Source organism: Populus alba, chromosome 10 (genome assembly GCF_005239225.2).
Source record: "Populus alba chromosome 10, ASM523922v2, whole genome shotgun sequence".
NCBI lineage: Eukaryota > Viridiplantae > Streptophyta > Magnoliopsida > Malpighiales > Salicaceae > Populus > Populus alba.
The window spans coordinates 19,665,033-19,728,820 of NC_133293.1; the positions used below are offsets into that span (position 1 = coordinate 19,665,033).

Consider the following 63,788-nt stretch of genomic DNA (forward strand, 5'->3'; position numbering starts at 1 on the left):
TCCCCATTGAAGAAGCGGTTGAAAAATCAGGTGATGATCATATTGGTTTTCGTTAGCTTTTACATTGTGTCCCATCTTTCTATTATAAACCATATGAAATAAAAATTATTTTAAAAGGATTTTATTTCTCATCAAAAAAATACAATTCTTTTTGTTTGAATATAAAATATATATGAAACTTTTTATTCAAAAAAATAAATTTTTTATCTAAAATCTTTGATTGCCCCTTGATTAGGATCTCCGCCTCTTTAAATTAATTTTCTAAAATCTTTTTTTTTAACAGTTTTTTTAATTCTTTAATTTATTTCCTGTTACATGCTAGCAATTTATATATGCTATGCACTCTTATAATAAAAAAATACAGAAATTATTGTATTTATATATATATATATATATTTATAAAACTTGTTGGTATTTTTTATTCGTTCTTGGTGTAGCTTATTTTTGATGACCCTCATTTAAAAAAAAAGCTTGTTAAATTCTAAAAATAACTTTTTATTGAGAAAATATTTTTAACAACAATGTTTATATACCCCTCAAGTTTTATTTTGTTTCCTTCTATCATCATATTTTCTTACTATACTTTCTATCTGTGCTCTATAGGAAAGTTATTGGTGTTTTTTTTTTGTTTTTTTTGGGCCGAGTTTTAACTATTGTTTACGTGCTATTTGTGAAGCGTGTGAGACTAGCAGCCTCAACCACAAGGACTCCTGACCTGTTCATGCAATAGAAGAAAAAAAAAGGTAGAAGAAGGAGAGGCTGGCTGGGCTGCTCAGCGAGCAGAAAGGGCCAAGTATCTAATTTTCAATTCAGGTTTTGGTGTTTGGTGGTCTATGGTTTTCTTGTGTCTAAATCCATGGGCCTGGTACTAAATTCAAGGCTTCATCCGAGGGGGCAGGGAGAGAGGGAGAGGGGCAGTTGATGGAAAAGTCAATTTGCTACCAAGAGACCAGTGTGCGAGAGTATCAAATCCACGTGTCAATGGAAATGATCCACGTTTAAATTGGGGGCATTTTTCTGTTATTTTCACGTGATGTGGAGGTTTTTTATCGTAGATTTTTGTTTCCCATCCACACCATCTTATAAGACCAGTAGAATTGCATCAATTGAAGCATGTGCTCCTCTTCCGTGATGGAAGTATATTTATCACACCCGCTGAGCTGATCTGATTAATAAATCACGGGTTGATTTATATCAATCCGAATTAATTTTGAAAAAATTAAAAAAAAAATTAAAATTTTAATAATTATTATAAAAAATTAAGAAACAATCCATATCACTATAATTTGTATGTGTTTTAAATAATAAAGTTTAAAAAATTATTTTAAAATATTTTTTATCTATTTTAAAAAAAATATTATGTTAATATGTTATCATTTTAAGTTGAAATATTTAAATTAAATTTTTTTTTATCCCGCATTAAAAATCACAATTTTTTTCTTATAAATATAGAGTATATATATTAAAGGGTTTCAAATCACATATTAAAAAAAATTATTTTATTATGAAAATATGTATACTAAAAGATTTCAAATTCCACAATAAAAAAATAAAATAAACTTTGAAAATGATTAATAATCAACTAAAAAAATTTATAAAAAAAAATTGTTTCTAGTTAGGATAATATTTAAAAAAAAAAATTTCAACCGAGTTTTCCTGGATCATCTAAATCAACTAGATTTTACCAAATTTTTATTCATTTTGATTTTTTAACTTACCTAAACATGTCCAGCCTCTAAATTAAAAGAGTGTTGGGGAGCTGCTTTTCAAAAGCGTTTCTGAAAAATTAAAAAAAAAAAAATTTGCTTTGAATTAATATGTTTTTGATGTTTTAAAAATTATTTTGATGTTCTGATCTCAAAAATAATTTTTAAAAATTAAAATAATATTATTAATATATCTTTTTAATTAAAAAATATTTAAAAAATAATCATAAACTATACTCTCAAACACATCAAACACACCGTAACAAGATTCTGAATTGATTTAGTCCGAATTAAAAACTTAGGATGGAAGTATTCCAATTGATTAGATATCACGGCACCCTGTATATACGGAGGCAGGTTAAGCGCATGATAACTTTCAAAGCCGCCAAATAGGCCCACCGAGCAGTAAGATCCTTCTCGGGCCCTGCGCTCACAATCCCATGTTCTACGAGAGGCATGGTACCTGAACTGAAGCATAGAAAATTAATATAGTAATTGGTACATGTGTAAAATAAATATGCATCTAGGTACACTGTACCGACAGATTTTAGTTTTCATTTACTTTCTCAGATAATTCACCCGTGCAAAAGTCATTTATATAAAAATTCAATGGTTTGAAGGAAACAAAAATAATCTAATGACTAGGGAAAAAATTTTACATGACAAGAAAAACAAGAGAAGAGATAAATATATATATATATATATATATATATATATATATATATATATATATAATACACCAGTATCCTAGCAATAAAATTCTCAGTATCATTAAAAAAATATCAACAAGATAAATTCATAAATATTATAATTAATATTTTTTCAGTAATATTTAGACTTTATCATCAAAGCTTCGTTGTGTTTCTAACATTTTATTTTTTATTTGTTTGTTTTATTTGTTAATCAGCGGTCGTTGACGTGTACAAAAGGGCCATTTTGGTTTTCTACTTTTGATTCTCGTATTCTACTATCGCTGATCGTCTCTTTGACACGAGAGACGCTGGGAGATTCTACGTATGAATTACATCACTTTGACCCCCCCCGGTTCCATTTCCCACCGTTAATTTATCTTCCGTGTAACAACTTTTAAGAAAAGATCCAATTAAAAGAAAAATTCGAAGCTTAACTTAAGCTCCAAGGCAAGATTCAAAGGGACAGTAATCTATCATTCTATATAGAAAACAAGAGAAAAGGAAGAGTGCTCTTTCCTGGGCAACCAGTAAAATATACACGGGGATAACAAGACAGAAGACACGTAGGGCCTCTTCATCACCAAATCCAATTTCCTGGCTGGCTTCTACTACCAAGACCCAGTCAAAGCAATTGACATGGATAATCGATTACTTTCGTTCTGGAACCTAGATTTACGCCAGATGGTGTTAGGATAAACACAGAGCTCTAAAGCATAATGCTGCTGGCTTGTATTCACTACAATTTAAAAATAATTTACCGTGTCATATCCCATTCAACTCGGTCCTCTAGCTTGAGTGAAAGCAGGAAATCTAGACGAGCATTATTCATGCAGAAACCAACCATGAAGAGGTGGAAGTGCTGTCAATTTAAAATCATGGAGAAATCCTCTTGCAAGCTCACATACATTGTATTGGATCATATGCAAGCTTGACAGCGACTGAAAGGGATCTCGAATGGTGCTGGCTGGCTGGGTGGGTGGGTGCGAGCCACGCACAGGCTAGGGATTTCGCAGTGCAAAACAGAAAGCGAGAGACCTGGGAGATGAGTGGATGGCTATAGTGGTAAATGTGCCTGAACTTTTTGTTAGAGTCTGTGTCATGGCTCAGGTGTTGCTCCAATTCGAACCCAGTTCATTGGTAAAGACAAATTATACATCTCTGTTAATATTAGTCAATTTGAGGATACAGTGAAATTTTTGCTTGTAGGAAGTGGGATTTTGAAAATTAAATGGGAGTGGGAACGTCAATCAATGAATAATAATTACCAGCAATGAATCTAGATTTATTTTTTAAAAATTATTAATTTAAATATCAGAGTTATTAGAGGTTTTTCAATGCCTTAAAGACTAGTTGATAACTTGATATACACGTGATCTGGATATAACAATTAACAAATAATAATAATAATTAACTACAATGGAGGCGCACTGGAAGCCAGAGCAGGGGGTTTACTGGTGCTGACATGGGGTGAGTGATGCAAAGACATGAGGTCAGAAAATTTGCTGTCTGGCCGCAACCGTATCAGATTCCTTCGTGAAACTCAATCCACATAGAACCCACCCACGTACTGAAAAAACATACTAGCAGAGGATTGGATTGGATTTTTTTTTAGAATAATAGTTTTATTAATTTAAATGAATTGTAGACAAATCACTGCTTTAAAGATCATCTATCATTTAAAGAGATAGCTAACAACACCAGCAATATATAAAAAGAAATTTAAAGTATAATTTATTTTTTCAAGTATTTAGATGATAGATAAAACCTTATAAAATCTTAAATTTTGAATCATCCATGTAATAATTGATTCCACAATTAAAGCACTATAAATTAACGGAACCAGCCGAATGGATTGGATGGATCAAATCAGAAATTGCAAAAGCGTTATTTTTAACGGACCCACAAGTCCATTTCAAGTTAGTCAAGGTCCCATTGAAATAATTTATCTTCCGATAAGGAATCTGCAAGTGTGCTTGGTTTGCCTTCCCAGGCATGGGATTTTAAGGTGTTTTTTTTTTTTTTTTTTTCTCTCCACATGGAAAAAGCAGAATGATGGACCCCCGTATTTTTTTCCGTAGCAACATCACCTTCTAGCCATGGAATATTGGTCAAGCACAAATTCCAACTTTGAACGTTGATTCTTCAATGATGTGAAGTTGTCACTCGCATACCACACACCTCTCTGTCGACAAATATTGTAGCCCGTAGCTGATTAGTGGAGGAGCAATGAAACTACAAAAGAAATTATATGGTTTTTCAAGTGTTCATTGGCTGATGGGCAGATAGAACCGCAAATTACACGATACAGATTGTCTAGTTAAAAGGAAAACTCAAAGCTTAAAACTTAACTTGCGCTTCAAGGCAAAATTCAAAGGATTTAGCAGGAATAAAAAAGATATAATAATTTGTGATAAATCTATTTTTAACAGGCCTAAAAATCTCTTATGACCATCCATTTATTATCACCCAAGCAAGAAGATTTCAAAACATAGAGAAATTCTTTGCAGGTCCACATACGGATGATACCTGCCTTTTTCTTGTTAGAAAATGACGTAGAAAAAAAGGGATTTCAAAGGTGCCGAAACAAGCCAGAAACCATAAATTTCACATGCATTGATTTAAACTCTGAAGTGTCTTTCTACATGAACTGAGCTGGTCTGGGTTTTTTTTTTTAAAAAAGATCTGGTCTGTGGCCCCCTTGATTTCTTGCTGCATCGCCTTCAAGTCAGAGAAGGCTGGTCAAGCTCAAACTCCTCTGAACGCTGATTCCTTCTCAATAAACACATGCCTTTCTCGATAAATATTGATAAATGCACAATAAATTATATTCAGGTCGATGTATTCCACGAATCACAGGAGGGTAGATGTTTTTGCAGTAAAGATAGAGAAGGAGGGCGTTAATTCTCATCATTTTATCTTCAGAGCAGGTGACAAATGGATAGAAAAGAAAGGGAAGACAGTAAAATCTTTCTGTACACTAAAATACCAGTGAAAATGACGTTTTGATGGCTACTTGACAATTTCTTCGAAATATTTATCCACATCCATCGCGTCAAAAGAACTCTAAAGTAACAGTCGAAAGTGTCACTTTTTCTATGCCTGTCCCAATGGGATAAATAAATTATAACCTCACGGCACCATTTAGTGGGTGTATTTTTAAAAATATATTTAGTTTGAAAAAATTAAATTAATATTTTTTTATAATATTAATGTATCAATATTAGAAATAAAAAAAATATTTTAATATATTTTCAAATAAAAATATTTTTTAAAAAAACATACACATCACTTTAATAAACACACTTTTCATCAACCATTTATCTTCATAGGGAATTCATAGGGAAAGTTTCGAGGATTTGCGCATTGTTTTCCCCATAATAACTACTTGTCTTGCCTTTCTTTTCCCTTCAGGCCGCCGAGTAATATATACATATTCTCTATTATATTTAATTTAAAAATTGTAAGGACTTGCGGCTGTACATAATTTCTACATGTATGCTAAACATTTTTAATATTTTATTCCTTAATTATTTTTTACACCTTTCACACTTTATTTCTAGTTTTTAACCTCGATTCAAGTACAATTTTGAACTATTGTAGAGAAGATTAAGGATGTCATGATGTCAAATAATTTGACAATATTACATCTAGTGGCAGCATATTGCAGTACCAGTGGCTCCATTCCATGTTTTCCGTCAAATCTGCCCTTAATTACATGTTAATTGATCTACTCAGAGTACTAAAAAGAATGAAATTACTGTAATGTTTGCTTCATAACCAGAATTGATTAGTTGCGTTCTCTTCCCCGCAAGCATTATGATTTAAAATGCTCCTGGTGATTCTTGATCTCGAGGCAATGAATCATCGGTGATTCCAGTGACCAAAATGTTCGAGAATAATGAGCATCAGCAACATGGCATAACAGAGAGGAAGATCATGGAATTTATCCTTACATATTTTAAAGCTATCTTTGTATTGTGTCAGCTTTGCTTATTATATTCGTGTACTATTATTATTATTTGGTTTAATATGTTATTGGGTTAGGTTGAGTACAGATAGTGTTTAATTTAGGACACATAACGTGATTAGAAGGTGTGCGCGTTCAAAACTAAATTTTAAAGTATTTTTTTTAGTTTTGTAAAATTATAAATTACAAGTAACTTACGAACACGACAATCCAAATCGATACAGCACACGAAGATTTTTAACTTCGCATGGACATGATGTTGGTAAGAACTGAGAACACAAGCACAGAGGAAGGAACAGGGGAACCTGCTCATGTATTCCCATTACATGAATACATAACCAGTGGAAGAAATGGCAAAAAAAGAAGAACACTTGCACAGTGACAACTTGCCAAGCAAGTTTTAACAACAGCATAAACTGCTAAAAACCTCACCCCTTCCCCCTTTTTTCTCCTCTCTTGAAATACTAGACTCGGAATAACATTGCCTTGTCTACTCGGAGCAGGAGTCACTTGCTGGCTTTTGCCACCATCTTTCTCACTTTTTCTCCCTACCCCTCTTGTTACAAATATTCTCAATTCTTCACCTATTTTTGCTTTGATTTGACCCCTTCCTAGTGGAAGGCTAGCATTTCCTTTCTCCTCCGGGGTGCCATTTTTGCTGTCCATGCTTCCGATTCGAGAGAAAAAAAATATAGTTTGTGTTTCCAAGGGATGCAGGAGGACAAGAAAGAAGCCCTGAAACTCACAGAAGGAGAGAAGCAAGGCAAGGGATGGCTCCACGGGGTAGGGTCATATCACGGTGGTTGAGCATATGAGACCAAAACCACAAAGCACGGTGTGAACACATCGTCACACAGTACTGCTGGATATACAGTGACAGGATCGATATTCTCCTGTGGGGTTGTGTTCAATTCAACGAGGCAAAGCCATCCAAAATACACAAGGTGGAATCAATCCATCAGGAAAATTTCTTAACCTGTTGGTTGTCTCTTCTGTAATGATCATTCAAAGTCAAAGAAACAATGTAACGAATTGACTGGATATACGGTATAGGTTACCAAGCAGATAAAGATCTAGTTTACTACGTTGCTGTGGCAAACATACAAACATTGTAGCCTAACATATCTGTCCTCGTGTTGTATCAGTATATTTATATAATACTGCCAATGGCATCGAAACTTTTATATGATCTTTTGAAATAGCAATCCCAGTTACCTCATCACAATCGAGTCCAGGCACACTACGAAAAAGAGTCATGAAGCTATGAGATGCTTGCTCGCACCCAAAGCAAAAGTAAACTAAAAGCACGCTCGACTTTTTTCAAGATTGTTGAGATATTGTTAGTCATAACTCCAACTGAAAGCACAAAATCTTATGAGATATTGTCCGCTAGCTGAAGCAGACCCCATTGCATAGTTAAACAGACTTCGTTCAGAATCAAGCTTTAATTTACATGCAATATAATAATTAACAGCTCTCAAAAATCGTTTTTCATGATGCGTTCACGCTGTTAGTGGGTTTTAGAAGGATTTGTTTTGGCTTCTCCTCTTGTATTTGCTATCCTCATCTAGACAGAAACCAAACCCTGCTGTGGCAATTACATGGTTGGCTGGCAAATTAAAAGGTCGACAGTATTGTAATCACTAGCGAGAGGGAAAATAAAAGATAGGATCTCCGAATAGTAGTTTCTTGGAGGCCCTTGTTCAAGAATAAAATCATTTTATAATATAAAGAAAAGAATCATTCTCTAGCTCCCCACCCCTTTCTTTCTTGTATCATAAGCCTTTATATGAATAACCAAGAAAACCCTACGAGCTTTATATCTCAATCATATAAAGCTCACATCAAAAGCTGATCGGTATCTGTTATCGGCTTTGTGATTTACAAAGAAAAAAGACACAATTATTCTTCAGAGATTCACCACCACGTCTCTTCTGTCTATGGCTCACTGGAAAGGGTTCTGCGGTGCCTTTACCTTCTGCTAACAGCATGAACACGAAAGCAGGAAAAGAAAAGAAAACAAAACAAGAAAAAGGAAAAAAAGAATTTTTCATAAATATTAACAAGTTCAGATGCAGATGAAATTCTATCCCAGAAACGACACAGACTCGCATCTAGTCTAGCTCCGAATATAAAACCATCTTGTAAAACCTTGGAATAAAATAAGAAATCAAAATTGATAAATGCATATTTATAGATGAGACATAAAACAACTGGGAATTCTGCAAATGTATCCAGAATACAAAATTCACAATCACCATATAACCTATATCTACTTGCAACAATAATATCAATCAACCAAGTCCATCTCCATTCCTCCTTCCAATTGGCTAAAACGAAGAAAGAGGGTATTCCTATTCATAAGCTTCAAGGTCAATTTATTGAAAAGAAAAGGGAAAAAAACAGAGTACTGTGAACATAGCTTAATCTGTGAACAAGGAAATGAAGTAAAGGAGAAGAACTGTTTGCTCTAGTCATTCAAAGTCAAGAATCTGAATGGCCCTCTGAAGTATACGTGCTCGTAGAAACTGAGCTTCCATTGCCACCACTCCTCTTTGCAAATCCAATCAGTGAAGCAGCGTTCTTTACTTTCTTTGCGAACTCCTTGAATATCATGGCCTTAATCCGACCCCTTTGTGGAGGGATTTTTACTATTTCCGGCCCTTTTGGTGTCTCCTTATTCTTCTCTTCTCCCATTGTTTTGAACTGTTAAAGAAGTAATAGAAACAGAACACAAACTCTGTTTTTAAAAGAAGGAAGAAACAGAGGTGAGACAAAACTTAGGCCTGACAAATAGAACAGGAGGTATAGAGAGTTTTTTTTTTTTTTTAGCCGAGTCACTGAAAATAAGAAGGTTTAGTGGGGGGGTAAGAGAACGGTGGTGCATATATGTAGAGCTGAGAGGGAATCACCAACCCAGTTCAATCAAAGGGATTCACACAGAGTGTGAACATAATTTTCACCAGAAATAAATGCTTAAATTCAACTATGGAAGTGGAAATTCTTAAGTTAGACAGCTGTTTTTCATTTTCGAATATTTTTTTAATGATTTTTTTAGTCATGATGTGATATGGATAGATTCTAAGACAGGGCAATATGTGGATTTAAATAATTGTCATTTCTTAAAAATCTCAGCAGTGGCAACATGAGTTTTGTCAAAAACAAATCATTTCAAAGAATTTGATAGTGGTAGCAGAATCAATTCCTGGATCCCAGACCTGAAAAGGGCTTGGCGTATTCTATGCATTTCTCTGATGATTTATGAAAAGCATCGTCACACAACTCAAAAGCTTATGGTCTTCAACCAACTTGCATGTCTTGGAGATACAGTGAGATTTAAAAGTAATGCACCGGTTTTAACCATTAGCGTGGAAAACAATGTATACATCCGAGCAAATGAGGCATTGCTACACGGCTAATTAAGTTCTCAAGGCTGAGGTATTGGGAGATGAATTCCACAGATGCAAATAGGCCCACCTCCTGCTTGTGATGAGAAAACTTATTATATGCTAAAAAAAGCATTAATATGCTTCTAGGAGATGGTATTAGAGTCTGGTGTTTGAGTGAAAATGGCAAAAAAAAATAAGTCAAGGTCTCGTGTTGCAATGTCCGCCAGGTTCATGCATGTAAAACGATAAATGCCAATCCAATAGTTTTCGTTCACTTCAGTCTCTTTTCCAGCTGAGCCCACAGGTGTGAGCATGGAAATGTGGGAGCGACAGATCATTGGACAGATTCAGGTCGCATGAGCTATACAAACTTCTTTTGACATTGATGGAGAGATTGAAACTACTGGTTTTTTTAGCCAGGATGAATGTTTGAACTTGATCTAATGGCGATAAATTATATGCCAAAGAGGACGAGGATGCGTGACAATTCTTCAAAAAAAAAAAGGGGAAAAGTGAAGTTGCGTGATAAGAGCAGTCTCGTTCAGCTGGGAGCTTAAACCTTTTGTTTTTTTTTTTTTATTAATTGTGCTTAGAATTGTGTTATGAATGATGTTTATAAAAATAATTTTTTTTATTATTTTAAAAAGCAACATCCACAAACATCTCTAAGCTAATGACCGTGAAAGTTTTGGATTCGAGGCAATTGGATCAACGAAGGACAAAAATTAATGTGGCCATTTCCCTGGATAGTATAATACGGCAGTGCCTAGTCTTGAATTTGAGGATAAGCACCCTTGTGCACCCGCAACAGTTACCCGTGAAAAGCTTTTTTTTTTTTAATTAATATGGATATTAGTATTAGTTTGCATGTATTTTTATTGATTCTACATGTTTTAAAATTAATAATTAAATAAATTTTTAATAATTATAAGATTTATGAAATTTAGAGGGGTAATAGCTTGAAAGCAAATTTAAAACCTAAATAAATTAAAATATAACCCGAAAATTACGTGAAAAGCGGATTCATATTCGAATTAATTATCATTGAAAATCAGTATAGAAGATATGCGACAAGAATTCAACATTTGAATTGTCTGCGGTGTGAATTTTTGGCTTGTTTGCGCGGGGACCATTCAAAAATTATGAGCTATAAACAGAAATCTTAAAAAATAAATAATCTTATTTTACCTTCTGGTCAAACAATCCATTATATTTTGGCTTTTTTTTTTCATTATCAACTTCAAAAAAAAATAATAGAGAGATAATATAATAAAAAAAAATAGTGAAACAATAAAGTTTTGTACATCTCATTATTAGAAAACATGAAAACACGATTTTCATATAAAAATTATTAAACAAATAATAGAGATGAAAAAGAAAAAAAATATATCATAAATACACTAAAGCTCCATATTACTGGTACCATCATAAAAATCTTGACGAAATAAATTTAATAACATCAAAAAAAGTTGTTAATAGTGACTCAATTGAGTCACACTTGTTATCTAAAAAAAACGAGCAACTCACTTGTTTTTTATAATAACCATGTCTATTCGGGTCAATATTATGAACTTTTTATTGTATTGTTGTATCTATTTTATCAAGATTTTTCTAATAGCATCAATAATGTTATATTTGAAGTTTTGGTCTATTTCTAATTTCTCTCTCTCTCTTGTCTTTCAACTAAAATACATTAATAATGCTTGTCTTTCTAATTTTTCTTGTTTATTGAATAATTTCTTTTATGTAAATCGTTATTTAAAATAACAACGAGCTGTGAATATTATGTTTTTCAACTGTAATACATACAAAATGTGTTATTTCATTAATTTTTTAAACTGCGACATTCCTCCTGTATTTTTAATTGAAGGAGTTGATTAAAAAAAAAAACATCATATATTTTCCTCAAGGCATATGATGACGTCTGACAAGTCAGGAACACAGTTTTGAAATGTCAACGTTCATGGTAGATGAAGGTCGAGTGAATAACTACCCTGAAAGAAGCCTGCAAGAAGAGATGGCAAAACAAAAGACATCAACAATTCCGGGGTTGTACTCTATTCATACCATATCAACCAACATCTGGATATAATAAATTTTAATATTTAGATCTTGTCTCTTACATTCTAGTATCATACTATTTATTACTTATCATAAAATAAAATGATTGGTTTGATAATATTTATATTTTATTTAATACTCATAAAATAATATAATTATTTTAAAAAAATCTATTCATTTGATTTAATTCAATTTAATACATACATGAAGGTAATTGGATGTGGAATAATGATTACTTTTCAATTTGTTTTTAGTTTAAAAAAGTATTAAAATAATATTTTGTTAAAAATCACTCCAAAACTCTGAATAAACTGGTATCCCTGCTTTCAAGCTATAACCTGTTTCGTTGTTGTTTACGGAACTGGGCTTCGGTGTGAAACTTCTGGGCTCTGTTTTCGAAATTTCCTTGGGCTATATTTTTCCAGCAGACATATGACTGGACTAGACTGACCTGGGTCGAGGTGACTGGACTGTGGCCGCCTGATGGTATTGTGTGTATAGTTCCTGAGCCTAGAGAATCTGGCCCTTGAATGATTTTTTTCGATCCTGGAAGGATATTTTCCTTGCAATTCTGAATTTGTAACAGCAGACAAACTGAGATCATTCGGCGGCGTTTGGAAATGTCATTCAATTCATGTATTTTTAAAAATTAATATTTTTTGTATTAAAAATTATTATTTTAATGTACTAATTTCAAAAATAATTTTTAAAAAATAAAAAAATATCATTTTAATATATTAAAAAAATATATATTTTAAAAAAATAAATACAACCATACTTCCAAACATACTTAAAACAGACTTCAATCACTACCACTGTGTCTTGACAACTTGATCTATCATTTTAAATTTTAGATAATGTCGTGTTGTAATGTTATTATTTTTTAAAATATTATTTTTTTATATTTAATTATTTTTTTAATATTAAATCTTGAAAACAATTTGAAGAAACTGAAAAAATAACTGTAGATATATTTTTTTTAATTTTATAAAATGCATTTTCTATTTAAAAAACAAACATTTTTTTACTCATTTATAATAAATAGAACCTCTTCTCAACTTTAAATTTTTTTTTTTTTTATATTTTAAAAGTATTTTTTAAAAATTATTATTATTATTATTATTTTATTTTAAATTATTTTTTAAATATTTTTAGATGTTGAAAATTAATTTTTATAATAAAAAATATTATTTTAATATATTAAAAAAAATCTTTTAGAATTGTTTTTTTAAATTATTATTTTAACATATTAATTTTAAAAATTAAAAAATATTTTAATATATAGCAAACTATTAGGCCACAGTTCAGGGGTTTATTTTCCTCGGACCCTTTATTTCTCTCGGACCCAAACAAACCCTGCACATAGGCTTCTCCCTTCCCTCCCAACCCCGCTCTCTCTCTCTCTCTATAAATTCCTTTACTTTCCCGGTTACTATCCGGTTTAATCTCCGATCAGGTAAACCCTAACCTCTCTCTATCTCCTCTAACTTTTTATATAATTATATGTCACTACACAAGCAACAACGATTCAAGAGAAAAATGCAGGTCGCGTTTCTCTTATTCTCTATGTTCCATTTAATTCCGATTATTAGTACTATTTCCAGGGTTTTATCGGTGAATTAAACTCTGCAATTTGTTATGCTAGGGTTTTTTGTGATAAGTTATAGGTTTCTAATTAGAGAAAGATGGATCACCATGAAGATGAGTGCCGCGGTGGAAGTGAAACTCCTAGAAAGGAAGACGATGAGGTGCGATTGCTTTTTCTCATTTTATTACTTTGTGTTTTTATCCGCGTGGGCATGTGGGTGCTTGTTTGTGTGATCTTTAGATTCTTCGAGTAATGTTAGTTTTTGCTTAACAAATATTAGTTTATGATTTTCAAGTTGAATTGAATTAGTTTTTAGATGTTATGAATTAGGATATGCAGTGCTTGTTGCAGTTATTTTTATTGTTATCATTTGCTTTTCTGTGTTGTTATTTTAAGCAATGTTGTTGAGATGATTTGTTTTGTTTGTTTGTCAGGAAGTTGTTGCTCGACTTGAGGAAATGAAGAAATCTATCGAGGCAAAAGTTGCTCTTCGTCAAAGCAATTTGAACCCTGAAAGGCCTGGTTGGTTATGTTACGAGATTTTCTTAGGCTTGTTTAACTGTTTATTGGTTACTGAAATGGATAAGATCAACTACCAGTTTCTTGTTTTGCTAATTTTTTTAACGGTAAAATAAAATAATGGCTTGTTGGTTGTTTAGTGATTTTTTTGTGATAAAATATGAACAAAAAGCCTCAGGCTGATAATGCTTCTGATAATAAAATAGTCAGGAAAATAAGTTTTTTTTTCAAGGCTGATAATAAAATCACGTTTCCGGAGGTCTGGTCTATTCCCCACTTCCTCTTTTTTAGATAATTGAATTGGGAATATGCTATCACTATGTGTTGAGGAATCTTTTATAAGTGCAAATGACTTAGCTTTTTTGTTGATTTATTATTTTACTGGTTTTTATTGTATGTAATGGGTGGCAATACCTTGGTGCATTGCCTATGTAAGTTTTTATGTTGTGTTTTTCTGGCTATCCAAAAAAGATATGTTTGACCATGTCAAATTTGGATGAGTTTTATAGTGTATGATTGAATCCTATGCTGGATGGGCTTTGATATTTTTCTCATTATCACCGCTACTTATAGCGGGATCCTAAGAGTAGATGTTTTTGTTTAGAATATCAAGATGGGAAATATGCTGGATGACTGTCCCATAGTAGGACGAAGTGGGAGATTGTGGGCATGCTCATGCAGGTGGAGATCGGTCAGTGCTTCTAATCTAGGGCTGCTTGCACTAGATGGTTATAGAAAAAACCATCAATCAAGAAATCGAGGAATGGTGGTAGAATTATAGTGATGGTGTAAAAAGGGTAAGAACTAAGGATAGTGAGAGGTGGTAATATTCCTGTCAGGTTTTTTAATGGCAGTAATGATAATCACTGTGATGCAAATGATGATTAATAATAGCTGATCCTTTAAAGGTGCGGATGATTAGTAGTGGTGATAGAACATTGTGCTTTTGGTAGTAATTTTTGAAAAACACCTTTCTCTTAGCATCAATAGCTATTTTAAAGACTCTGGTAACAGCACTGCAGTTGTATGTGCTTCTGTGCTGGTGTTATAGGACATATGAAATGATGGTAAAGGCTGAGCTAACAACTTTGTACAAATGGAATTTCAAAAATGACAGCAGCATAGACTGAATTTAATTAAAGACTTTCGAAATATTCCTATGCTTTCTAGTTTTAAACATGAAATATCTCAAAAATCTTCCCCGTTTCACTCCAGCCATGGATATTCTTGAATTCATGAATCCTTTTTGAATGTCAATTCTCTTTGAAATTCTTTCATGTACATGCACTCTTACTGGAGGAGGAGAGAATTCTCTCGTGGTTGGGTTTTCTAAAACATGTTAGCAAGACTTTGACAGTTCACCATGTTCTCCATGCCTGATCGATATTCTCTAGATACTATAAAATGGTTTGTCTTTGAGAATTCAAATATAGCTGCCATGTTTCTGATAAAATAAAATGTGATTGCTTTTGATTCTAGCTGGATTCACCATCATTTGTCCTTTGAAAGTGGTCATAAGTCTTTTACTGTACGCTGCTATGTTTCAAACAAAAAGATGCAATTTTATCATAATTCTAGAATGCAGTAGGGGATATTGATACAAGTTACCACTGTCACCAGACTCAGGATTTCTCAGGACATTGGATTCCAGCATTAAGCGCAATACAGCAGTTATTAAAAAATTAAAGCAGATAAATGAGGAACAGAGGGAAGGACTGATGGAAGAGTTGCGAAATGTGAACCTTAGCAAATTCGTCAGTGAAGCTGTAACATCCATTTGTGATGCGAAACTTAGAACTTCTGACATACAAGCAGCTGTTCAGGTAGCTTTTAAAGTCACAAACTGATTTTTTTGGGTGTGTGTGTGTGTGGATATGATTCACTAGCTGCAGAACTTCTTTTTTTTCAAATCGCTTGTGTCTTCATGCCTTGATCACCTTTTTAGTTACTGGATAATGGTAGTCATTAAAATGTCTTCAAGCTATTGCTTATTCATTCAATTCTTGAGACTATATATTGGGTTATTGCATGCTTAAGATCATGATAATATCTTAAGTGATATGTTATAAAACAGTCAAATCCTCATTGCAAGTTTTGCAGAAGTGTGCTGTTTCTTTTTTCTTTTTCTTTTTTAATCTGCAATGCAATAAGTGCATTTTAATCTTATTAGGTTTTTACCATGCCTTGCAAATTTCTATGAATGCTTCAAGTTTCTGGATTAGCTGATGGTTTCCTCATAATGCTTTGTTTTCCTTTTCATCGCCATTTAAATTTTGATGAGTCAAGTCTGCAATTATTCTCAACTAGCAGACTTCGTAAAGTTCTCAAGGGACAATAACAAAATCATGTGTAGAGCTATCCAGCAACTTGCTAGTTTTTTCTATGTATTGGAAACTGCATTTTTCTTTGAACTTGTTGCATGAAGTCTGCATGGTATGTTTATTATTTTGCTTGCCCTTCTGCACTGTTCTAACAAATGCCTTTCTTGGAAAGATCTGTTCACTGCTTCATCAACGATACAAAGACTTCTCGCCGAGCCTAGTACAAGGGCTCTTGAAAGTCTTTTTTCCTGTAAAATCTGGTGAAGACTTGGATGTGGACAAGAGCTCAAAGGCTATGAAGAAGCGGAGCACCTTAAAGCTGCTTTTGGAACTTTTCTTTGTTGGAGTTACAGAAGACAGCAGTGTTTTCATCAATATTATTAAGGATCTTACCAGTGCAGAGCACTTAAAGGACAGAGATACTACCCAGACAAATCTGACTCTCCTTGCTAGTTTTGCTCGACAAGGAAGAGTTTTTCTGGGACTTCCACTATCTGGACAAGAAATTCATGAAGAGGTGCTACTTATTCTTTTATTCATTCACTTTATTCTTTCTGGCTAACCTAGTTATTTGTAAAAATATATTTCATGATACTGATTTGATCTTACTCTTGTTAGCACCTTCTATTTTGGTGATAATTTCTACCTCATTTTCTTTTATTTTTCACATTTTTGTTGTGTGTAGCATTTTAGTTTGTGTTTATCTTAGTTTTGGCTAACACCTCTTTTTGAGATAATTTCTAACTCATTTACATCCACTATTTGCATTATTTGTTGGGTTTAGGTCCTTTAAAATTGCTTTGCTATTCTTGTTTAAGCTTGTGTTTATATCTTACATTCTGAAATTTTGCTGCAGTTTTTTAAGTGCCTTAACATCACGACAGATCAAAAGAAAATCTTCAGGAAGGCCTTCCACGCATACTATGATGCTGTTGCTGAACTACTTCAGTCAGATCATGCAGTAAGAGTGTTACTTCTTTTAGCTGTTTACTTTTAATCCATCCTTTCATTCTTGATTTTGCTGGGCTCTTCTTGTTTGAATGAGGAACTTGGTTTCTTTTCATTTATACTCTTTTTTTTACTTATATCATTAAAGATGCCAGTAATGTAAGATTTTTATCTCTTAACAGTCACTTCGTCAAATGGAGCATGAAAATGCAAAGATTTTGAATGCTAAAGGAGAGCTGAGTGATGAAAATGTTTCGTCATATGAAAAGCTGCGAAAATCTTATGACCATTTGTACCGTAATGTGTCATCGTAAGTTTGCTTCTTGATTTCATTTTCTTCTTGTATTTATTCTGGGTCACTAGATAAGCAGACTCCATTCCATCAGCATGCCATACATTGTAATAATCGAAACATGCCATATTTCCTTTGGAATTCCTTCTCTATCTTCATGTCTGCTTTTCTGAATCCATAACCTTTTTACCTTCTCAATAACACAACCATTGTTATTGTACATGGTCTTAATTCATGAATGATGATTTTAGGTAGAAGTTATGTAAGTAAAAAATTTAGTTCTGATTGAAAAAGATTTGCCACTCTTGAAATACATTTCAAAAGACAATATCTTTAACTGGACTGCAAATGGTAGTTTGTAAAGCCAATGAGAACTTGGTGAATGAAGTTTCGTGGGGTCAAAGATGAGAAAAACCACTGCTGGGGTGTGCAAAACTTGAAACTGCTGAAACCAGTGTACAGAGTGGACATTTTTATTTTTCTTCTGTCAATTTCTTAACTTAGCAACGCAAGATGGCTATGGTTCATGTTTCTTATTTATAAATGCTTGCCTGAAAGTTTTTTATTGCTGCTGGCTTTGGTTCAAGCTTCAATCTTTTCTTCAATCTCAACTTGCAAGAAAGCTTGTAAGCTAATTACTAATTTATCAAGAATCTTTCAGACACTTTTAAGTAGAAGATTTCTGTGTCTAATTGCTGTGATTGGTATGATGGGCTTTAGAATTGAATTTAGGTGCTGATAAAATTTATGACATGCATGGGATAGTTGGAGAATTTGTACCTGCAATTAAGTGCCCTGCCCCTCCTTTGTATTGCATAGTAAATGCTTTTGTTGATTCTTCCTTGTTGCATGTAGTGGTACTTGTATTATTTGAGCCTAATCTCTTGGTGTGCCAACCTTTCAACTTCTGAGGAGGCTATAAAGTAATGCCCCCTTCAGCTTGCATCTGTTATTAAGTCTTGATGATTTTTCCATTGACATGTAAATTCGTTATATCAGTTTAGCAGAAGCACTTCATATGCAACCTCCAGTGATGCCAGAAGATGGTCATACAACTAGGCTTACTAGCGGAGAGGACATATCATCGCCTGCTGCAGGGAAAGATTCTTCTGTCCTCGAAGCTTTGTGGGATGATGAAGATACTAGAGCCTTTTATGAATGCTTACCGGATCTCAGGTTTGCTGTAGCAAGACAACCTGTCAATCCTGTTAAAAAAAATGGTGTCAGTCTTTACAGATGCATTTTCTTATTAAATTTGATTCTGGCTACACCTTATATACAAAATTTGCTAGCTTGAAATTTAAGTTGGATTTTTATGCGTTCCTTTTAGAGCATTTGTTCCAGCAGTGTTATTGGGAGAGGCAGAACCCAAAGCGAATGATCATTCTGTGAAGACTCAAGATCAACAAAGTGTAAGGAATTAAAACTCAGATGTTTTATAAGGGCTTTGGTTGTTCCCAACTTAACTTTGAAATTATGACAAAAAATGGTAAAGAACTTGTGCTAACTTTTGTGTAAAGTTTTATTGGTAGCTTATGAATTATGGTGATCATTTTGCAGTTCTCGTTAAAGCTGGCTTACTTTGTGGTTAAATCTGTTGTATTGTGTTTTATGCTAGTAAAGCCTTTTGTGGGCCTTTCTGCCCCCCTCCTCTTCTCTGAAGTGAGCTTCTTGTTGTTTCTAAAATTAAATGTATTCCGGTGCATTCAATCAATGACAGATATAATTCCTTCAAAATATAAGCATTTTGAGTTGTATTTGTTCTTATCTAGGGTTGGTTTGGTGTTCTTTAGTGAAACATGTTACTTGTACCCTCAACATGAAAGCAGTTTGTGACCATCTTTTTAATGATGTCTCTATTTATTTTAAGGAGCTGGCACCTGAATCGGACCAAGGCCAATCCACCCAAGACATGGCAGAGGTTACTGCAGAGTCTGGCACTTTGCTGGAGGGAAAAAGTACGGAGAAAGGAAAGGATAAGGAAGAGAAAGATAAAGAGAAAGTAAAAGATCCTGAAAAAGAGAAGGGCAAGGAAAAAGATGCAGAGAGAAAAGGAGAAAATGAGAAGGAGAAACTCAAAAGTCTTGAAGGGACTAATCTGGATGCTCTGTTACAGAGGCTCCCTGGTTGCATCAGCCGTGACCTAATTGATCAACTGACTGTAATCACACCGCTGCCTTCCTCCTCCTCCTCCTCTTCTTTTTTTTTTTTTTCTGAATTGGTGCTTTATGTATTTTCAGCTATTCACCTTTACCCTAAAGATCTCATTGCTGTGTGTGTTTCAGGTAGAGTTTTGCTATTTTAATTCAAAGTCAAATCGGAAAAAGCTTGTGAAGGCATTATTTAATGTACCCAGGACATCTCTGGAACTGCTACCATACTACTCACGCATGGTTGCCACTCTCTCAACTTGCATGAAGGATGTGTCTTTCATGCTCTTACAGATGTTAGAGGAGGAGTTCAATTTCTTAATTAATAAAAAGGTCTGTTTTTGACATGTTTCATTGAAGAATGGCTTGTTATTCTTGTCAATGTTCTTTTACTCGCCTTTTCAATTTCAATCTGTAAATATTATGATTGAAGTTTCAAATTGTAAATTTTCTACAGGACCAAATGAACATTGAAACGAAGATCAGAAATATTAGATTTATTGGAGAGCTATGCAAGTTCAGAACTGCACCAGCAAGCACTGTTTTTAGTTGCTTGAAGGTATGTGTAGTGGCTTACTCATTTATTGTTTTTCTTTTAATTGTCTTCTACTCTATTGCCTATTGAGCCTTTGTTGTAACTAGATGAGTTGGCTACGCTAGTCTTCCTGCACAATTCTGCTTTAAGCAAGACATACTTTTTATCAAATCCCAGGAAATTAATCCATGTTGTCAATCTTCCTCTTCCCTTGGCAACAGTATCTTCTGCTACTTCTCCAAATCAATTTTTATGCTTAGATGGGTCTTCCTTTTTTTTCTTGTTTACCTTGCTGGAGTTCCTATGAAAATTTCCATTTGCTTTTGATGCCTTTTGGTTTAGGAAGACAGGAAGAACCAGGGACATGATACATAACATAGCAAATTTTTTACATTACAATCAATGCAGTTAATTTTTGAGCCCTCATTTTTCTTTCTTTTTAATATCATTATTGCTATTTGATTTTCACAGAAGACGAATTTAAACTAGTATATGGTCTGTTGGGATCTGAGATGACACACTTTCATCATGTTTCGTTTTGCTGGACTATGTGCTTCTACATCTATGCTTTTGTTTCCTACAGGCTTGTTTGGATGATTTCACTCACCATAACATTGATGTTGCTTGCAATCTTCTTGAGACATGTGGCCGTTTTCTGTATCGTTCTCCTGAAACTACTGTGCGCATGGCTAATATGTTGGAGATACTTATGCGCTTGAAAAATGTCAAAAATTTGGATCCTCGGCATAGCACCCTTGTAGAAAATGCTTACTATCTGTGCAAACCACCTGAAAGGTCTGCACGAGTGTCTAAAGTCCGTCCTCCCTTGTATCAGGTGTGAACCATTTTACAGCACCATTTTTTCAACTGTTTTTACTTTAGATATGTTTAATCAATGTTTTCTCTATGCAGTATATCAGAAAATTACTATTCTCCGATCTAGACAAGTCTTCTATTGAGCATGTGCTCAGGCAACTTCGTAAATTACCATGGAGTGAATGTGAGGCATACCTTTTAAAGTGCTTTATGAAGGTTCATAAAGGGAAGTATGGTCAAATTCACTTGATTGCTTCTCTCACTGCTGGCTTGAGCCGTTATCATGATGAATTTGCAGTGTCGGTTGTTGACGAGGTTTGTGTCTTTCATGTTGGAAATTCAAGTTGTTAATATTTTATTGCTCCTTGAAAAGATAATATCGTGATTTTCTTTTCTCCCATTTTTGTGTGATGGCCAGTTAGCTTTTTATGTTTTTTCTGATTGCAGTTAGGATTTGCAAGCTGCACCATTCAGATGTTTAATTGTGGAAAATACCCCCCCACCCCCAAATAAAATGGATTTTCTTTAGTTATAACAAACAAAAATTTAAATTCTATTAGTTTTGTTTTTGGGAATTTAAGACCAATAAATATGTAACAAGGAGAATAATTTTGAATATGGGTAGTCACTGAGTGGAACTTTTATCAGAAACAATTTTGCTCAATGAAGTGAAGAGCTTTGGCTTCTCATATAGAGAATCTTGTTTTCTGAGATTTAGGTTAGTTACAGAACTAACAGAATTGCCATATGAAGTGAGATTTTGAATATGGGTTAGTTACAGATGACTTGCCATAATGGTTTTTGGGATACTTTTAATAAAGATATTACAACAGATGGGTGGCAGGTGCTCTAGTAGATGCTTATATCCTTGTTTGCTTACAATTTAAAAAAGACAATGGCTAACTTTTGTATTAGTAGATGTTACCCTTGTCCCATAGATTTCATTTTTCTCCTGTTGGGTTGATTGTCATCAGACTATTTTTTTCTGCTTCATCAGTGATCAATCGGAGCATTGCGATTGGGAGACACCTTAAAAATGCATTTGCCATAATCTTCCCCCTAAAATCAATCTTTTTCCCATCATTTTCCTTAGGATTCCTTCTTGACAGGGTACTGGGGGCATTCTGATTTGAATTGCTGCCTTTTCTTTGCTTTGACTCTTGCTTTTTCTTTCTATTGATTACTTCTTGACTATTAGCTATCGGTGCCACCATTAGTTTAGCCCATCTGAATCAGCAAGTAGTCTTTGAACCTTGAACAATTTTTTCTACAGTCCCTACTCTTGAATAAATTGTGGACAGCGTTCTAAATTTGTCTTGTCTCACATGTTATTGGTGTTTTTAAGATGTGGAATGTTCTGAATCCTCATTTGCCAGCATCTTTGGCCATGTGTATATTGGCATGCAGTCTAACATGTAAAGTTTGCACATGTGAGGACATGAATGTGTGTAGTGGGCTTTTTAATGGAACTTTAACAGTTTACTTTTGGGTTACAGGTTTTGGAGGAGATTAGGCTTGGGCTTGAATTAAATGACTATGGGATGCAGCAAAGACGCATAGCCCACATGCGATTCTTGGGGGAACTATACAATTATGAACATGTGGATTCTTCTGTGATTTTTGAGACTCTCAACTTGATCCTTGTCTTTGGTCATGACACTCCGGAGGTATGAGATGTAACAAATTCATTGTTAGATATAACTAAGGCCTTAAAAGAGGGTGTCTGATCAAGCATATGCATGAGTAATTCCTAAAGGTTTATCTTTGATGAAAGACATGATTTAAAAACTCATTATTGTCTACAACTGATTATCTGACCAGTTGTTTATTGGGAATCACACAAAAGGCAAATGAATTAACATACTTATCTGCTCCACTTGTTATTAATCACATCATATGCTTAAATATAGACTGCATATTCAGAAAAAGTTTTGGGTGAGAAATCAAGAGCATTTATATATGAAGCATCTGAAATTTTATTACTTCTGGTACCAGTGTCAGGTGGTAATATATTGCCTTCTCTTTTTAATCCCTTTTTGTGGTGAAATTTATGTTCTAGTTTTTGCTGCTTATATGATAATTTGCTTGCTTTATGATATGCTTTTGATTGTTCATGTGACTAGCAAGACGTGCTAGATCCACCAGAGGATTGTTTCCGCATCAGGATGGTTATCATTCTTCTGGAGACTTGCGGACACTACTTTGACCGAGGTTCTTCTAAGAGGAAACTTGATCAATTTTTAATACACTTTCAGAGGTATATTCTCAGCAAAGGTGCACTACCTCTTGATGTTGAATTTGACTTACAGGTCAGTTGTACAGATCTTGTTATGCTCACTTAGTTTCTTGATTAACTGTAAGGTCTGTCCACTGTAAGAGGATTGGAGTTTAGAATTTGTTAAATTGTTTTTACTATATTGTGGAAGGGCAAAGTATGTCTTTTGGTTTAAGGAGATGCTGCTCGATAAGTAATACAGGAATATTCCTACATGTGGTGCAGGTAGGGAACATAAATGCTTTGTGCAGTATGCTTTAATTCGACACAAGTTGGGACCGCTGTTAAGACATAATTAGTTGGCTGATAATAAGATATTATGAACAGAAATAATAATGTGGATTCTTGTTGAATATAAGAGTGATACAGACTCAAAAACAATGTGACAAAACTTTATATCACAGAAATACACAAGTCATTTTATTCAGGGGACTTTGCACTTAGAACTAGTTGCATCCTATGTATGAATATGAATTTTTAACTTTGCTTTTGCAATTGTGCAATATTAGACATACCTAGATATGCTTTCTTTCAGAAAAATACAATACGTGAGAAAGAATCAACATTGACCGTAATTCTCATTTCTGCTTTAATTGAAAAGAAAGGAAAGTATTCTGCTTTGAATGTAACATCTTTGAAACAAAACAATAGGTTAGAAATTAATCAGGCAAGGCTGCTGGTTAATCAAGGCGCCACTTAGTTAGGACATTGACTATCATCCCTAAATTGTAAATGCAACTCCATTATGCACTGTAGAGAGTTTTAATTAGATTCTTGCAAGGAACTTCAGCTTGAGCTTGGAAAGAGAATTGTCTTTTTATTCCATTTTATTTTATTGCAGTTTTTCTTGCATAATTGTGTTATGAATTTTATTTGTTTTTTGGAGTTATTTCTATGTGCTTATAAAAATTGATTTAAATATCTTCACCATCCCTGTTTATTTAATGCTCTATGCTCATACATCGAAGCGTTTGCAGGACTTATTTGTGGAATTACGTCCAAATATGATACGATATACATCCATTGAAGAAGTTAATGCTGCTCTTATAGAACATGAGGAGAATGAACATACTGTCTCCAACGACAAGGCCAATAGTGAAAAGCTTTTTGACATTGATAAACGATTGAGTAGGACTACTTCCAGTGTCATATCTGCCAATGGACGAAGAACCATGAATGGGAATGAGGAAAATGGATTGCATGACATTGGTGGCAGCGACACTGATTCAGGCAGTGGCACCATTGATCAGGATGGACATGATGAAGAAGAGTTAGATGAAGAGAATCATGATGATAGGTGTGACACGGAAAATGAGGATGATGAAGGGGGTGGACCTGCTTCTGATGAGGATGATGAAGTCCACGTCAGACAAAAGTTTGCAGAGGCGGACCCTCATGAAGTAGCTAGTTTTGAGCAGGAGCTGAGGGCTGTAATGCAGGCAAGATACAAATTATTGCTGTTTTTTGCTCACATTTGCATGTGCCTTCCTCTCAATAGTGAATACAATATACACAGGCACTTGTACACTCCCACAGTGTGCCTGATACATTTATGAAAAATTATATTTGGGGTTTTGAAACGGTTCTTGAAACTTTCTGATGGTAAGTAGTCTATAATTTGTATTGTGTGTCTATGTTTTAACAAGGCCAATTACATGATTTTGCTGATGAAATTTTGATAGCTGCTATTGCAAATAATTGATTCTGGAATTGAGCTTCAATAATTGCCAGAAACTTTATTGGGTAACCTCGTAACACCTGTTATTTCAATGCAAGTGCAGGAGAGCATGGAGCAACGCAGGCAGGAACTCCGTGGTCGGCCAGCATTAAATATGGTGATACCCATGAACTTGTTTGAGGGGTCCCCTAGGGATCATCATGGAAGGGGGGAGGGGAAAGTGGTGACGAGGATGAGGGGGCTGGAGGAAACAAGGAAGTTCAGGTGAAAGTTCTTGTGAAGCGTGGTAATAAGCAACAAACAAAGCAGATGTACATTCCTAGGGATTGCTCTCTTGTGCAGAGCACAAAACAGAAAGAAGCAGCTGAGTTTGAAGAGAAACGAGACATCAAGAGACTGGTGTTGGAGTATAATGATAGAGAAGAGGAGGAGAATTACGTGTTGGGGAATCAGACATCGAATTGGATGCCAGGTGGTACCAGCAGAGTTACCAGCCGCAGCAGCACATGGGAAGGAAGTAGAGGAAGAGGTGCTGGGTCACGTTTCGGGTATTATCATCATTCAGGCAGTGGACTCTATAATGGCAGAAGAAGGTGATTGTTTTGAGAGGAAATGAAATGTTTGACTTGCTGGCACTTCTATTAGACAAGGCAGTGGAGTCGATTGCAGAAAAAAAAGGATCTATAACAACAGAAGAAATTAATTACAGATTTTTTTTTTGTTTGGAAATATAGATCAACATCAATTATCCCGCGGAGATTGATCAGGGTGCGTATGCCTTGAGGTCGATTCTGAAAGATATTGCAAATCTTGGAATTCATTCTCAATCACGAGGTACAGAAGCCATCCCTTATAGCAGGAAGAATTATGTTCCCCTCTGTTGATATCTGAAGTTTGTCGTCCAGAGTGTGTCGATTCAGAACGAAGTTGTACATAGAATTGTTTATGTATGCTTGCAGTGTTGTCATTCTGAAACATATACGGGGTGTGGTTGTAATTAAAATTGTGTGCATATTCCTAATTGGTCATGTCTGTTGCGTACGTTGTGTACATGTGAAAGTTTGCCTCATGTCGTGTCTGATATTTTCAGGTCGTGCTTCTAGCTTGTGGTTTGTGGAATGGTGTAGACTGCCCCAGTATTGCTGACACAGTAAATGATAAAGAACGTCATACCATAGATTTACTCTAGTGGAGTTTCGATTTCCTCAGAGATGAACTCCTGAACCATTTTGTACGTCTTCGAAGATACCAAGTACATTTTTTTCTTCGTCTCCTGTTTTTCCCGAATGGTCATGAACTAGGTATGCAATTTAACCAAAGCATGTGTGGCCTCCCAGTTATTTTGGGCCTTATAACTCCAGCCCATGGATACAGGTTATTGACAAAGTGAACAGAAAAATTATCTTGGGATTCGGTAACTGTTTTATAACCTAACCCCACGCAGTGAGGTGAGTTGACCGATGACTTGGGTGACTTGAGATTTATGCTAGACTAGGTTTTCAAAAAAGGAGGAGAATGACCTTGCTTAATGGGTTGATTCGGACTTGGGTAATTTGAGATTCAGATTAGATTGAGTTTTAAAAAGAGAGTAGAGAAACTTAGATTGACAAGTGATGTGGTCAATTCAAAAAACCCCGTTAAAAATTTGTTGATTTTTTAATAAAAAAAATGATAGTATCTTGTTTTTTTTAGATTAACCTAGTTAGTTATGGATTTGATCAGAACGACTTGTAACTCATGCGGATATCCTAATTCAAAAATATAGTTTTCGGTAGTAAAATATACCGCCCCAGTAAAAAACAAAAAAAAGAAAGCCCGGAAAGACAGGTGATTAATTAGATAAATGTGAAACACGCTGTTAGATGACCAAGACAGTAAACGGAATATTTTTTCGAATTTGGTATGCTTGGTCGTCTGATACTGAACGCTTGTTGCTGGCTGTTCGATCAAAAGTATCTATTGTGATTTCAGACTGTAGAGTGGGTTCTCGCCAGGTGTGCAGACAGGGCGGCAGATTCGAGGAGATATTGTCATGGAGTTTGTAATGGAAATGCGATGCTAATAGCACACTAGTAAAGAAACTGGTGGACAAACTTGGGAACCCAACATAATAGTGGTATCTAATCCATCGTCTTTACCCCACCTTTTTATTCGTTTCTTCCTTTTAAGCAGGATCTAAGGCAAAGGACAATCAGATACCAAAACTCACTCTCGTTCTTTTATATATTTCATGCCATTTTGGTTCTCTTTTTTTCAAAAATGGAAGGAAAAAAAAGTGATTTTTTGTCCTCAACTACTCCTCCCTAGGGCGATCACCTAATACCTGCAATGTAGCCTGATGCAGCTTGAGCCTTGGAGCAATCAATCGTTGCCTGCCAAAAACGCCACTCGCGTTGACCACAATAAAAGCAATTGGAACCACTAGAACACTCCTGACAGTATTCTTAAAAATGAGGTACGTGATTGTCCAAGTAGCCTTTTCAAAGGTTACAATGTTCAGTTTCTTATAGCATACAATAAAAAATTATCCAGTTTGTGATCTAGTTGATTTGTAAAATATTCCCATTGGAACATCCCCGATTAAAGCATTTCCTTAAATGGTAGTTTGCTGGTGACGTTTCCAGGGTAGTTATTGCTCAGAGTGGAACGACATGTTCCTTTAAAAAAGTGAAAGCAATAAGAGTTTTCTTGCTAGGAATTTGGTTCTCCAGGACTCTTTGTCACTAAAACCATTATCCAGAATACATCGTTGGAACGCATTATTCTAGTTTGAGAATTGCGTGCCTCTTCTCTTCTTCAACAGTACTTCCCTGTACATTTTCAGCATAATTATGGGACAGCTCGACCTGCGGGTCCACCACGAACCAGTTGGTGCTAGACCTAGTAGAGTAGATCCTGTTTTTTAGGGTGGGAGACAGGGGGGGTACCGTGCCATTCGAAGTTGTTAGAGTGCGATCTTATTTTGTGCCATTTCAAAGGTATTGGTCATCTATATCGTGAAATCCGGATGCGCCTGGAAACGTCCTGTCATGGTCGATAATCTGATTGACAGAATGTTGAATAACCTAGTTTATCGATTATAGGGTAATAATTAATTTTATCACCTATCAGGAGATATGCTAATTAGCATCTGTTTCTGTTTTCTATACTCTAAATCTCTCTTCTTGCGAAAAACAAAGACATTTTAAGACCAAAGACATCCTTTTTTACAGAAAAATGTAAAAAAAATGTTACTCTGGATTAAAGGGATTGGTTGAATTGGGGTGCTTGATGTGTGTGTGTGTGTGTGATCAACGCTATTTCATTTCATGTGATCGTTTCTCATCTCTGCCATGAGGGAAAAGACAGTCTAATCGTGTAAATCATGGGTGTTTGATACAATTATAAAATAAAATAGGAGAAAGGGGATCGGAACCTTGAATTACGTGTTGCCTTATTCACTGCCGACGAAGAATTTTTAATTCTAAAATAAAAGTGATGAGGAAGAAAAGGTCAAAAACTGAAGAACATCAAAACGGAGTCAAAGATACGGTAGCACCTATCCGAGAATTCATGAAATTAGGGTGTCAAGACAAATCTAGCTAACTCCCCATGGGTTTTTATATTGATGATATGATATCTGTCTTAACTTATAAATCAATTAAAAATTTTATTTCATCAATATTAATATATATTCTACACGTCTGAATTTATATATATATATAAAAAAAAAACTATCCTTGAAAAGATAGGAATAAAATAACCTTAGAAACCATTGATGTGGATATTATCTGCAAGAGAAATATAGGAGAAAATAGGGCACAAATGCATGCGTTTACTATTAATATATGTAAGTTACTAATTACTATTAATTATATTTTTAAATAAAATTCAACGAATTAGATTTCAAGGAAAGGAGAAAATAAATGAGAAAATAGGGCACCCACGTGTCTTAAACCGAAGATAATTAAAGTGCAGACAAATTTTTCATCATTTACTAGAAATCATCTCGGATTCTTGAGAGCAACGTTGAAGTATATGTGGCTATGTTTGTGACGAGGAGAGTCCCCGTGCTTTGATCCAGACCGAAATCTCTCGAATCATATTGTCTCGACTCTCGAGACAGTAATCGTGCTCGAATCTCCTAAAAATACTTTCCTATTGTAGGCACCGTCATCGGTGAATTGTTTACTCGGAAGATCAAGCAAAGCAGGCGGCCCTCCTTTTTTTCATATTTTGTACGTGGAAAAATTCTGCTCTGAATCCAAGCCAGAACACATGGAGCATATACATGCTGAAGACGGCGAGTCTGTAGAGCACATCAGCAAATTAAAAAAATCTAAAAATTATATATTATATTAAATTTTAATAAAAAAAAATTATATTTAATAAAAATACGATTTACATCGCATTACTGAACACTTTTAAGAATGAAATTTCGAGCTCATATATGCTCCGGTAAAATACGCTGCGCAAGTCTTAACATGTACTGCCGTGGGTGGTTGAGACTCACCGAACCATTGTTCATCGACGATAAATGCCATGAAAAGTAGCTCGGCTCATAAAAGAAATGAAATTGAAATAAATAAATAAATATATATATATATATTTTTTTTTTAATGCCAGCTATCATAGATAATACCTTGATTTTTATATTATTTATTCACAGAAGCTATCAATAAATTTCATTCAATTTTCTCCTGTACGATGCACCTTAATCTTATCCTCCTCAACAGACATTTCAAGACACTGTCAGGATCAGTACCATTGCAATTAAACTCTACAGACTCCAAGTCCAAGCTATTTTTTTTTGACACTACTATTTTTACAAAACTAATATTTATTATTCACCCCCTCTTTATTATTCTTCTTTTTAAAAAATTACTGTATCATGCTGTCTGTTTTTTTCCCACCTCCATAATCAAAAACGATCTGAATGATTTCACTCAATCAACCCAAAAAAAAACTAACCAAATCACTGTTTAATAGCAATGATTTAACATGATTGTGCTTGATTTATCCTATAATATTTAGGTCTAGTTTATTTTGCATTTTAAAAACTTTTTAAAAAAAATTCAAAATTTTTTATTTTTTTTAATTTTAAATTTATATTTTATTTTGTATTTTTACATCATTTTGATACATTAATTCTAAAAATAAAAAAATTATTATTTTAACATATTTTTAAATAAAATATATTTTTAAAAACAAATACAATTACAACTAAAAACTTTAAGTAATTACTTGCTGCCGCTCTTTTTTTTCTCTCCTCACGAACCTCGTGAAACCATCTTCTTCTACAGAAAAATTAGTCTTCCCCTGCACATGTTACTATGCAGTGCCATCATTATCACCCAGCATGTTAACGGTAGCAAACGGACGGCTCATGTCGAGTGTGTGTCTAAACGTGTACGGTTGGAAATTAAGAAAACGTGCAACGAAAATGACAGGGAGGGCGTTCTGGTAAATAAGAGCCAAGATTTGACCAAAGAGTTACCAGTATAAGCTGGGGCTTTGGTACTAAAGGAGAAGGAGAGGTGCTTACCAAAAAAAAAAAGGAGAAGGAGAGGCCACGTCACTCGACATCCTTTTAAACCTCGTACCCTTGCCGACAAGTACACAAAATACATTGATATCTAATTTCACCATCTAACGTCCGCACCAAATAAATATTATAATCAACCAATCATGTAATGCCATGTAGCAACTAACATGATGATGCTATCATAAACCCAATGTAGCTTTAATAATACCAACGCTTAACCCACTCCCTGCCCAAGAAACGTTTCTTTTTTCTTTTTAAATTTCCTTTTTCTTTTTTCTTCACGGCTGTGCCTGTTTTGGGACCGTATAGCATTTTTCTCTTCATGTCACCCTTGGTGTCTTTGTGATCGAATTCATGCATTTAAAGGATGCCAGACTTCATTTAGCTCGAAATCTATAGCAATAATAATAATTAAAAAAAAACCAGGTGTGGATTGTGAGATGATTAATTGGAGTCCAGCAGTAGTGTTGATTTGAAATTAGAAATAATTTGTTATTGGAAGATAATATAAATTATATTTTAAAATCTCATTTAATAATTTAGATTTTTAGGTTGATATGGTTATTTGATATGGTATCAAAACTTTGATAACCAAGGCGATTACAAGTTTAAATCTCACCATTTTTATTTATTTGATAAAAATTAAACATAAGGTTAATATAGATTTATATAAATTTCAAGCCCAAAGGTTTTCACTTGAGGAAATATATTAAAAAATAATATAAATAAATTTAAAGATTTTATAACTTATTTAGTAATATCAACAATTTTAAAAAATAAACTACCAATGAGTGTGTTTATAGAGAAGAAAAAATTATTTACTTGTTAAAAAAATTGATTGTGTTCTCGAGAAATGCTAAATGCAATAATGTTTTATAACTGATTGATGTATTTCATAAAATAGCTTATTTGTATTTCATATGATATCTCATAATAAGACGGTGAATTAAGAAACTTTATAATTGAGTGAGGTAGGTAGTGTTTGATATCATGGTAGAAATTTTTTTGAAGTAATTTTTATTTAAAAATATATTAAATAATATATTTTTTTATTTTTTAAAAAATATTTTTCATATCAATACATGAAAATATTAAAAAAATATTAAAAAAAAACACCCTAAAACCAAACGTGGCCGTACATGATCACATGTGGTAAATATTCACAAGGCTGCTGCTTTGTCAATAATATATTCACAAAGTTACTGCTTTGTCGAGATTTACAGCTCCAGTTATTTAGACCAAGATGCAAAAAGGTTAGAGGCAGAAAGCCGGTGTCGGGTCCATTTGTAATGTTTTTCTTTTTCTCCGTATTGAAGTGATCAAGTATCGAGAGAAAAAGGAAAAAGAAAAAGGAAAACACCTTTTGATTTAGGACAAGTGTTTCCTTGTTAACCATCAATGTTGATATCATTGTTGTACTTTGCTTTCGCATGTCCTATGGGAGATCCATTGTCGAGCACCACAAGTAAAGATCATGACACGTTATCTCTGTTTTTCTCTGCGCAGTATTTTTTTTTCTTAATAAATTAAAGCTCCAGATCTTAACATGATTTTACTGATTTTAAATATGAATTTAGACTTGATATAAAAAATTGAACTATAACTTGATCATGACAACACTATGATACGTGGTATTGTTTTCGTATTTTTATACCATTGTACGTAATCGCTGACAAATTCCAATGTTTCCTTGTAATTTTATTGAATTTAATTTTAAGGAAATATTAAAATACCCATGAAGTTTTTTAGTGCAGATAAAAAGGGATTAACTACACTACAAGACGTGCTCATAAATACAAAATTGAAATTTATCTGGATTTGGAGTGTACAGGCAATTTGTATTATTCTAGTGAAATTAAAAACAAAACAGCTTTAAATGAAAATGAATCTAGTTGATATGCTATAATTGATATTTTTGCCCTTTTGTTAGCTATTAAGGACTAGTTTATAGTTGGTGTTCTGTGCATGCCACCCAATTCTTTCTTTTATTTTTTTAACATGACAAAAAAAAAAAATTATAAAGAACCAGTCAGTAGTATTTTTAATAAATCTAACCAAACAAGTTAATTTTATAATTTAAAAAAAAATTATGAGAGAATTATTTTAATGTAATCCAATTAACCTGACTGATTTCAAGGTAGCCCAGTTAACAAATAAAAAATAAAATATGATAATAAAATTAAAAATAATACAAGATTAACAAAAGAAAACATCCCCAGCCAACTCCTTGCCCAATCAAGGTTTAAATTTAAACTGTTTAGAGATTTCTTATAAATGATCTAATCGACTTGATCAATCCAAAAGAACCTAAAAAAAATAAATATAGAGTTAAAAAAAATAGTAAAATTGATAAGGAAATAATCTATCTTCACAAACTTCTTATATAACTTGAGTTTAAGAATAATTTATACAAGAACTTTTTTTCATGTAAATTAGTTATGTGACCGGTTCAAAAACATCTTTGAATGGTTGTTAAAAAAAATAAAAATTAAATAAAAAAAATATGAAATCAAAAGTGAAAAAAAAAAGAAAAAAGAAATATTATTCGCTATTAAATAAAAAAAATCAACAGGAAAGCACGTGCTTTACTAATATTTTATTTGCACCTTGGTTATTCCAGCACATGGAGGAATTATTATTTATAACAAATACACAAAAGTCTCATAAAGCTTTTTTTTTTTTATGTTTAAATATATTTACATAAATCTCTGAATAAACATGAAAAACACCAGTAATCTCTCTAGTCACGTGGGTTTTTAGCAGAATTAATCATAGAACAAGGTATATGGTCATATGATGTTTACAAGGTTACTGCTTCAATTATTCTGACCAAAATGCCAAAAAGTTAAAGCTGGAAGGTAGGTGTCGGATCCATTTGTAATATTTTTCTTTTCTCGTACGCTTCTGATTTTTTTGTTTTTTTTCTTTTAGTCAAATTCATCTCCGCATTGAAGTGGTCAAATACTGGGAAAAAAAAAAAAAACTATTGCTTCAGGATAAGTGTTTCGTTGCCAGCCATTAACGTTGATATCATCGTTGTACTTTGTTTTCCCATGTTCTCTCAGGAATCGATCTGTCTAAATCTAATACCACAAGTAAAGATCACGACACGTTAGATGTAGCTCTCTCCACTCAAAATTATTTGCTGTTGTTCGAAGGAATGAATTAATGCTCCCATTCTTAACATCAAAGGATGGGGGCGTGGTACAGAAATTTCTTAATATTTGTGTTTTTTTTTTAAAAAAAAAATGCTAGGCGTGACTGGTGTTAAGCTTGAATCTAGACCTGAAAAAAAAAATTAAAAATATGATGTAATTATGGAATACAAGACTATATTAGAAGATATTATTTTCAAACTTTTATACCGCCACACTAGCTTACAGATTCCAATGTTCCTTTTCAATTTTCTTGATTTTTCAGGAAATATTAAAATACTTATTAAATTCTCAACATAGATTTACAGGGATTAACTACATCGCAGGACATGCTCATAGACCCAGAATTGAGATTTTTTCGGATTTATAATATTCTATTGAAAACAAGCTTGGTATCTCGTCACCGTATTTTTTAATCTTAAAAAAGTATATCGTGATTTAATACGATAACCTAAGAGATCTTCAATTACTGTAAATTGACCTCGATACTCAATTATGTAACTGGGGACACGTATTATTTTATTCAATATTTAATCACGATGAAATATAAATATCAATTAAATAAGAGCGTCCTGATCTAAGCAGTGACATAATCAAGTGCGGGTGGGAGTAGAGACCCTGACTTTCGTGTGGCGACCGTAATGGCCCACCGCACCTTATCTTAGGTCTGGGAAGTGATTTGCTTACGTGGAAGACAATGACTGGGCAGTGATCATTTATCGAGCATTCCACGTAAGTTCATCCTAATTGAATCTTGAGTGAATTGTTTTTACTTGCGGTAGAAAATTTATTTTTACAGCTTCTTCTTGATTTTAGATTTTCAATTCACCATGAAAGAAAAAGAAATTGATATCAGATCCACTTGTAAACATCAATGAAGTGCATTATAATTTTTTAATTAATTATGTCAAGTGAAAGGAAAGGCAGTAATCTTAATTGCAAAGTGTTATGATAATTTTTATATTTGGTACAAGTAGCTTTCATTCATCATGTGCCTATCACATCTAGTAAACACCTCCCTGGGCTAGAATTTTATAAATTATTTTTTTCCCCTTTTCTCACCTAGTCAAGATATCGCCAACTAATTTTCTTATATATATATATATATATATATATATATAATTACAAATCTGCTTATCACAAGGTCGAGGATACAGAAAAATCAAGAATATGAAGTTTGACAACAGAAGGTTTGTAATAAAAAGTAAACTGTTCAAACGATAAATATTTGTTGATTTTTTTTTTTGAGTAAATGAAGCGGTGGTTGTGTGAATTGCAAGCAAGTGGCGTGGTGCTTTTAATGCAGTATTACGCATTGATTTTAATCAGGAATCCGTCACATCTAATAAATAATGCTGTTTTATTTTTCAGAATTATAGAAGCATCAATTGATTAGAATTTCAGTGAAGAAAAATCGGAGGGTTGTAAGTTGCATATATATTCAGCGAATGTGCGGGGTTTGGTAACATTTGTTTTTTTAGCTAGCGTGTTTTGAAAATGTATTTTTAAAAAATAAATTAATAAATTAATATTTTTTATATATTTTTGATGTGTTAAAATAAAAAATAAAAAATTTAATATATTCTTTTAAAAAATACTTCAAAAACAATAGCAAAAAAAATAATAATAATGGTTTTTGAGAGCCAAATCACTATAAAATAATCTCTAAAAAATTCTCTTGATTCGACATGATTTCCTGGGAGACGTAGAGTGTAATACAGTAAAGGAGGCAGTTATAATTATAATCCATGCAAATTATTGAAAACAAAAAACTCGTCACTCTAACTCCAAGCATTTCATGGAAATAAAGGGGTGATCCTCCCCCGCCAACCACAAAATCCTTTGTTTTGATAAGAGCAAAATATTTTATTAATTGATACTCACGGTCGTCTCCTTTTTGAAAGGATACGAGGAGGGTCGGGGCTCGGGATTCAAACCAGGCGAGCAATGCGACCCGAGACAGCAAGAAAATAAATAAATAAATCAACTTAAATATTTAAATCCCGCGAGCAGCCCTCGATGCACCCATCGATCAAATCCTGATAAAATAAATCTAGTTGGTCAACGTGTAACTTTGTGATTCACGGCCATTAAAGCATGTAGTTAGTCAAAGTGTCCTTGTCATGCCTTCCAATTAAAGAGCGAGGTAATGTCTCGCTGCTATGCGAACATACCCGAACAGTACACGGAGCTGGTGATTTTTAATTTTTATAGAGGCAGAGGGGACCCTTTTCGGGGTGGGGGTGGGACCCATGGGGTGTTAAGAATACAATAATTGTTGTTTTTAAGGTACTTGTTAAGGATTACCCCAAATAGGAAAGGAGGAGATATGAAAGATTCCAGGCGTTTCTTGTCTTTTTAAGCCCAATCATCGTTGTCCTACCAGAAGGGGGAAGTGGACGGTCCGGATTTGGTTGCAAGGCTATTCGTCCTTTTTGATTGATGTTTACGTGTCCGGGTTCCGTAGTCGTTGTCACTGACTACTGACAAGACCTCTCTCTCTCTCCCTCGCTGTCTTCATCTTCTCCTCTCCACTCCACACAATTGGTAGTTGGCTTCTTGTTGCTGGATTCACTAAAATATCCTCCCAACTCCCTTTCTCCTCTTATCTCCTTTTTTCGTTCGTTTCACTAAAATCTCGTGTGCGGGACCTTCCCACCTTCTCCACCGTACAGAAATTATTAATAAATAAATAAAAATCTTTCGCCGGTTATTTAATGAAAACATCGATTCGTAATTTAGCACACAAACCTGCCAACTGGTGCCTGGATAATCAACCGCTCATCTGCGTCTGGTCATTATTATTATTATTACAATAATTTATTAGCATTATTCACATATACAACCCACCGGAATAAGTAGAAGAGAGGAGTGGTTGGGAATGGTAAGGAGAAAAAAAAGGAATCATAAGAGCTTCTCAGTTCCCATCCTTAAAATAAATGTGCGTGTGGGTAATTTCAAAGGGAGGAAATTTGTGGGCCCATGATGATAAAAACATTTGCCTTTTGGTAGAAGAGAAGAGGCACTTCCTTGGATCATAGCTTTTACTAGTTATGGACTAATTAATGTCAACAAGAATATGTGTAGTAGGACGACCTAATTGGGCATCAACTTGATTTCATTGTAACAAAAAAAAACAAAATACGTAGCTATATGTAGAGTCGAAGCCATGAAAGCAAGCCATACAGCCTATTAAATGAGTCGCTTACAGAATAATGGAGCTATAACTGTAACTTAGCAAACATTAATAATATATTTAAAATTGAAAAAAAAAATCTAAATCGTGGCATTATCAATTAGATTTCAAGCTAAAAAGAAAGTGAAACCAAACATTAGTAAGCTTTAACACCACACTTTTTAATTAATATCATGAATGAAGAACTACTAGGGGGTTAGTTTCAAAACATGAAATGAAATAATAGTAGATCTATAAAAAGGTAAAAATAGATGAAAATGATAAATAATCAAAGCTTTTTTCTAGAATCATAACTAAGAGCTTTGCTAAAATTTATTTTCCAGTGATTGTTAAAGAATAATATAAATTATATCATGAAATATTATTTAGTAATTTAAGCTATTGGGTTGAGATATTTTTTAACAGTGATTTTGTCCTTAATTTTATATATTGTATCTATGATGTTCCATCATGTATATTTGAATGTGTCATATAAAACCTATAAAACAAATCAGGAAAAGAAAAAAATGATTTATTTTCTTAAAATTCTTAAAATATATTCAAATTCTCCTTGAATAAAATTTCAATTATGGTTTCAGATATTGTGGAAATGAAATAATTAAATTTCAAGCAAGAAAGAAAGTCAGAAACCAAACATTAGTGTACCTTAACGCCACGCTTTTTAATATCATAAATGAACAACTGCTAAGAGCTTGGTTTCTAGAAAATGAAATGAAATAATAATTGCTCTATACAAAGCTAAAAACGGATGAAAAATAAAAATAATCCAAGTTTTTCTTACAATATCAAACGGTATTCAATTCTTCATATAACAAACCAGCCTCCACTGAGGAAGCGCTTGGTATGCACCTTTTTAAATGTAAATGTGAGCTCTTAGTCAACTTACAATAGAAATCGAGGTGGTGAAGTGAAAAAAAAAATTAATACTTTAACATTTCAAACTTTAGTAATTTCAGAAGTTAATCACTTTTATAATTCAAATTTAATCGGTCTAAAAACCATTTTAAAACACTTTAGGCTTGGATTACTAGACCGATCGAACTTAGCATATAGCTTAAGCCCATTATGAATGGGCTCGGGCAAGAAACTCAAGCCCATACTGGGCACATGCCCAACTATTGGTGGGTGTGCATCCTAACACCCCTGTAAGCTCGAGATACCATGTCCAAAGCCAGTGTGCTTGGGTTAAAGAAGCGTGCCTAGATCTATTTTTACCTATAATAGGCATAAACACCTTATTCGAGTCCACCGTTCTCCTGAAATTTTTTTCAAGACCCCGTGTGGGTCTTTCAAAATTTTATATTGAGTCAATACATATTATTTTAAATAATGTACAACTTAAAATATCACAAGGATACAACTATATTTTAACTTGCTCTTTTCATAAAATAACAAAACTCATTAGCTATAAATTTATCTTTAATCTTTTAAACTCGATTTTTATAGTCTCTTCATTCTTAACACTTATAACATACATACTTTCAGAGTTTATATTTCTAAATTACCATAGCACTTTCTTTCTTTAAAAAATTACTCACTTAAGTATTGGAAAGTCTCCACATTCATCAAAAAATAATCTTTTATAGATACCGACTATTAGTTACCCTGATTTTGTAGGCACCACTCACTATCAGCAATCAACCACACGAGTTTTTTACATCAAGGCATCAGACACCTTGACTAGATATATCAGATAAGATTTTACGAACTACAAAATTAATCAATTATACAACACACTAGTTTTATTTTTAAACATTTTGAATTTTGATAATTATCACTTTGCAAGCAATGTAATGTCACATAACATTTGAAGTTTATTAACTTATCAAACATAAAAATTCTTGACCTTCCATGTATTGAGCCAAACACGATTTAAAAGATAAAATAATCAAGGTGAAAGATTTTTTAAAATTTGATTTAGAAAGACAAAAGCTTTGATTTCAGGAATCCCAGCAACTCTATACAAACACGAGAAACAATATCACTGGTTTACTAGATAAAAATGTCAGCTGCTTGTCATGATGCGAGGAAAAAAAAGAGAATTTTGGACAATAATCAATATGAATTTTAAGCCATTGAATTTATTGCTGGCTTTTAATTAACTAGTTTATACAAAATTAATGTATTTTAAAAGAAAAATAAAACTTTTATGAATGTCTTTTTTTCCTCTTAATTTATTTACTGTCATGTGGTATCTCGTGAAAAAAAAGCTGGATAAATTTATTAAACGGTGATCGAATTGGTTGAAACTTGTATATGCTGAGTAATACGTCACGGATCAACAAAGAATATTTATGTAAGAGTATGAATGTTTTTTTTCCTCCTCTATTTACTGTCACGTGGTATTCGTGTATGAAGTTTAAATCAATCACTTCATTTTATCAATAAGAACCTATCCATTAGAAGACAAGAAAATTTATGAAAATCTCAATCTTCGCTTCTTAGATAGTATTTGTTTGTGGGTTTGATCGTGATTTTCAAAGTTTCTTATTTTTTTATTTTTTTATTTTTTTATTATTATTTTAATATGCTAATATTAAAAAATAAAAATTATTTATTAAAAAAATAAGTATCATTAGTGATATGCATCGATGGTTATAGCTACACAATTTCAACGGGATAGAGTAAACCAGCATAGCTCTGACCGAGGGAACCGTCCGAGGACACGCAAGTTAAAGATTTTAAGGGACAAATCCGTATAATACTTTTCACTGTCGGTTTCTTCGTCTTTTTGCTAGCTTTTCCTTGGCACCTTCCACTCCTCAAAAAGGCCAAGACTGTTACTCCTTGTAATGTAAAAATAAATAAATAATCAAGCAACATAATAACACGGAGGCAGGAGATCCACTCAGTTATACACTAGCCTGCCGGCATTCATAGATCGGGCACATGACCGGTTCGTGCAAGTGCCTGCCCCACTCCACCACCCTGTCAAAGGTTATGCGAATTTAATTAATTAAATCTTCCTTCGCCAGAAATGGAATTGGAATAATTAATATTATCCTGACGCATGCATGCCAATATTTGTTTTCGAGGAGACATCCAAAAATACATGATAGAGATGCATGAGTGGGAGAGAGACAAGGGAGAAAATTAAAAAAAAAACAGAGAGAGAAAAAATATATTTTTATAATTATTCAGTGAATTTCAGTATTGACTTCTTCTTGTTTTTTTTTTTTTAGTGCCTGTCTCTCTCCTATGTTATAATTTCTTTCCAACTTCAAGAGAACAATTTCTAACTAGATTTAATTTTTTATCTTGAGAAGATTAAGTTTCAATGTTGAAAAATGCAGGATGAAAACTTAAAGACGGAGAGCTAACTTTTACTATATAGTTCAAGATCCATTAAATGTTATGATAAAATATAAATATTTATGCAGTCCCATCTTCCCCAGCTGCACATTCTTGTTATTTTGATCCCTTATAGTACTTTTCACTGGATTATTATTTTATTTATTTATTTATTATTACAAATATAAAGTAGTTACCGTTTGAACACGATGATAATTTATTTTTTAATGTAAAACATGTTTACTGTAATTAACTTTTTTTTTCTTGATAAATCATATACTAGCTATATGATTTTAAAAAGAAAAATTAAATTTCAAGATAAAATGGACCGTTATCATTTTCTCAAAAAGTGGGAGGAGTTGTGTTCTATTTTCTTACCTCCACACGGGATTCTAACGAGTCTCGTGTGGAAATGAAATAGGACTAGGATCCTACGTAAACAAACGTAAAAGATAAGGTATTTTATATTTGTACTTCAACCACGATATTTTCCTTTTTAATCAGATTTGTCAATGACATTTGAAGCAAGTTTAAGAAAGAAGGGCTGTCTACTTCATGGAAAACCTGTGGTGCCCCTTCTTGATATTTGTGGGACCCAGCTGCCAAGACTAAGCAACCACAGCCATTGGATTTATTGACGATTGTCTGTAGATCATGATGTGGGGACCACTATTACTTGTACGTGTGACAATAACTAGATGAAAAATATAAATCAAGGGAGGGTGGCCCTTAGAATTAAAATTATAGTTCTATTTACAGGAACGTTGTTCAGCACGACTTTTTTTTTTTTAATATTCGGCCATGGTATCTCCGTCCACTTTTCAGAGCCTATCATGTTTTGCCACGCATCTCCCGCTCGATGAGTTTCGTGTGTGGTTTAATTTTATTTATTTATTTATTTATTTATGTGGCGAAGACAATGGGAATGTAGAGGCAGGCTATGTTTTCATACAATAGATGACCGACCTTTTATTGCAAGTTGAATGATTCCTGTGAATTGCTATATATTTTGCTCGAAAAATTGTCTTATATATTGACAATTTCAACTAAAAATCATGAATAAAATAGGACGTAACTAAAAATAAATAAAAATAATATTCCAGAGCCATTTTCTTAGCAGAAATTCTAAGCCTTGCTAAATAACTTCTCAGATTAAATTAGCCACAACCTAATTCTAAACAAAAAAAAATAAATATTTCCAGGAGTAAATGAAAAACCATTGTGATTTGAAGTGGCTATCAATGGATGTTCTGTCCGGTCACGGGAAAAAAAATATAAATATATAAACAAAGAAAGACATTAACCGGGCTGCTCTGTGAATGCTGACTGTTAATACTGTGTAAAATAATCAATTCAACATAGAAAGTTAAGTTTTTTAATATATCTTTTAATATAAAAGCTTTTTTAGTTTAAATTTTTCACATATACATATTACTTTTTATTTAATTTTTATCAAACAAAATAAAATAATAAAATTTAAATTCATGAAAATTTAATTAAAAAAAAATAATATTATATTGAACAATCATCTCCCCTTAAAGTTTATATATTAATAATAAATTAAGATGTTTTTCAAATTAAAGAAAATAAGATGTGTAGTTATGGTGCCTTGATAACAGACTGTTAGAGCAGTCAACATTTCTACCATGAAACAGTGAATGAATTCCCTTGAATATAATGTTTCGTTTGTTTCAGTACTGTATCAGCTGTAATTGTCCACTCACCATCAAACAAGTTCCTCAGTGATCATACCATATCCTCCATTAAATCTATTTGGTATTGTAATAGTTTTTATTGTTTTATTTTAAAAAAAAATTATTTTATAAAATATATTTCTAGTCAATGTTAGTTTTAAAAAATATATGTTTGATTAAAATTGTAATTGAAATTGAGGTTAAATAAAAAATAATTTAATATATTTGTTTGATAATACTTTCCATGGCTTCTTGAACGTGCAATATTATCAGGTAAATTATCATGAAGAATAAAATTGGAATTGCGACCAAATTATACAAATGTTATATTATTATGAAATATTTTTTTTAATATAATTATATAATGTCATTGAATAATATTAAACACTAATTTTTCAAATAAAACACAATACCTGCAAAATTTTGTTGAATTTTTTCATTTTACCAGGTTGGGTCCAGTGCAAAACATTTAGGATGGGATTAGAACCCGTTCGGGTCATAAACAATGAAAATATTCTCCGCTGTTCACATAAACAGTAAAAAATAAATTATAATTCACTTTCTATCTCTTAACTGTTCACGGACAGTGAAGCAGCTAAATTAATTCAACAATGGAATAGAAACATAAAAATTTTGCTTTTATTAAATCGCTGTAACAGCCGCCATTTAAATGGATTCCACTTAAACAAAACTCAATTTTTAATTTAATCAAACCTTAATATACCTTAATATTTATAGTTGACTGTCAATTTCAGCCGCGGCTCAATATCAAACTAGCACTAGTTTACCATGTCTTTCTTGTCACACACCAAACCCCGAGCCCAGATCCTCCGCCCTGTGTTTTTTCACCACTCAAGTTGGATTATAATCTATGATTATTTTCTTATTACTATTCGAAAGCCGAAATAATTTTACTAATTAATTATTAATGCACATGAACTCAAATCTGATTTTTTTAGGACACTGACTCCTGTAAAAAAAAGGAGAAGAAAAACACAGGACACCGACTTAAGGATGATTACTTTATTTATTAATTCTGTCCTAAAATGATTTGAAATTAAAATTTTCAGAATAATATTATCCTTAACACCATAACCAAAATGGTAATCAAGAGAATAGCAATAGTGGTTATTAGTTGAGTTTATACAAAACATATAGATAAAATTATCTACAACATTTCTTACAAACCAATTTTGATATTCTATGAGTGAAAACCTGATAAATAAGAGAGCGAATGATAAATAAATTTGTTATATTTTATGATTTTCAAAGACTAAAAACATTGGAAGTATAAAGATTTTAAAAATATTCTATTTTTTATTTTATTTATTCACACATTCTCTTTGTCAAAAAGTATCATAATCTTTTAAAAACCATAATAATACTGTATAGAAAAAATAAACTAGAAAAAATATATTTTTTAAAAATCCATCTTTCATTTTTTTTCATTGTTTTTTTATTAATTTCATTATTTAATATTTATTTTATTTTGAATTAATATTTTTATATATTTTTATTTAATGTTAAATTTATTTTCATGAGATTATTATAGTTTTAAATAAATATTATGATATTTAAAGGAAGCTAATTTTGATGTTTTATTGGTTTTTCCAAGGTAAAAATTTAACTGATTTATAAAATAATATGAGTAGAAGTAGGTAGTAATCCTGCGAGGAATGTGAAATCGGGTTTGGCCGACAAAAGAGGTAAAATTAAGATTTGTGATAAAATATGTAGAGTGCAAGTCTCACCTACCATAACAGGCATCCCAAAAATAAGGGCAAGTGTAAGAATATTACCCTTTACGGTTAACACGTCCCCATCTCTTTCTTTTTTCATCTTTTCTAGTCCTTGAAGGCAGCTACAGATGCTTCATGCTTCTCTCTCCCCTTCTGATCGTCAAACTCCTCAATCATCTTCTCTCTCTAGGAACTTTTACTATATTTGCAGGCCGCTTTCTCTCTCTCCATTTGTCCATATAATCTGACAGACAGGCAGTTTTTTCTCTACTTTTACACACCCCTGCCTTCTCTCCTCCTCTCTTTCGTTATCTTTCAAATGTACTTTGGTTAAGGTTTCCTGGTCACTCACACCCTAGTATTTTTTTAGTCTCTCTTCTTCTTCTGATCCCATCCGTTACACTCAAGAAACTGTCTTTCAATTTCTCTTTTTCTCTACCATTTGTTTGTTACAAATTTATGCATCTTTTGTTGATTTTTCTTTAACTAGACGTCATTCTTGAAATGGGTTTTGCTTATCCTGGTTAGTTTCTTCAAAGGATCGAATACTAAGGAGTGAGAACCATAAAATAAGCCAAACAAAAAAAGAAAAGAAAAGATCATCATGTTGGATCTCAATCTTGGTATCACCTCTAGTGATTCCTGCTGTAAAGACAACAACAAGAACAATATGTTGGTAATTGTTGATGTTGCGAACCACCAAGAAGAAGAAGCAGCAGCTTCAAGGACTCAACAAATGGAAGATTCTGCTACTTCAAACTCCTCCATTACCAACACTACCGAAGATGAGAATTCCTCAAACAACAGTAACTCTGCTTTCATTTTTGATATCTTGAAGAAAGATGGAAACTTTACCAACACAAGCACCGTTAATGCTTCGAAAGAAAGAAACCGGAACTGTGATTTCACAACTCAACAACTTTTTCCTGAAAGCACCGGGCTGGAACTGAATTTCCAGCCAGGATTGGCTGTAGCATCAGCTACAAGACCTCAGTGGTTGAAGCTTTCACAGATGGGGTCAAGTCCGGAGGCAGAGCCGAAAAATGTGCCGCAAAAACAGCAGCAAGCGAGGAAGAGTAGGAGAGGACCAAGGTCTAGAAGCTCACAGTATAGAGGAGTGACGTTTTACAGGAGAACGGGGAGATGGGAGTCACATATCTGGTGAGCAAGCATGGATTTGCTATTGGGATTTGTTGCCTTTCTAAATCGCTCATGTTAATTGTTTTTATTTTTGTGTATGTCTGCTGATAAGAGTTTTGCCTGGTTATTTTGTTCACTGATCTTGATTTTATTTTTTTGATTGGCACAGGGATTGTGGGAAGCAAGTATATTTAGGTAAGCAGATGGATGGGCTCACGGGGTGACTGAAATTTCTGGCAATATATTAGTTTTGGTTGCGATCTTGTATTAATTATGATGACATTTCATAAATATTTTTTGTCTTTTCATGTTAAGCAGGTGGATTTGACACTGCTCATGCTGCAGCAAGGTAGGAATTTTGTTAATTTTCCTCTCTTTAAATTAGAAGTACTTTCTCTGATGAATTCACGAGAAAGTACTTAATTTGTTCCAGTCTTAAAAGTATCTGACATCTTGTTAACTTTTTGCCGTATCTGGATCTTACTTGTTCAGGGCATATGATCGAGCTGCAATTAAGTTTCGGGGAGTTGACGCGGACATCAACTTTAACTCAAGTGATTATGAAGAAGATATGAAGCAGGTGAGGATTCTTCTCAATAATAAATTACTATCTTTCATCTCTTTACTATTTTCTTTTTCCCTTTCTGTTGTGGATATTAATTGCAATATTGATGGACTGTAGATGAAAAACCTTAGTAAAGAAGAATTTGTTCACATTCTTCGCCGTCAAAGCACCGGTTTCTCACGAGGTAGCTCAAAATACAGAGGTGTAACTCTTCACAAATGTGGCAGATGGGAAGCTCGGTTGGGGCAATTCCTTGGAAAGAAGTGAGAGCCCCTAAAACCTAGAGACCTTTTTTATTATTTATTGATGTCAGGACATGTGATTGTTAGAACTTGATAACCATTGTCTACACTTCAATTAGACTCTAAAATCCTAAAATCAAGACGTGAAATTTAAGATGGCTATTTCAAAGAGAAAAAAACGCTCAGGCAACACTTTCTCTGATTACCAGGTATATTTATCTTGGATTATTCGACAGCGAAGTAGAAGCTGCAAGGTCCTTGTGATCTTGAATTTGTTCTCTTTGATTCTAATAGTACTAATATCCTGATGATATTTTAAAGCTAACATATAATTCCATCTTCATTTTCTTATAAACCAGGGCTTATGACAAGGCAGCCCTCGAATTTAACGGAAGAGAAGCAGTAACCAATTTTGAGCCTAGCGTTTATAAAGGAGATGTGATTTCCGATCCTAACAATGGAGGTACTAATAGACTATTATGATGCTATAGAAGAAGGATAGTTTCTCCCTATTGATTAGTAAATATAATAGATTTTCCTGGGGGGTATAAATGCAGGAAGCGGCCACAATCTTGATTTGAGTCTTGGAATTTCTCAGCCATCAAATGATCCTAAGGGGAATGACAGTGTGGGAGCCTCCCATTGTCGTTATGGTGGTTGTGAAATACCCAGAAAAGAGAGACAAGTGGTATGATTCCATCTAAGATGCCTGAAATTACTTGCTTTCTTTCACTGTTAAACATATTCTTGTTGCTCGATCCTTTCTTTAGGCATATCTTAAATCATGTGGCTGGTTAAAGTCCTTTCTCTTCTGAAAATGCTTGCAATATAGCTGTTGGAAATTGATGCCACGTTGTGCTTTTGAAGGTGGAGGGCAGTGCTGCTGCAGCACATATGAGCTTGCAAACCCTTCATGGGTCACCAATGGCGTCAAAGAACCTTCCAGCATGGTCTGGCACATACCCTGGTTTATTATCAAGCTACGAGGTAGTTCCCTTCTATTCGTTTTGCCTTTTTTCCTCACAGGAAACTGAGTTGCCTTTTCTACCGAAAACAAAATGCACATGCAGCATGTTTTAGCTTCAAAGAATAACTTTCAAATAACAGCAGAAACTGGTTTTGAATCAAGTCTTTGATGCCCATGAACATGTAACGACCATTCGTTTGTTAAGAGTCTAGCCACTGAAATGCCATCGTTATGACAATAGAGGGCTTCATTTTAGGAGCGCTGTCTTGTCATTGGAGACATGGTAACTAGGTGCCTTGTCTCTAATCTCCTAAAATGGTGGTGTCTATAGGGCTTCTACTCTTTTAATCGGAAGAAAATGCTTTTCATATTACTTGTCGGTGCTGATTGATCTTATGCTGACAGGAGAGGACTGCAGAGAAGAAGGTTGAAGCTGTTTCTTCACCGAGATTCTCAAGCTGGCCGTGGTTAATCAATGGCGGCAACAATGTCGTTGCTACAATGTCACAGCTCTCTGTTGCAGCATCATCAGGATTCTCTTCAACGATAACTGCCTCTTCAGCGACCCTTCAATTCAACCAACAGAACCATTTCGCCAGCAACCCGCGTCTCGCTGCATCCACCACATCTCCTCCCAACCCCTCTCTTTACTCTTACAAGAGATAATTAATGTTAAAACCTTGAGTGCGTTGTCCGTTGTGCTAAAAAGTAAGCAGAGGAAGAAAACTGAATCAACTGGAGTCTTTAGGGTGGATATTGTTTTGATTATGTAATATGACATGACGCATAGACTGCTTACAATCTGTTCATCGATCTGCCTAAAGGAGAATCGGAGCTAATCCTCCTCTGCGTTTTTTTCAACGAATTGGTCACTTCGAATTTACATCATCTAGGCTGTAATCCCGCCGAGCAAATGGTGTCCCTAGCAAAGAATAAAAAGACACGGGCTCTTGTTCAATTACTCGGAGGCAATTAAATAATTCTCGAGTCCGACCCGAGCGGTGCAAGGTTACATCATGACTTCGATCGTGTCTGTTTCATGACCTAGATTGATGAAAATAATCCTACGGTATCGAGTCAAATTAGTTACTGAATGAGGATATCTACCGAGGATAAAAATTAATTAAAATATCGCTGCCTGCTTCTGACTGTATCTGGAAATACCCACCATCCCAGCTTTGTCATTGGCAGCCAGAAATGCTGACATTGACAGTTGGGTAGACCATTTTTTTATTCAAATTCTTTTAATTAGAATTCTCCAAGTTCTAGCCTCCTGGTTGCTTCGTTGGTTATTTTCAACTTGCAACATTTTAATTTTCAGAAATCTCTATGGGCTAATGTACATATGCACACAACAAATAAAATAAAATAACCAATGAAGGCATGTTTATAAAAAATATATAAGCAGGTAGAATTATTAACAGTTTAGACTTTCAGCAGCTCTTTTTTACAAGAATCACAGCCCAATTCGATATCCGATGTGTGATTTTTATTGATTTTCACAAGGAGACTCTGGTAAATTTTCTTTTAAATATATTATACATGTGTGAATAAATTTTAAAATCTAAGCAGAGAACACCTAACTACACACGAGGAGGCCACAGCAAAAGTTCTTGGGATTCTGCTCAAGGTGATGCGAATGGCCTAATTTCTGTTTTCTTTTAGTGAGTTTGAATAGAACTTCTGATCCCAGCCACCGCGCCTGCTCTCTGGCCTCGATAGAGCGGCAATTATAGACTGATCTCTCTGCTGTCTTGTCAAGAAACTACTAGACCTCGCTTGATTGGCTCTAGCAAGACAGAATATACTCGGGAATGCTTCTTGCTGAACCCACAAAAACAAAACAAGATCTTTAAAGATTTATTTCTAGCTCTATTATTTCAAACTGGAATCCGATAAGAGACCTTCAGAGAGGACTTTCACATCGGGTTAACCATAATATTTAATTTTTTTTTAATAAGAATTATATTTTTTATATTTAAAAAAATTTAATTTTTACCATACCAAATTCCAATTATATAATCTAATTAAACCTGATTGCGGTTACTTTTTAAAATGTTTTTTACTCAAAAAAGTATTAAAATAATATTATTTTATTTTTAAAAAATTATTTTTAATATGATCGAAGCAAAATGATCTAAAAACATATAAAAAAAATAATTTAAAACAAAAAAAATTAATTTTTTTAATTTTTTTTTAAATATAAAAACAAATCAGACAAAACCTCATAGAAAAACAGGCATAGCTTGTATCTTTGCACTCGAGTTAGTGACAAGGAGTCGGGCGAGCCTAGCGATGAAAAGCTACAAGCAGTATTGGACATTGGAGGGTTTTAACACTCAAAGCCCATCCTGCATCGACCGACCTCTACCGAATGAAACATAACAGGCCCAATTCTCTCAAATTCGATAATACTTATGAAAGACAGTAATTATAATATTTAAATCACGAACGTGATATTAATTATTTTCCAACAAATATATGGATTTAGGCCCAAGAAGATGATAAAATTTGGAATAATGTCAAAAATACTAGTTCTTGATTCATGTTGGCACTCGCTGCTCGCCAATAAATATTAAAAAAAAAAACTAATAACTTATAAATTGTATTAATATAACAATTTAGTTTTTGCTTTTTCAACAACTATAGACTATCACGTGATTAATAAAAAAGATGAAAATACTTTTTAATGAAATAATACATTAACATCCAAAACACTTTTCTTTTAAAAAAATATATTTTAGCAATGAAAAAAAAACTGTATAAAGATTTCCTATCTACAAAATAATTTGTGCAAAACGGGCCTATATTTAAAAAATGAAAAAAAAAAAAAAACCCCTTCAAACCCTATTTAAACCCCAAAAGCCAAACTTGAGCTCACTCCTGCTCCCTCCAACACCCACCCTGAAAAAAATGTGGCGAGCCATTGACGCTCACTCGAAAACAATCCGCTTCTCTCTCCGTACAGTCCTCTTCTCTTACCACCAAAACCCTCTCTCTATCTCTTCTGTTAAGGCACCGAACTCCAGTCATTTTTTCTCTCTCTCTAAAACCCTAAGTGTCTCTTCATCAACCCCTAATCCCTCCTTTTCAATTCTCGCTTTCACCACACGCCACTGTAATAATGTTGCTTGGGGCGGCGGAGTTCGCGGTGGTAATTTGGTGGTTGTGAGGGGCATTTCTTCGATCTCGGCCTCTGCGTCACCGAATCAGCAGCACACGGCGGTGGACTGGAATGAGCCGGTATTCTGCTCGGACGTAGGCGTTGGTGGTAAAGGCACGGGTGTCGAGGAGGACACCCGGCCGTCCATTCCTGTTCGCGCCTTTTTCTTCTCTACTAGGTTTTCTTTTTTTACCCCGATTTCTCTTTCTCATTCTCTGTAGTTGTTAAAAGTTAACCTGGGAGCTGGTTATTATTGTTGCTGTTATAGTGTGGATTTGAAGAGCGTAGTGGAACAGAACAAGCAAAATTTTATACCACCAACGTCGCGAATGACTAATTATGTTGTTCTTAAGTTTGGGAATCTCTCTCAACCCTCTGTAAGTTTTGTAGCAGTTTTATATTCATCGAAGTTGCCTGTTTTCCTGAAATGAGTTTAGAGGATTACTGTATTGAATATTGTGAGATAAACAATGTGTTGTTTATGCTTAAATTGCTCTTTTCTGTTTATAATTAATCATGGATTTGTTCTCTCTGTGAAATTGCAATTATCAAAGTGGAGTCTACTGTTTTTCCCTGCGTTCTATAGATGAAAGATGAAATTTATGGTGCAATTAAATCGGTTATCTCATTGATTTTAGTATGAGTAACCCGCATGTCTGTATAGATGATAAATCAGTTTGGATGTATTACTTAATGTAATTTTAAGTTGTTTTCAGGGTTTGGGCTCTTGCATAAGTGGAAGTAGTTGCTCTTACATGGTAGTATTCCAATATGGATCCATTGTTTTGTTTAATGTCCGTGAACATGAGGTTGATGAATATGTGAACATTGTAAGGAGACATGCCTCGGGATTGCTCCCTGAAATGAGAAAGGATGGTAAGCTCTCATATGGTTTTTATTTTGATTTTCAATAGTACTATGCATTATCACCTACATTGTATAGATTGCTCCCAAATGTGAGAGAATGGTAATCTAGGTAGCTGAAGCACAAGATGAGGTGGCAGTTCAAATATATATATATATATATATATTAGAAGAAAGTTATTTTTTGCAGTTTGGCTTAAAGTAATGAATTACTAGGTAACCAAGAACCACAGAGATATGCACATAGCTTCCAGAAGAACACTTGGTGGAAATGTTGACATTGATTATTCATTGTCTAGTATCTATTGATTTTGTACCATGGATAGTAATTACATTTGCATCTGATTGTGGCAGTCTTTAATTTATTTATACATTCTCTCTTATGTTTTTAATCTATTATGCTATGCCTTTGTGTTTTGTTGAACTTTATTTTCTGTTTCGCAACTGCAAGAGTATGAGGTGAGAGAGAAGCCAACTCTAAACACATGGATGCAAGGTGGATTGGATTACATTATGTTGCAGTTCTTGAACACCGATGGAATACGGACAATTGGTAGTGTTCTTGGTCAAAGTATAGCTCTTGACTACTATGGACGCCAGGTATGGGCCATGTTAATTTCAAAGTGTTTACATTTATACAAGTTTCATGACTAAGCATGTTCCATAACCTCTTCTTCTTTTCTAGGTTGATGATATGGTTGCTGAATTTACTGACATAAATCGCGGGATGGAAAAAACTGGAACGTTTTCTATGGACAGTAAAAAGCTTTTTCAAATAGTGGGGAAGGCCAATTCTAATCTTGCTGATGTGATTCTAAAGCTTGGGCTTTTTGAAAGGTAAAGGTTTTAATGCTTATTTTATCGCTCCTATTCTTATGATAATAGATCTATCTAGCACAAAGTGAAAGAAAAAACATTCTTGTAGCCGATTCCAATTTTGTTTCATATTAAGGTTTTGTTGAGTTTGTGAGAACTGTAGAAATTCAAGAGTAAGGATGTTTGAGGTTCATCAGAAGAGAGGGGAAGAAAATCAAGAAACTAAAGGAAAAGGAAAGAAATAAAACGAGAAGTTATTGATGCTTGGATCTGTGAGGAATGGCATGCCTGTGGCATTTATTTCTTGTTTTCTTTGCACATCCATATAAATAATGAAATGGTATCTCATCATTCCTATTCTTCCTTTTCTCATCCCTGTATTTTTCTGGAAACCAAATGCATCCTGAATGGCACACTTTTTAACTAGCTCAAGAACCAACCTTCTGGGCCAATCCAACCTTGGTTGGCCTTGTAGATGCCCTGTGCTTTAAGGACCTTCTGGGAGATGACAGGACTGGGGTTTGGTGAGAATGGGCTATATGGTAGGATATATAACAACAAGAAGGAAGAAAGAGGGCCAGAGATTTTGAAAGCTGCATCCATTTGCTGTTCAATGTACTGTGGTTGTTGCTTTGTCTCTATACTTGCTAGTGCCATGGCCAACCACCTACTTTATCTTCCTTGTTGCCTAATGCGTAGTGGGTGATGGCTCTACTTGAATCACTAAAGCAGACATTTCAAAGTTCTGGGGGGCTATTTAGCCACCCAAAAATGGAAATAAACAAAGAAGCGTTCTCATTATACTGTTAATTTCTAATTTAACCAGGGATGGCAAATTCAGTCTCTCTTTCTTTTCTCTCTGTTTTTACTGTTTCATTTGTTATGAATGTACTGTAACTCCAAAAATACTTAATGGTTTCAACAGATCAGACATAGCTTGGAAAGATGCCAAATATGCTCAGATATGGGAATATCTCAGAGATGAGTTTGAATTAACTCAGAGATTTGCGAGTCTTGATTTTAAGCTCAAGTTTGTTGAGGTACTTTCTTTGTTAGAAATTCCTCTGTGATTATGTTGCACTCTTGCTGCTAGTGCTAGAAAGCTTCTCTAACCGAAGTGTTACGGTGATGTCTGATGTTTTTACTTGTCTTTGCAGCATAATATTCGCTTTCTTCAGGAAATTTTGCAAAACAGGAAATCAGACTTTTTGGAGTGGCTCATCATTGTGTTGATTGGTGTTGAAATCATTATATCCGTTTTTGATATTGTCCACAGATCAGGATTTAAATTCTTCTAATCAGTTTACTATCAATGTCTTCTATACACGATTCAGACATGAAAGGTTACGATTGAGGTGGGACCTGCTGTAAATTTTCCTTTCAAATAACCTTCCATCTTGTTTCTAGCAACATGTAAATAGTTTTCGGATTGTAAATTTTCCTTTCAAATGACAGAGTTCTCATTTGTGGAGCCATGATGGTGCTGCGTTTCCGTATCCATTATATGCATATTTCATGGGTAAAACCACTGGAAATTTCAAGACATTTTCTCCTCTGTGCTGTCGGCAGCAGAGATGCATCATATAATACCAGCATTGATCAAGGGCTTTTGCACATTCACCTTGTATATCAAACTGGGTTTTGTTTTAAGAGAATCTTTTTATTAGCTGTGGAAGTCGGAGAATTGGAGAACGTAGAAGGATGAATTTATGGTAATTCAATTAGTTTAACCTTGCCATGCTTGCTGTAGGTTGGTCACTTGATCCCTCGTAAGAAACAAAATCTTCACACTCATGTGATCTTTCTCCCCTCTTGAACCATGGAGAGGCAATGGCAGTTCATGCCGTGGCAAATATCAGAGGGGCTAAAGAGGCAATGGCAGTTCTTGACATTAATTATTCTTTTTTGTTTTTTTGGAATTAGTATCGTTATTGATAAATAATAATAATAATAATAAAAAAAAAAAAGCACTTCTACTGTTATGATATCATTGCTAGTTGGAATTGGATATTATCTAAGCCCAGAATTAACAAGTTTGGTTCGTCGGTTTCAAGACTGTTACCTAATAACATCAGCGATGGAAAATTAGATGATGTATTTTGATTGTTGATAGTGATAGCGATGGTGAACGTTGAGAAGGATGACAACGAGGCTTGTTATTCTTGAATTGCTCTGATCGAAACCAACTGTTAGGGTGTTCTTTTGCAATTGCACTCAAATCTTGTAATTCCTCTATCTATAATTTACCCACGGGACTAATACTTGGGCATCTTTTTACCGAACAACATCCTCAGTTGTGTTGGATTTTGATGCTGGTCTTCTCATGATGACCAAAGAGTAAAGTTTTTTTTTTTTTTGAAAGAAAGATTCAACAGATCTTCACAACACAATTGAGTGTATTTTTTTTTAATTATATTATTATAATTGAGGAAATTGTAAATACAAATTCATCAGGCTTGATTCTACTAATTCTGTTTTTTTTTCCTGTGTTTATTTGGTTTCGCACTCCACGGCGAATTGAACTGTTTTTTGTTTATTTTTTTTTTTTTAAATATCAAGAGTAGATTTTCTTGATACTATTATTAAATCCAATTAAATGGTTTGATCTTGAAACCTGTGAATCAAACTCTTTACCTAGTTTGAATTTCAAATTAAATTGTGTGGAAGTTGGTCAAAAATAAATCATTTAATTTAACGGGTCCAAAGAAAACTTTGATAATCAAAGTAAAAACATAGCATAATGTTTTTAAAAATGTCAAGATATTTTTTTTTTAACATTGAGATGATGACAAATTGGATCGACGTCAGTCACCCTACGATCTGGATAATATACTTCAATGAATTTAATAAATTTATTTATTTTTTTAAATATTTCTATAATAAAATTAGATGCTTGCAAAATCAAGCATCAACAAAAAAAAAAGTTTATTTGAGATTGTGATAACTTTATAGAAAGTAGAAAAAAAACTAAACCATAAATTCTATTTCCCACCCAATCCAATATTGAAGAAAGGTGAAATAAAAAAAAAAACAATTAGAAAAAAATTAAAGGATCAAAAACTAAAAAATATATATTAGATTTGATGTGTAAACCCGCTAAACCCGTAAATCAGGTAACTAGAGTCAAGATGTCAAACTCGCAAATAGGGTAATGGATTTCATTGAGATTAATAACTTGTTTTTGTTTTTTAAGTTATTGTTTATTTAATTATATGATATCAAAAATAGACAATCGTAAAATCAAGCATCAAATCAATACTGAGATTTAAAAAAAAAACTATGATAACCTCAAAGAAAGCAAAACAAAACAAATTATAAAACTCAATTCTCAATTAGCTCAATGTCAAAAGATAAAATAAAAAAAATTAAATTAAATTAAAAAAAAAAGTTAAACTCATCAAACTCGTCTATAGGTCCATGAACTTTCAAAAATTCAATAACATGTTTTTTTTCATAAACTATTTTTTTAACTATACAATAAAAAAGCAAAATAGACGATCGTACAATCAAGTTCAATTAGAAAAAAGAGTATTTTGCTAAACCCTCGAACCGTGGCAACTAGGATTACCTCGCCAAACTCACAAACCAGGTCATTGACTTCACAAAGTTTAATAATCTAGTTTTTTTTTAAATCATTTTTTATTTAACTAAACTTTTTAAAAAATAAATCATACTGCGACGCTGAGATATTTTTTTGATACAAATCCAATGTTGAGATTTGTTTTTGATACCATAATAACCATATAAAAAGCAAATTAAAATAAATTATCAACTCTAAATCTCCATCTTAACTTATCATAAAAAGACTAAATTAAAAAAAATAAATCTACAACTAAAGGAAAAAAGGGCTAGAATAAAATAAATAAACACCATGGATTATTATTATAATCTCCAGTGCTAATAAGTTTGGAAAAACAATATTTTTCCCACACCTTAGCTTTATACTTAATATTTAAAAGGTTGGTTTGTCTACAAAAGTTGAACTTCATTGTTATACTCCTAATTAAGAGCTCTTATACTGTATGCTTGATGATATAGTAAGTGTTGTTTTTTAAAGTATTTTTAATTAAAAATATATTTTTTATTTTTTAAATTTATTTTTTAATATTAATATAATAAATTATTTTTAAAAATTCAAAATTTTTAAAAACATGCTGCGAAAGATGTTTCCAGAAATTTACCTGACACGACAACAGAAAAAAGAAGAGAGTTCGCCGCTTGTAAAATTTTAAAAAAGATATTATTATGCAGACGGGGTCGATCATCTGACTGGCTTGCAATGAGGTCTAGGAATGTGATTTGTTGGGTTTATACTATACAATAAAGTATGTGATACAAATGTGATTTTTCCCCGAGACGAAAAATCCTGATTTATAATGTATACTTGTATGAAAGATAATGAAAAACGGTACGCAACAAGATAAATATTTTCATAAGCGGATTCCAACATATATTCTTACCAAACTACTTGTTAATACACAGTAATATATAATAATATATATTCCAACATATATTCCAACATAGACTCGAAGTCACTTTCAGCCCATCAAAAACTCATAATCAACACATACTAGAAGTCATTTCTCCAAAAAATATAAAATAAAATAAAATAAAATAAAAGACACACAAACACAATATAAACACAACCAAGTTTGACTTTTCTTAAAGGGGGAACACAAAAATGATTGTCAAACTCAGTTCAGGCTTGATGATCCTGTGTCGGGTGAGGTTGGCTGTGGTGATGTCGGTGACTTTGATGGAGACGACGACTTAAGATTCTTCCGGACATATTTCCTGGCCCAAGCATGTTTTCCATTAATGGTGAACTTTGCCTTGCCCTGTCCCAGGAGAACGTTATGAAGGATGGCAGCAGAGGGTACAACAAGGCGTGCATACAGTGGTTGCTCCTCTGCCGAAACTTCTTGCATGTATATTGCTTCAATACAATCTCCATGCTTTCTGTTACCACAAATCAACATTAATGTGATCAGTTCCTAATACAATTTCAGAGTTTTCTTTCCCAAAATCTAGAACATGCAAGAGATATCGATCGAGAGATTACTTGGTGAAATAGTCTCTGACTTCATCTTCTGAAATAGGGTACCCTTTGGAGAACGTCAAGAAAACAGTCCTACTATCAGCCTGCACTTCCTTCTGATCTTCCTTCTGGTCGCCAGCACCAATCTTTAGACGATTCAATACCCCAGCAATGTTCTCGGTGTTCAGAATCTGCCTCTGAAATGCAAGATCATAAGGATCATAACCAGGCAAAAATCCAGGGTGCCCTGCATTAGGCCACATGAATCGTCGACTGATCCCCGTTTGACCATAAACACCAGCAGCATTCGAGTTGCAGTACAGTACAGGATTAATCACTGGACCATAATAATTCAAAGGGTTCTTGTTTTGACCAACAACGTTTTCAGCAACATTACTTCCTCCTGCAACAGCCTTCCTCTCCATGACTCGTCGCGAGATATCTTCGAAAGCTCTTGCACAAACATCATTGGTGATCTTTGCAATCGCACGAAGAATGCCAAGTCGATTGTCATGGAAAAACCGAAGAGAGAAACCAGTTTTTGTCAACTCTTGAGTCAAAGGAATCTCATCGTTCATAGTTTCTAGAGAAGAATCAAACCGGTCCGTCTCTATGCAATTCAAACAGAGAACAGCCTCATCTGCTAGTGAATTGATAAGGGTATCAGGCAATGACAGCATTCTTTTCACTAAATTACCACGTGCCTCCCTTTCAAGCCAAATCCACAAGGCCATGACTTGCATTGAGTCTGCGGGGTCGCGGTTAAGATTGACAACAAGTCTAGTATAAAGAGTTCGGTCTATGGTGTGAAAAATCTTGAACTCTTCTGGACTCACCATAGGATTCAAAACAGAAGAAGAAGAAGATGATGATTCCATGGTTGTTAAAATGTGATTTGGTACTCTGAAATGAGAGAACAAGGGGAAACACTAGTGTGTCTTCTTATAGAGATGAAAGAACACAATCGTCGGATTTGAGTTGTGACTTTTGGAGAGTTTCCATTTTTCTTTTGCAGAAATTTGGTATGTTCGTTTTAGTTTCCGTATAAGGTTTCAAGAGCAGCGTTCAAAATTAATGTTCTTGGTTGGAGATGTGTCGGGTTCGATGTATCAAAATTCTTATCTCACAGTGCAATGCAACCAGGGCAGAAGTTTCTTGTTTTTTCCTCAAGTGATCTTGTTCGGTGCGTTTTTTAAAAAATATTTTTATTTAAAATATATTATTTTTTAATTTTTTATATTAATAATATTATATTATTAAAATAATAAAATAAAAATAAAAATAAAAATTTTTAAAACGCAAATATCAGAACACAAAATAAAAATATACTTGAGAATGTAATTATAATTATTTATTGTTTGAAAATATATTAAAATAATATTATTTATTTTTAAAAAATTATTTTTGATTAAAATAATATTAATTTAAAAAATAAAAAATTATTGTTTTTATAATATTTTTAAATTAAAAAAAAACAGTAACTAAATACTTTATCAATCAAATTATAAAAAATAAGGTTGGATGCACTGTTATACAGAGAGTTTAGTTCAATATTCCGTACAATTCAATTAAAAATCTGATCCCCGTCCAGGTTCAAATCCCAAATTTCTTGGATTAAACTAGCCAGTCGAATCGGTTTAATTACTACACTACCAAGTCTCAAACATAAAGAAAACTCAGAAATCAGAATACAGTTAAAAGCACTACTACTTCCACGTCATTTTTGCAATTTCAGTTCCCGTGATTGTAACAAGCCAGCAAGAATGACGAGCACCGGATTCCTCTACAGCAACGGCATGATTTTCTACCCGCCAGACACACCTCCCATCTCCACCTTCCTCGAATCCAATCCAGGAGCTTACACCACCACACGGACACACAACAATACAGCATCTCTCTTATTCTGGGACCGACACTTGCAACGACTTTCAAACTCTGTCAAAATCCTATTAACCTCAAACCCACAATTTCTCTTCAAATCCTTAAACTCCACAATAAACCCACTATTGAGCCCTCCTCCACCGCCAAACCCCATGTGGGAATCGACAATTAAGTCTCTCGTCAACGAGACGGTAAATAAAGTGTTGCCAGTTGCGTTGAGGGAGACGAGAAATGAAGGAGAGGAACTGGCAGTTACTGCTCTTGTTACTGGAAATACAGAGAATCTGAGTGAAGTTAAGGGAAATGTTTATGAGGCACTTGATGTTCATGTTCATGTTGGAAGCCATGTGCCTCGCGTGTTTGGTGTTAAAGGAAATGGAGCAAGAGTAGCTGTGGTCGGTCCTGGGAGGGATATTGCAGAAGCTAAGTATTCTGATTGGGTTAGGTAAGAAAATTAAGCAAAGCAAAGTTTTTTTTTTTTTCAATATTAGTTTTCTTCTTTTCTTGTTGTTATTTTCGAGATGGGTTTTGTGAATTGTGATTTTTGAGGATGTGTGCAGGTTAAGGAAGTCTTTGGAAAAGTTGAGGCCTCCTTCTGTAACTGAGCTATTGTTGTCTAAAGATGGTGATCGAATACTTGAAGGTTGTGTCACGAATTTTTTTGCTGTTTGTCGCAAGGTGAGTGGTTGAGGATGTTAGAACAATGTTCAAGACTTTCATGCTAGGTGGTTACTTTTCTTTTCTTTTTGGTATGTGAATTGTGCTCTTTTGCGTATTGTTGATTTTCTAACTATGATTTGTCTTCTGTGCTTTCAGGATGACCGAAACGAGAAATACTTAGGTGGTAACGAAAACACATTTCCTTATGAAGTACAGACAGCTCCTATTGGTGACGGTGTCCTTCCAGGAGTCATACGCCAATTAGTAATTGAGTAAGTTTTTCCTTGCTTAATACATTTGTACCTATATCTATATGCAGAAGAGGTAGATGGCCTTTTCGCACAACAGAGTATACTTTGGCTATGTCATATGAGCGTTTTCTGTTGATTATAAAGGAGAAGTCTTTATAGCTCTGTAAAGTTAATGTCGAAGACTGGAAATATATTATTAAGGTGACCTTCATTATTACAAAGCTTCTATTCCTGGTGTGTGTGAGCATTCATGATTTCATACTAAGGTAATTAAAATTGTGGTTGCAAAATTTATCTTAAATAATCCTTGTAAAAAGCATGTCCTCATAAAGTCAGGGACTGAACACTTGGGCAATACAAGTTTCTGCATGCTATTCGACTACATCCAAGTTTAGCGCCGTTAAGCAATGCATTTGATTTTGATGAACTGAGAGTAATAATCATCTGACCTGGTATTTTGTTTCAGAGTGTGCTTGAGCAAGGGAATTCCATTTCGAGAAGTTGCTCCATCATGGTCGGAGCATGAATTTTGGCAAGAAGCATTCATTACAAGTAAACCTTTTGGTTTTTACACATCCTCTTTGCTTTTAGCTTCTGTAGCTTTTGGCTAGAACTCTCCAAATGCCATAAACACTTGATTAGTGTGGTTCAAGAATCCGGTTTTGTGATTTGTTAACAATAAATTTGAGTCCTAGCATTTGACGAGAAGCTTGTCATTGGCTGGTGGTCAGACCTTAGATGGCAACAGTTTAAGTAGCACAGTTGTACCCGTGTAGTTCTGAAGTTTTATTGAGTTATGAAATGAAGCGTGAGGATCTTCAGATTGTCACTATCCTTTCTCTTTCTTATTTTCTAGTCATGGTTTCGGAATATGATTCCAGCTCCACTTATTTCTCAGCTTCTCTTCCCGTAAACATTTGTTTTACCAGCTGTTGACTCAGTCAAGTGATGTTGCAGGTAGCCTGAGAATAGTACAGCGAGTGGAGAAAATTCAAGTTCCAAGTTCGTGGCAGTCATTGGAACTAAAAGCCCTTAAGGAGATCTCATGGGAGGAAAAGCAGTTCGAGGTGTGTGAATATATGGAATTTGTAAAACTGTGGCTTTCAGTTGCAGAAGCTATGTTTTCTCTTAACTACAACTATTTTGCTATTTTTATTAGGAGGATCCTGGGATGATCACAGCATTGATCCAGGTACACCATCCATTTAAACTTCTTTCATGTGTAAGACTGCAAGCACATGCATGTAGACGGAACAAACTAGTTATAAGTAGCAACCATTGTAAATATTAATCATGCAATATCATTTTGAACTGTTTACCCTAATTTATCAATTCATATTATTATGTTCTCTTTCACTTTTTACCAGAAAGAGATCATGGAGAAGGCGGGCCTCTAAGGGTATCCATTCTAGTGAAGCCCTCACGCTGCATGTCATTCAATCTGGGAAGTTCGGAAAAGTGCATGCCACACAATTGATCATGAAAAAGACCTGACGATATGTTTGTTTTATCACTTTCTGCGACAACAATTGTCAAAAAATGTTTTCTTCCCTGTTTTTCTCTGGAGAGGAGTTAGAATTTCGTTTCTTTCCAATGACTTTTAGCTTCTCTGTTTCCGCTGGCTCTTTACACATGATCGTGAAAAGTCATTAGCTATATATTTGTAGTGATAGTATTTGCTGATTTTTAGAACTCAATTCCAATGATTCTGGTCCATGATTTATACTCTTGTTCATTATCTTAGATAAATGATACCCTTCGTATATTGCCATGCCCACTATGCTTGCTTTCTGGCAAACTTTCGTTTCATTTCTTCTCCAAACCCTCTTCACTTTTTTTTTACTCAACACGCCATGGTCATGGCCTGGAACATATTTAAACATTGCGATTCATTTCCCGGAATTACAAATCTTCTTGTTGTACCTACCATGTTCTATTTGGTTTTGCCTTCTAAAGGAAATCCGCGGCACAGTATTGTTCCATATTTGCAGATTGAAGGAAACTATCACGGATACTTGAGTAAATTACTAAACCAAGTCAAAGTATAGCCATTGTAACTTATAAACCTTCTGCAAATCTACCTGCTCCAGTTGGTTTCCTTCACGAGTGTGGTAAAATTTGAGGATTTGATGCCTGAGTTGAATCCATGTTCTCGCAAAGGAATTGAGTGAATATCTGACTATCGAAAGGCACCTGCCCTGATAAATGGCAGAGATTTTGAATTATGATCCAGGCTCGTAGGTTTGGTGACTGAAATGCTGTTCTAGCCTAATTACCTGGACAGTCCATATCTTCGGAGACAGCAATAGCCAATATGTTCACCTCAAATGCTAACCATGAGACGCAGATCCTCACCAAGAATTTCTGTTCAATCTCGGGATATCTTCCATGATCAACACGAAGGTTTTTGTGGCTGTCCTATTCCTCCCGTTCTGGAATTATTCGGCAGCAATTTTTCTCTCTTTTTTTCTTTATTTAGTAAATCTATATTGGTGTAAAAATTAAAACATATATTGGGCTTTTTTAGACTTGGGTGTTAAGACTAAACTGAACCCAAGGCCCATGGAACTTGGTCCAATAATAGCTACAAGTACCCAACCTAAAGTTACCTAACCCCACCCACACGACAAGCGCAGTTACATGGAGAAGGCAACAAATATCAGATTTGGCAGCATAATTGATCACCTTTACACTACCTAGCAGTGGATTACAGATAGTCAATGCTTTTATCAGACAATGAAAGACTTCCATTTCAGAATCTCGGAGGAATTACTCAGCAATTATTCGAAGCCCCTACTATATTAAATAATTCATGAAAAAAAATTCAAGTTATGAGATAGAAAAAACCTTGGTTTCAGCACACCCAAAATCTGAGCGTTAAAACAAAATAAAATAAAAAACGTCAAATTGGTTAGAAATGAGATTAATTAAATAATAATTATTATTATTATTATATAATTACACTAGCTTTTTGTCATTTTAAAAGAATTTTTTTTAAAATAATAATTTGTTTATTTTAAATTGTTCTTTATATTTTAGATTATTTTAATGTGATAATATTAAAAAATATATAATTTTAATACATTACTTAATAAAAAATATTTTAAAAAATAACTTTTATTTTACTCAATGAGAGCCAAAAAGGAACCAACGGTGTTGATAAACATAAAGCCAAACCAGTAAAAGAAGGAAAATAAAATCCAGCAAATCACAAACTACTACCTCCTTCCCCTCTCTTCCCTCTCCTCTTTTCTCCATCGTCAGATCTAAAAACTTTTCATTCTTTCTTTCTCTGTTTCTCCCTCTCTCCCTCCAACTCTCGCGCCAAATACAAAACCACCCTCTCCTCTCCCTCTTTCTTTCTCCAGGTAATACCTAACGGCCTCCTTCTCTCTCTCTCTAAAACCATCTCACCTAGGGTTTCGATCTCCTTCAATTCCACTCTCTTCTCTACTTTCCGTCTCAACATACGTATACGTGTCCGTATCTGTAGGTTTATACGTATAGAAACGTGCCTTGTTGTATTTGAATTTATATTATACGTGTTATTTAGGGTTTAGTTTAATTATAATTGAATTAGAATAATTTGTTTTGGTTTGTGATTAGCATATAATTGCTTTGAATTTTGAATTAATGCGGTGTATTTTTCTGATCAATGTGGAGGTTTTCTCAGGGAGATGGCGGATAACCCGACGAGTCCGGCGGCGGGGAGCCACGAGAGTGGTGGTGAACAGAGCCCGCGGTCAGGGGTGAGAGAGCAGGATAGATACCTGCCAATTGCTAATATAAGTAGGATCATGAAGAAGGCATTGCCAGCTAATGGAAAAATTGCCAAGGATGCTAAGGATACTGTTCAGGAATGTGTTTCTGAGTTTATTAGCTTCGTTACCAGCGAGTAAGTAAAAGTGATGACGATGTATCTCTTTTGTGATTGATTTTGGTTTTTGATTATTGAAAATTGTTTGCTCTTTTTGGTGAATTTAATTCTAGGGGTAGTGGGATTCTGTGGAGAACTGTTTTTGGGGGTTTCGGGAAAATGGGATGTTTATTGCTATTTGGAAATGCAGTAGGGACTTTGGAAGTATATCTTTTGTTTATCGGTTTGGTGTGTTTGGAATTAATGGTTTTCTTATTAATATAATTGTCGGTTAAGGTTTTAGTTTGTGCAATGAAATTTTGCTGCTTTGGGAAATTAGGGTTCCTGGACTGAGAGTCTGGGTTTGTGAAATGTGATTGGATGTTGTTTTCTTTAGGGCGAGTGATAAGTGTCAGAAGGAGAAGAGAAAGACAATCAATGGGGATGATTTGTTGTGGGCAATGGCAACATTAGGATTCGAGGAGTATATTGATCCACTTAAGGTGTACCTGGCTAGGTACCGGGAGGTAATTAGTCTTTGATTTTTAGGTCGTCTGTGCTCTAGTTTATGATTGATTATGTTTTAATTTATAGGTTGTTTTGGAATCTAATCTTCTGACTCTTCTTTTTTCTCTGGTTTTATTGGATGATGCAATGCCACAGCTGGAGGTAAATAACATTTTTTTTTAATTAAAACATCGTTTCCTTCTCTGCTAGCTTAAGCAACTTCTATATAAATGTTCTTATAAGAAATATGTTCTGTAAAGTTGGGAGTTATGTTTCAGCAACTTTGGCAGGGTGATGCAAAG

The 63,788-nt window shown here is 33.9% G+C and overlaps 6 protein-coding genes across 17 annotated transcripts in view; 5 read left to right on the top strand and 1 right to left on the bottom strand.

The window, feature by feature from the left end:
• Nucleotides 1-13,136: 13,136 nt before the first annotated feature.
• Nucleotides 13,137-26,145, top strand: LOC118059925 (regulator of nonsense transcripts UPF2-like). The gene is given in 19 exon segments (XM_035072952.2): nt 13,137-13,271; nt 13,461-13,563; nt 13,838-13,925; nt 15,543-15,745; nt 16,416-16,760; nt 17,100-17,204; nt 17,374-17,501; nt 18,483-18,659; nt 18,814-18,895; nt 19,354-19,644; nt 19,769-19,966; nt 20,091-20,192; nt 20,752-21,003; nt 21,081-21,299; nt 22,481-22,651; nt 23,108-23,293; nt 24,237-24,698; nt 25,041-25,146; nt 25,149-26,145. Coding segments are annotated over 18 exon segments (3,564 nt in total). The 5' UTR covers nt 13,137-13,271; nt 13,461-13,500; the 3' UTR covers nt 25,535-26,145.
• Nucleotides 26,146-43,651: 17,506 nt separating this feature from the next.
• On the top strand, nt 43,652-47,311 carry LOC118059926 (APETALA2-like protein 1). Of its 4 annotated transcripts, none has more exons than XM_035072958.2 (10): nt 43,652-44,697; nt 44,846-44,871; nt 44,992-45,025; nt 45,169-45,256; nt 45,359-45,504; nt 45,693-45,737; nt 45,843-45,946; nt 46,041-46,171; nt 46,351-46,470; nt 46,861-47,016. In XM_035072958.2, exons 1-10 carry the CDS (start codon nt 44,141-44,143, stop codon nt 46,879-46,881), a joined length of 1,272 nt encoding a protein of 423 aa, XP_034928849.1. In that variant the 5' UTR covers nt 43,652-44,140; the 3' UTR covers nt 46,882-47,016. The 4 variants fall into 4 exon arrangements, with proteins under 4 accessions (XP_034928849.1, XP_034928845.1, XP_034928846.1 ...); XM_035072954.2 differs by having other exon boundaries at nt 43,662-44,697; nt 46,856-47,311; XM_035072955.2 differs by having other exon boundaries at nt 43,664-44,697; nt 44,995-45,025; nt 46,856-47,311.
• A 1,962-nt stretch (nt 47,312-49,273) lies between these two features.
• On the top strand, nt 49,274-52,846 carry LOC118059927 (protein RETARDED ROOT GROWTH-LIKE). Of its 2 annotated transcripts, XR_004689365.2 has the most exons (8): nt 49,274-49,791; nt 49,882-49,990; nt 50,330-50,489; nt 50,929-51,077; nt 51,163-51,314; nt 52,219-52,333; nt 52,451-52,648; nt 52,749-52,846. XR_004689365.2 is itself a non-coding variant. In XM_035072959.2 (7 exons), exons 1-7 carry the CDS (start codon nt 49,364-49,366, stop codon nt 52,589-52,591), a joined length of 1,254 nt encoding a protein of 417 aa, XP_034928850.2. In that variant the 5' UTR covers nt 49,274-49,363; the 3' UTR covers nt 52,592-52,846. The 2 variants fall into 2 exon arrangements, 1 of the variants encoding a protein (XP_034928850.2); XM_035072959.2 differs by having other exon boundaries at nt 52,451-52,846.
• A 3,141-nt stretch (nt 52,847-55,987) lies between these two features.
• Nucleotides 55,988-57,209, bottom strand: LOC118059783 (uncharacterized). The gene is made up of 2 exons (XM_035072757.1): nt 56,356-57,209; nt 55,988-56,252 (listed from the first exon to the last, which is right to left on the bottom strand). The coding sequence occupies exons 1-2, from the start codon at nt 57,207-57,209 to the stop codon at nt 55,988-55,990; spliced, it is 1,119 nt and encodes a 372-aa protein (XP_034928648.1).
• A 684-nt stretch (nt 57,210-57,893) lies between these two features.
• On the top strand, nt 57,894-60,900 carry LOC118059928 (uncharacterized). Its single transcript, XM_035072961.2, has 7 exons — nt 57,894-58,657; nt 58,773-58,890; nt 59,029-59,144; nt 59,590-59,675; nt 60,081-60,190; nt 60,283-60,315; nt 60,491-60,900. Exons 1-7 carry the CDS (start codon nt 58,095-58,097, stop codon nt 60,518-60,520), a joined length of 1,056 nt encoding a protein of 351 aa, XP_034928852.1. The 5' UTR covers nt 57,894-58,094; the 3' UTR covers nt 60,521-60,900.
• A 1,400-nt stretch (nt 60,901-62,300) lies between these two features.
• The window catches only part of LOC118059930 (nuclear transcription factor Y subunit B-1), a 4,549-nt gene continuing 3,061 nt past the window's right edge, over nt 62,301-63,788 (top strand). Inside the window, exons 1-5 of one of the 8 annotated variants that reach the window (XM_073411974.1) lie at nt 62,301-62,612; nt 62,787-63,018; nt 63,377-63,506; nt 63,574-63,648; nt 63,777-63,788. The exon at nt 63,777-63,788 is cut by the window's right edge and continues 72 nt beyond it. In XM_073411974.1, the coding sequence (XP_073268075.1) occupies nt 62,801-63,018; nt 63,377-63,506; nt 63,574-63,648; nt 63,777-63,788 (435 nt within the window). In that variant the 5' untranslated portion in view covers nt 62,301-62,612; nt 62,787-62,800. The remainder of the gene's footprint in view (nt 62,613-62,786; nt 63,019-63,376; nt 63,507-63,573; nt 63,649-63,776) is intronic. The other 7 variants (XM_073411975.1, XM_073411973.1, XM_073411972.1 and 4 more) reach the window with 7 other exon arrangements.

Bases quoted from the DNA above. Each gene is read 5' to 3' on its own strand.
- LOC118059783 (XM_035072757.1), bottom strand. From the start codon at position 57,209: ATGGAATCATCATCTTCTTCTTCTTCTGTTTTGAATCCTATGGTGAGT. The intron at 56,253-56,355 runs GTAATCTCTCGA...TTGTGGTAACAG, and splicing joins GTCAGAGACTATTTCACCAA to AAAGCATGGAGATTGTATTG.
- LOC118059927 (XM_035072959.2), top strand. From the start codon at position 49,364: ATGTGGCGAGCCATTGACGCTCACTCGAAAACAATCCGCTTCTCTCTC. The intron at 51,315-52,218 runs GTAAAGGTTTTA...TGGTTTCAACAG, and splicing joins AAGCTTGGGCTTTTTGAAAG to ATCAGACATAGCTTGGAAAG. The intron at 52,334-52,450 runs GTACTTTCTTTG...TTGTCTTTGCAG, and splicing joins TTAAGCTCAAGTTTGTTGAG to CATAATATTCGCTTTCTTCA.
- LOC118059928 (XM_035072961.2), top strand. From the start codon at position 58,095: ATGACGAGCACCGGATTCCTCTACAGCAACGGCATGATTTTCTACCCG. The intron at 59,145-59,589 runs GTAAGTTTTTCC...ATTTTGTTTCAG, and splicing joins ATACGCCAATTAGTAATTGA to AGTGTGCTTGAGCAAGGGAA. The intron at 60,316-60,490 runs GTACACCATCCA...ACTTTTTACCAG, and splicing joins TGATCACAGCATTGATCCAG to AAAGAGATCATGGAGAAGGC.
- LOC118059926 (XM_035072954.2), top strand. From the start codon at position 44,141: ATGTTGGATCTCAATCTTGGTATCACCTCTAGTGATTCCTGCTGTAAA. The intron at 45,257-45,358 runs GTGAGGATTCTT...GATGGACTGTAG, and splicing joins ATGAAGAAGATATGAAGCAG to ATGAAAAACCTTAGTAAAGA. The intron at 46,471-46,855 runs GTAGTTCCCTTC...TTATGCTGACAG, and splicing joins GTTTATTATCAAGCTACGAG to GAGAGGACTGCAGAGAAGAA.